General features: G+C 45.0%; 3 long non-coding RNA genes across 4 annotated transcripts; 2 read left to right on the top strand and 1 right to left on the bottom strand.

Annotated features, from left to right (window-relative positions):
• Positions 1–50643: 50643 nt before the first annotated feature.
• LOC128774440 (uncharacterized) lies at positions 50644–59907 on the bottom strand. 2 transcript variants are annotated; one of them, XR_008418996.1, is made up of 4 exons: positions 59463–59907; positions 55894–55986; positions 54601–54847; positions 50644–50836 (listed from the first exon to the last, which is right to left on the bottom strand). It is a non-coding gene; the product is annotated as an uncharacterized LOC128774440 (long non-coding RNA). The 2 variants fall into 2 exon arrangements; XR_008418995.1 differs by lacking the exons at positions 54601–54847; positions 55894–55986; positions 59463–59907 and adding exons at positions 51511–51673; positions 53200–53785.
• On the top strand, positions 51023–51512 carry LOC128774441 (uncharacterized). Its single transcript, XR_008418997.1, has 3 exons — positions 51023–51221; positions 51329–51364; positions 51454–51512. It is a non-coding gene; the product is annotated as an uncharacterized LOC128774441 (long non-coding RNA).
• Positions 56424–59739, top strand: LOC128774442 (uncharacterized). The gene is made up of 2 exons (XR_008418998.1): positions 56424–56937; positions 58378–59739. It is a non-coding gene; the product is annotated as an uncharacterized LOC128774442 (long non-coding RNA).
• Positions 59908–72089: the final 12182 nt, after the last annotated feature.

Below are 72089 nucleotides of genomic sequence, written 5' to 3'. Positions count from 1 at the left end.
ACTGATCTTTTACCTCTTTGGTTATGTTTACCCCTGGGTATTTGATGGTTTTCAGTGCAGTTGTAAAGAACATCAATCCTTGATTTCTCTCTGCTGACTCATTATTGGTGTATAGAAATGCAGTCAACTTCTGTATATTGATTTTATATCCTGAGACTTTCCTGAATTCCAGTATCAGTCCTAAAAGTTTTTCCATGGAGTCTTTTGGATTTCCTTGGAAAGTATCATGTCTGCGAAGAGGGAAAGTTTGACCCTCCTTGCCAATTTGGACGCCTTGTATTTCTTTTTGTTGTCTGCTTGCTGAGGTTAGGACTTCCAACAGTTTGTGGAATAACAGTGGTGAGAGTGGACATCCCAGTCGTGTTCCTGACCTTAGGGGGAAAGCTCTCAGTTTTTCCTCATTGAAGATGATATTAGTTGTGGGACTTTCGTATCTGGACATACGGATATTCAGACAAGATCTTTCTATCCTTCCTTTCACGAGTGCTTTTTTTTCCATCAAGAACGGATGCTGCATTGTGTCAAATGCTCTTTCTGCATCTATTGAGAGGATCATATGGTTGTTATTCTTTCTTTTATCAATGTGATGTATCACATCAGTTGATTTGCAGATATTGAATTCGTGGTGCATCCCAGAATCCAATTCATTCTGGTGAATAATTATTTGTATGTATTGTTGGATCCGGTTTGCTACTTTTGTTGAGAATTTTTGCATCCAGGTTCATCAGGGAAATTGGTCTGTAGTTTTCCTTTCTGGTGGGGTCTTTGTCCAGTTTGGACTCAAGGCCAAGCTGGCCTCATAGAATGAGTTTGGAAGTGTTCCTTCCATTTCTCTGGCCATGACCTTATCTTGTTCTTTCATTTGGGATGCATTCCTCTTGTCTTGGCATTTTGGCTGAGTTTTTGCCTTCTCTGTGTTACAAACACTCATTATGTTAGCTGTCTGTGAGATGAATGGCTTTATGAAAAGGAGGTCATCTAGTGTCCAGGGGCTGACACATCAGGGAGTGTCCGTGGTGTGTGTTGCATACATTGTTTTGTGTTCTGGCTGCACTGTCCTTCAGGCCAGTTGTATGGACAATGTATGGTCCTTGGCCAGAATGTGCTGAGTTTTGTCTAGGCCAGCTCCGATCTGCTTCTTAAATGAGACTTGAAATGACTGCCACTCGAAGTGAAGCTCTGCAGAACTGTCTGGTCAAGAGAGGTGGTGTGGTCCTGGGCTTCCGCTGGTCTCCTGGGGAAGGGGACACCTCCATTGGGACTGAGGCAAGCCTGATTGACCTAGAAGGCCAGTCTCACCAGAGCACAGGCATGTGGGGTTGGTGTAAGCATCTTAGGCAGCCAGTGTGGGGATGACATTGTTTCCAGCAGATGGCTCTGTGTTTATGCTGTGGAGAAGAGGAGGAAAATGGTCCCACACACCTCCTCTGTCCTAGCTCCTTTGTCCCCTTGTTGTGAACACTGCCTCTCAAGGGTGCTCTCCATGATAGTGTATAATCTCCCCACTGTGTTCACCAGGCGATGTACAGGTCACTGTTTCCATGCCATCTGCCTGTAAGTAGTTTGCTGCCCTCTCTGAAGGATTAGGCCAGTGCCCTCAGGGCTGTATCCCAGCCAAGCCTTCTAACCTTTGAAACTCCACATTCTCAGGGTCTGGATCACTTGGTTAAGTGTCCGAGTCTTGATCCTGGCTCAGATCATGACCTCGTGGTCATGGGCTTCTCTCTTTCCCTCTATTCCTGCCCCTTCCTTGCTTGTGCTCTCTGTCTCTCTGTCTCTCTCAAAATAAACTGAAAACAAATTTAGTGGCATGGAATACCTTATTTATGCGAGATTTCCTCCCTGATGGAATGGCAGTGGTCTATCAGTTAAATTTCCGGCAATGACTAGGAATTTCATTGTTGACCGGTTAAAGGTTACATTCCTACAGGAGTAAATTTAGGGTTAGTGACATGACGCCTTAACGTAAGTAACTCCATGATGGCAGGCGCTGGGTTCATGGAGGCTGCATTGCCTCGGGCAGTGGGTTCACTGTAGGCAGCAGTGCGTCGGAAAGTGTGTTTACAGGTGTCAGCAGTGCTTCGGGTGGTAAGTTTACTGGAGGCTGCAGTGACACTGGCAGTGGGTTCACTGTAGGCTGCACTGCATCGGGCAGTGCATTCACTGGAGGCTGCATTGCCCCAGGCACTGGGTTCACTGGACAATCCATTACAGCTGGCACTGGGTTCACAGGAGGCTGCAGTGCAGTGGTCACTGGGTTCACTGGAGGCTCCAGTGACGCAGGAATTGGATTCACTGGAAGCTGCAGTGCCGACATCACTGGCTTTACTAGAGTGTGCAGTGCCATGGGTACTGGCTTCCCTTGAGGCTGCAGTGGCGCGGACACTTGGTTCACTGGAGGGTGCAGTGCCACAGGCACTGTCTTCAATGGAGGGTGCAGTGCCAGGGACACTAGCCTCACTGGAGGTAGAGACCCGCAGGCCCTGGGTTCAGTGCAGGCTGCAGTGACGCGGTCACTGGGTTAACTGGAGGGTGCATTGCCGCGGGCACTTTGTTCACTGGAGGCTGCAGTGCCATGGGCAATGGGATCCCTGGAACCTTCAGTGCAGTCGGAACTGGGTTCACTGCAGGGTGCAGTGCTGTGGTCACTGGGTTCACTGCACACTGCAGTGCACGGATCACTAGAATAACTGGAGGCTGCAGTGCAGTGGGCTCGTGTTTCACTGGAGGCTGTAATGCCACGGGCACTGGTTTACTGGCAGCTGCCATGCCGCGGACCCAATGTTCAATGGAGATTTCAGTACGGCAGGCACTGGCTTCAATTGAGGCTGCAGAGCCGTGGGGACTGGGTTCATTGCAGGCTGCAGTGCCGCGGGCACTTTGTACAGTGGATGGTGTAGTGCCATGGGCAGTGGGTTCACTGGAGGATGCATTGCGGCAGGCATTTTGTTCACTGGATGTTGAAGTGCCATGGGTCCTGGGATCCCTGGAACCTGCAGTGCATTCGCGACAAGGTTCATAGCAGGGTGCAGTGCCGCGGGCAGTGGGTTCACAGCAGGATCCAGTGCCAAGGGGACTGAGTTCACTGGATGGTGCAGTGCCGCGGGAACTGGGTTCACAGCATGGTGCAGTTCCGCGGGCACAGGGTTCACAGGAGGGTGCAGTGAGGCAGGAACTGCCTTCAATTGAGGGTGCAGTGCCGTGGTCAGTGGGTTCACTGGAGGCGGCAGTTCTGCGGCAATTGGTTTACTTGAGGCTGCATACAAGCGGGTACTGGGTTCACTGCATGGTGCAGTGCTGCGGGCACTTTGTTCACTGGATGGTGTAGTGCCGTGGGGACTGTCTTCACTGGAATGTAGAGACCCACAGGTCCTGGGTTCACTGCAGGCTGCAGTGCCGCAGGCACTGGGTTCATTTGACGGTGCATTGCCGCAGGCACTTTTTTCACTGGAGGCTGAACTGCCATGGGCACTTGGATCCTTGAAACCTGCAGTGCAGTCAGAACTAGGTTCACTGCAGGGTACAGTGCTGTAGGCATGCGTTCACTGCAGACTGCATTGCACGGATCCCTGGGAAAACTGGAGGCTGTCATGCTGTGGGCACGGGTTTCACTTGAGACTGCAATGCCTTGAGCACTGGCTTTACTGGCGGCTGCAATGCCGCGGACCCAAGGTTCATTGGAGAGTCTATTACTGTGGGCCCTGGCTTCAATGGAGGCTGCAGAGAAGTGGGCACTGTGTTTATAGGAGTCTGCAGTGCTGCAGGCACTTTGATCACTGGATGCTGTCGTGCCCTGGGCACTGGGTTCACTGGAGGGTGCATTGCCGCGGGCACTGGGTTCACTGGAGGGTGCAGGGCCACGTACACTGTGTTCCCTGGAGGGGGTAGTGTCGCAGGCTGTGGGTCACTGGAGGCTGCAGTGCCGCAGGCAGTGGGTTCACTGGAGGGGGCAGTGCCGCCGGATCTGGGTTCACTGGAGGCTGCATTGCTGGGGGCAATGTGTTCACTGGATGCTGCATACAAGCTGGAAATGGTTTCACTGCATGGTGCAGTGCCGCGGGAACTGGGTTCACTGGAGGCTGCAGTGCCGCGGGCAGTTGGTTCACAGCAGGCTCCAGTACCACGGGTCCTGGGTTCACTGGATGGTGCAGTGCCGTGGACACTGGGTTCACAGGAGGCTACAGTGCGTTAGGCACTGCCTTCACTGGTTGGTGCAGTGTTGCGGGAAGTGGGTTCACTGGAGGCTGCAGTGCTGCGGGCACTGTGTTCAATGCAGGGTGCATAGAAGCGGGAACTGGGTTCACCGCATGGTGCAGTTCTGCGGGCCCTGGGTTCACTGGAGGGTGCAGTGCGGCAGGCACTACCTTCATTTGAGGGTGCAGTGCCGCGGTCAGTGCGTTCACTGGAGGCTGCAGTGCTGCAGGCAATTGGTTTACTTGAGGCTGCATAGAAGTGGGAACTGGGTTCACTGCAGGGTGCAGTGCTGTGGGCACTGGGTTCACTCTAGACTGCAGTGCATGGATCACTGGGATAACTGGAGGCTGCAGTTCTGTGGGCACAGTTTTCACTTGAGGCTCCAATGCCGCGGGCACTGGCTTAACGGGCAGCTGCAGTCCCACGTACGCAAGGTTCAATGGAGAGTGCAGTACGGTGGGCACTGGCTTCAATGGAGTCTGCAGAGCCGTGGGCACTGGGTTCATAACAGGCTGCAGTGATGCGGGTACTGGGTTCACTGGAGGGTGCATTACCGCAGGCACTTTGTTCACTGGAGGCTGAAGTGCCATGGGCACTGGGATCCTTGGAACATGCAGTACAGTCGGAACAGGGTTCACAGCATGGTGCAGTGCTGTGGGGACTTGGTTCACTGCAGACTGCATTGCACGGATCCCTGGGATAACTGGAGGCTGCAGTGCTGCCAGCACGGTTTTCACTTGAGACTGCAATGCCGCGGGCACTGTCTTAACTGGCAGCTGCAGTGCCGCAGAGCCAAGGTTCAATGGAGAGTGCAGACGGGTGGGCATTGGCTTCAATGGAGGCTGCAGATCCGTGGTCACTGGGTTCATAGCAGGCAGCAATGACGCAGGCACGTTGTTCACTGGATGGTGTAGTGCCTAGGACACTGGTTTGACTGGAGGGTGCATTGATACGGGCACTGGGTTCTCTGGAGGGTTCAGTGCCACAGACACTGTGTTCACTGGAGGGGTCAGTGTCGCAGGCAGTGGGTCACTGGAGACTGCAGTGCCACAAGCAGTGGGTTCAGAACAGGCTCCAGTGCCACGGGTACTGAGTTCACTGCATGGTGCAGAGCCACGGGAACTGTGTTCACAGCATGGTGCCATTCCGCGGGCGCTGGGTTCACTGGTGTGTAGACACCCGCAGGCCCTGGGTTCACTGCAGGCCGCTGTGCCGCAGGCACTGGGTTCACTGGAGGGTGCATTGCTGCGGGCAATTTGTTCACTGGAGGCTGAATTGCCATGGGCACTGGGATCCTTGGAACCTACAGTGCAGTCGGAACTGGGTTCACTGCAGGGTGCAGTGGTGTGGGTACGGGGTTCCCTGCACAGTGCAGTGCCTGGATCACTGGAATAACTGGAGGCTGCAGTGCAGTGGGCACTTGTTTCGCTGGAGGCTGCAATGCCGCGGGCACTGGCTTTACTGGCGGCTGCAGTGCCGCGGACCCAAGGTTCAATGGAGAGTGCAGTACGGTGGGCACTGGCTTCAATGGAGGCTGCAGAGCCGCGGGCACTGGGTTCATAGCAGGCTGCAGTGCCACGGGCACGTTCACTGGATGGTGTAGTGCCTTGGGCACGTATTTCACTGGAGGGTGCATTGACGCAGACACTAGGTTCTCTGGAGGGTGCAGTGCCACGGACACTGTGTTCACTGGAGGGGTCAGTGTCGCAGGCAGTGGGTCACTGGAGACTGCAGTGCCACAAGCAGTGGGTTCAGAGCAGGCTCCAGTGCCACGGGTACTGAGTTCAATGCATGGTGCAGTGCCGCAGGAACTGTGTTCATGGCATGGTGCTGTTCCGCGGGCTCTGCGTTCACTGGAGGGTGCAGTGCGGCAGGCAATTTGTTCACTGGAGGCTGAATTCCCATGGGCATTGGGATCCTTGGAACCTACAGTGCAGTCGGAACTGGGTTCACTGCAGGGTGCAGTGGTGTGGGCACTGGGTTCACTGCAGTGTGCAGTGCATGGATCACTGGGATAACTGGACGATGCAGTGCTGTGGGCACGCGTTTCACTTCAGGCTGCAATGCTGCGGGCAGTGGCTTTACTGGCAGTGCAGGGCTGCGGACCCAAGGTTCAATAGAGTGCAGTACGGCGGGCACTGTCTTCAATGGAGGCTGCAGAGCCGTGGGCACTGGGCTCATAGCAGGCTGCACTGCTGCGGGCACTGGGTTCACTGGAGGGTGCATTACCGCAGGCACTATGTTCACTGGAGGCTGAAGTGCCTTGGGCACTGGGAGCCTTGGAACCTGCAGTGCAGTCGGAAATGGGTTCACTGCAGTGTCCAGAGATGTGGGGGCTTGGTTCACTGCAGACTGAAGTGCACTGATCACTGGGATAACTGGAGGCTGGAGTGCTGTGTGCACGGGTTTCACTTGAGGCTGCAATGCCACGGACACGCGCTTTACAGGCGGCTGCAGTGCCGCGGACCCAAGGTTCAATGGAGAGTGCAATACGGTGGGCACTTGCTTCAATGGAGGCTGCAGAGCCACGGGCACTGGGTTCATAGCAGGCTACAGTGCTGCGGGCAGTTTGTTCACTCAATGGTGTAGTGCCACGTAACTGGGTTCACTGGAGGGTGCAGTGCCAGGGACACTGGCTTCACTGGTGGGTAGACACCCTCAGGCCCTGGGTTCATTGCAGGCCCCAGTGCCGCATGTACTGGGTTCACTGGAGGGTGTATTGCAGCAGGCAATCTGTTCACTGGAGGCTGAATTGCCATGGGCACTGGGATCCATGGAACCTACAGTGCAGTCGGAACTGGGGTCACTGCAGGGTGCAGTGGTGTGGGCACTGGGTTCCCTGCACAGTGCAGTGCATGGATCACTGGGATAACTGAACGATGCAGTTTTGTGGTCCCTGGTTTCACTTCAGGCTGCAATGCCGCGGGCAGTGGCTTTACTGGCAGTGCAGTGCCTCGGACCCAAGGTTCAATGGAGAGTGCAGTACGGCGGTCACTGGCTTCAATGGAGGCTGCCGAGCCGCGGGCACTGGGTTCATAGTAGGCTGCAGTGCTGCGGGCACTGGGTTCACTGGAGGGTGCATTACCACAGGGACTTTGTTCACTGGAGGCTGAAGTGTCTTGGGCACTGGGATCCTTGAACCTGCAGTGCAGTTGGAAATGGGTTCACTGCAGGGTGCAGTGCTGTTGGGAGTTGGTTCACTGCAGACTGCAGTGCACGGATGACTGGGATCACTGGAGGCTGCAGTGCTGTGGGCACGGGTTTCCTTCAGGCTGCAATGCCGCGGGCACTGGCTCAAATGGCGGCTGCAGTTCCACAGACCCAAGTTTCAATGGAGAGTTCAGTTATGGTGGGCTCTGTCTTGAATGGAGGCTGCAGAGACGCGGGCACTGGGTTCATAGCAGGCTGCAGTGCGGCAGGCACTTTGTTCACTGCATGATGTAGTACAGTGGGCACTGGGTTCACTGGAGTGTGCACTCCCAGTGACACTGGCTTCCCTGGAATATAGAGACCCTCAGGCCCTGGTTTCACTGCAGGCTGCAGTGCCGCGGTCACTGGGTTCACTGGAGAGTGCATTCCCCCGGGCACTTTGTTCACTGGAGGCTGCATTTCCATGGGCACTGGGATTCCTGGAACCTGCAGTGCAGTTGGAACTGGGTTCACTGCAGCGTGCAGTGCCATTGCCAGTGTGTTCACTGCAGACTGCAGTGCACGGATCACTGGGATAACTGGAGGCTGCAGTGCTGTGGGCACGGGTTTCACTTGTGGCTGCAATGCTGCGGGCACTTGCTTTACTGGCGGCTGCAGTGCCACAGACCCTAGGTTCACTGGAGAGTGCAGTACGGCGGGCACTGGCTTCAATGGAGGCTGCAGAGCCGCGGGCACTGGGTTCAATGGAGGCTGCAGTGCCATGGGCACTGTCTTCAATGGAAGCTGCAGTACTGTGGGCACCGGGTTCACTGGAGGCTGCATAGAAGCGGGACCTGGGTTCACTGCATGGTGCAGTGCTGCAGGCACTGGGCTCATTGCAGGCTGCACTGCCACGGGCACTTTGTTCACTGGATGGTTTAGTGCCGTGGGCACTGGGTTCACTGGAGGGTGCAGTGCCAGAGACACTGGCTTCTCTGGTGCGTAGGCACCGTCAGGCCCTGGGTTCACTGCAGGCTGCAGTGCCGCGGGCACTGCGTTCACTGGAGGGTGCATTGCCGCAGGCATTTTGTTCACTGGAGGATGAAGTTCCATTGGAACTGGGATCCTTCGAACCTGCAGTGCAGACGGAACTAGGTTCACTGCAGGGTCCAGTGCTGTGGGGACTTGGTTCACTGCAGACTGCAGTGCACGGATCACTGGGATAAGTGGAGGCTGCAGTGCTGTGGGCACGGGTTTCACTTGAGGCTGCAATGCCGCGGGCACTGGCTTAAATGGCGGCTGCAGTTCGAGGGACCCACGGTTCAACGGAGAGTTCAGTACGGCGGGCAGTGGCTTCAATGGAGGCTGCAGAGCCACGGGCACTGGGTACATAGCAGGCTGCAGTGCCGCAGTCACTTTGTTCACTGGATGGTGTAGTGTGGTGGGCACTGGGTTCACTGGAGAGTGCAGTGCCAGGGACACTGGCTTCACTGGAGGGTAGAGACCCGCAGGCCCTGGGTTCACTGCAGGCTGCAGTGCCGCAGGCGCTTTGTTCACTTGATGCTGTAGTGCCCTGGTCACTGGGTTCACTGAAGGGTGCATTGATGCAGGCACTTTGTTCACTGGAGGCTGAAGTGCCATGGGCACTGGGTTCACTGGAAGCTGCAGTACTGTGGGCACTGGGTTCACTGGAGGCTGCATAGAAGCGGGTCCTGGGTTCACTGCATGGTGCAGTGCTGCGGGACTGGGTTCACTGGAAGATGCATAGAAGCGGGCACTGGCTTCAATGGAGGCTGCAGAGCTGCGGGCACTGGGTTCATTGCAGGCTGCAGTGCCGTGGGCACTTTGTTCACTGGATGGTGTAGTGCCACGTAACTGGGTTCACTGGAGGGTGCAGTGCCAGGGACACTGGCTTCACTGGTGGGTAGACACCCACAGGCCCTGGGTTCACCACAGGCTGCAGTGCCATGGGCACTGGGTTCACTGGAGGGTGCATTGCCACAGGCACTTTGTTCATTGGAGGCTGAAGTGCCATGGGCACTGGGATCCTTGGAACCTGTAGTGCAGTCGGAACTAGATTCACTGCAGGGTGCCGTGGTGTGGGCACTGGGTTCACTGCAGACTGCAGTGCACAGATCACTTGGAAAACTATAGGCTGCAGTACTGTGGGTACGGATTTCACTTGAGGCTGCAATGCCGCGGGCACTGGCTTTACTGGCGGCTGCAGTCGGCGGACCCAAGGTTCAATAGAGAGTGCAGTACTGCGGGCACTGGCTTCAATGGAGGCTGCAGAGCGGCGGGCACTGGGTTCATAGCAGGCTGCAGTGCTGTGGGCACTGGGTTCACTGGAGGGTGCAGTGCCACGGACACTTTGTTCACTGGAGGGGGCAGTGTCGCAGGCAGTGGGTCAATGGAGGTTGCAGTGCCGCGGGCAGAGGTTCACAGCAGGCTCCAGTACTATGGGTCCTGGGTTCACTGGATGGTGCATTGCCGCGGGAACTGGGTTCACTGCCGGCTTCAGTACCCTGGGCACTGGGTTCAATGCAAGATGCAGTGACGCGTGCGCTGGGTTCACTGGAGGCTGCAGTACCGTTGGCACCGGGTTCATTGGAGGCTGCATAGAAGCGGAACCTGGTTTCACAGCATGGTTCAGTGCTGCGGGCACTGGGTTCACTGGAAGCTGCATAGAAGCGTGAACTGGGTCACTGCATGGTGCAGTCCTGCGGGTACTGGTTTCAATGCAGAGTGCAGTGCACGGATCACAGGGATAACTGGAGGCTGCAGTGCAGTGGGCACGGGTTACATTGGAGGCTGCAATGGCGCGGGCACTGGCTTTACTGGAGGCTTCAGTGCCGCGGACCCTAGGTTCCCTGGAGAGTGCATTACAGCAGGCACTGTCTTCAATGTTGGTTGCAGAGCTGCGGGCACTGGGTTCATTGCAGGCTGCAGTGCCGCGGGCACTTTGTTCACTGGATGGTGTAGTGCCGTGGGCACTGGCTTCACTGGAGGGTGCAGTGCCATGGACACTGTGTTCACTAGAGGGGGCAGTGTCGCAGGCAGTGGGTCATTGGAGGCTGCAGTGCCGTGCGCATTGGGTTCACAGAAGGCTCCAGTGCCACGGGTACTGAGTTCACTGGATGGTGCAGTGTCGCAGGAACTGTGTTCACTTCAGGCTGCATTACCCTGGGCAGTGGGTTCAATGCAGGATGCAGTGACATGTGCACTGGGTTCAATGGAGGGTGCAGTGCCGCGGGCACTGGTTTCACTGGAGGCTGCAGTGCCGCAGTCAGTGGGTTCACAGCAGGCTCAAGTACCACGGTTCCTGGGTTCACTGGATGGTGCAGTGACGTGGTAACTGGGTTCACTGTAGGCTGCAGTACCCTAGGCACTGGGTTCAATGCAGGATGCAGTGACGCGTGCACTGGGTTCACTGGAGGCTGCAATTCCACGGGTACTAGGTTCACGGGAGGCTGCATAGAAGCGGGAACTGGGTTCAATGCATGGTGCAGTCCTGCGGGTACTGTGTTCAATGCAGGCTCACAGTGCACGGATCACAGTGATAACTGGAGGCTGCAGTGCAGTGGTCACGCGTTTCACTGGAGGCTGCCATGGAGCGGGCACTGGCTTTACTGGCAGCTGCAGTGCCGCGGACCCTAGGGTCCCTGGAGAGTGCATTACAGCGGGCACTGCCTTCAATGGTGGCTGCAGAGACGCGGGCACTGGGTTCATTGCAGGCTGCAGTGCCGTAGGCACTTCGTTCACTGGATGCTGCAGTGCAATGGGCACTGGGATCCCTGGAAACTGCAGTGCAGTCGGAACTGTGTTCACTGCAGGGTGCAGTGCTGTGGGCACTGGGTTCACTGCAGACTGTAGTGCACGGATCACTGGGATAACTGGAGGCTGCAGTGCAGTGGGCAAGTGTTTCACTGGAGGCTGAAATGCCATGGGCACTGGCTTTACTGGCGGCTGCAGTGCCGCAGACCCTAGTTTCACTGGATAGTGCAGTACGGCGGGCACTGGCTTCAATGTAAGCTGCAGAACCGCGGGCACTGGGTTCATTACTGGCTGCAGTGCTGCGGACAGTTTGTTCAGTGGATGGTGTCGTGCCGTGGGCACTGGTTTTACTGGAGGGTGCATTGCCGCTGGCACTGGCTTCACTGCAGGGTGCAGTGCCACGGACATTGTGTTCACTGGAGTGGGCAGTGTCGCAGGCAGTGGGTCACTGGAGGCTGCAGGGCCTCGGGCAGTGGGTTCACAGCAGGCTCCAGTGCCACGGGTACTGAGTTCACTGGATGGTGCAGTGCAGCGGGAACTGGGTTCAATGCAGGCTGCAGTACCCTGGGCAGTGGGTTCAATGCAGGATGCAGTGACACGTGCACTTGGTTCACTGGATGGTGCAGTGCCGCGTAACTGGGTTCACTGGAGCCTGCAGTGTCGCAGGCAGTTTGTCACTGGATGCTGCAGTGCCGCAGGCAGGTGGTTCTCTGGAGGAGGCAGTGCCGCCGGATCTGGGTTCACTGGAGGCTGCTGTGCTGCGGGCAGTGTGTTCACTGGAGGCTGCATACAAGTTGGAACTGGTTACACTGCATGCTGCAGTGTCGTGGGCAGTGGGGTCACAGGAGGCTACAGTGCGTTAGCCACTGCCTTCACTGGCGGGTGCAATGCTGCGTGAAGTGGGTTCACTGGAGGCTCCAGTGCTGCGGGATCTGTGTTCACTGGAGGCTGCAGTGCTGCGGGCACTGTGTTCACTGCAGGATGCCTAGAAGCGGGAACTGGGTTCACTGCATAGTGCAGTTCCACGAGCACTGGGTTCACTGGAGGGTGCAGTGCGGCAGTCACTGCCTTCAATGGAGGCTGCAGTGCCGCGGTCAGTGGGTTCACTGGAAGCTGCAGTGCTGCGGGCAGTTGGTTTACTTGAGGCTGCATAGAAGCGGGAACGGGGTTCACTGCATGGTGCAGTGCTGAGGGCGCTTTGTTTACTGGATGGTGTAGTGCCGTGGGCACTGGGTTCACTGGAGGGTGCAGTGCCAGGGACACTGGCTTCACTGGAGGGTGGAGACCCGCAGGCCCTGGGTTCACTGCAGGCTGCAGAGCCGCAGGTACTGGGCTCACTGCAGGGTACATTGCCGCAGGCACTTTGTTCAATGGAGGATGAAGTGCCATGGGCACTGGGATCCTTGGAACCTGCAGTGCAGTCGGAACTAGGTTCTACTGCAGGGTGCAGTGCTGTGGGCACTTGGTTCAGTGCAGACTGCAGTGCACAGATCACTGGGAAACCTGGAGCCTGCAGTGCTGTGGGCACGGGTTTCACTTGAGGCTGCAATGCCGAGGGCACTGGCTTTACTGGCAGCTGCAGTGCCGTGGACCCAAGGTTCAATGGAGAGTGTAGTACGGCAGGCACTGACTTCAGTGGAGGCTGCAGATCCGCGGGCACTGGGTTCATAGCAGGCTGCAGTGCCGCAGGCACTTTGTTCACTGGATGCTGTTGTGCCCTGGGCACTGGGTTCACTGGAGGGTGCATTGCCGCAGGCACTGGGTTCACTGGAGGGTGCAGTGCCACGGACACTGTATTACTGGAGGGGGCAGTGTCGCAGGCAGTGGGTCACTGGAGGCTGCAGTGCCGCAGGCAGTGGGTTCACTGTAGGGGGCAGTGCCACCGGATCTGGGTTCACTGGAGGCTGCAGTGCTGCGGGCAATATGTTCACTGGAGACTGCATACAAGCTGGAACTGGTTTCACTGCATGGTGCAGTGCCGCGGGCACTGGGTTCACAGGAGGCTACAGTGCGGCAGGCACTGCCTTCACTGGCGGGTGCAGTGCTGCAGGAAGTGGGTTCACTGGAAGCTCCACTGCTGCGGGATCTGGGTTCACTGGAGACTGCAGTGCTACGGGCACTGTGTTCACTACAGGCTGCATATAAGTGGGAACCTGGTTCACTGCATGGTGCAGTTCCGCAAGCACTGGTTTCACTGGAGGGTGCAGTGCGGCAGGCACTGCCTTCAATGTAGGGTGCAGTGCCTCGGTCAGTGGGTACACTGGAGGTTGTAGTGCTGTGGGCAATTGGTTTACTTGAGGCTGCATAGAAGCGGGAAGTGAATTCACTGCATGGGGCAGTGCTGAGGGCACTCTTTTCACTGGATGGTGTAGTGCCATGGGCACTGGGTTCACTGGAGGGTGCAGTGCCAGGGACACTGGCTTCACGGGAGCATACAGACCCGCAGGCCCTGGGTTCACTGCCGGCTGCAGTGCCGCGGGCACTGGGTTCACTGGAGGTTGCATTGCGGCGGGCACTTTGTTCCCTGGAGGCTGAAGTGCCATGGGCACTGGGATCCTTAGAACCTGCAGTGCAGTCGGAACAGGGTTCACTGCAGGGTGCAGTGCTGTGGGGACTTGGTTCCCTGCAGACTGCAGTGCACGGATCACTGGAAAATCTGGAGGGTATAAACATTGGGGTACAAATGCCGCTATGCATCAGTACTCCTGAATCCCTTGGGTTAATTCCCAGCAGTGCTATTTCTGAGTCATAGGGTAGGTCTATTTTTAATATTTTGAGGAACCTCCACACTGTTTTCCAGAGTGGCTGCACCAATTTGTATTCCCACCAAGAGTGCAAGAGGGTTCCCGTTTCTCCACATCCTCACCAGCATCTATAGTCTCCTGATTTGTTCATTTTGGCCACTCTGACTGGCGTGAGGTCATATCTGAATGTGGTTTTGATTCGTATTTCCCTGATAAGGAGCGACGTTGAACATCTTTTCATGTTCCTGTTGGTCATCTGGATGTCTTCTTTAGAGACGTGTCTATTCATGTTTTCTGCCCATTTCTTCACTGGATTACTTGTTTTTCGGGTGTGGAGTTTGGTGAGCTCTTTATAGATTTTGGATACTAGCCCTTTGTCCGATATGTCATTTGCAAATATCTTTTCCCGTTCCGTTGGTTGCCTTTTAGTTTTGTCGGTTGTTTCCTTTGCTGTGCAGAAGATTTTTATCTTCATGAGGTCCCAGTAGTTCATTTTTGCTTTTAATTCCCTTGCCTTTGGGGATGTGTCAAGTAAGAAATTGGTACGGCTGAGGTCAGAGAGGTCTTTTCCTGCTTTCTCCTCTAGGGTTTGGATGGTTTCCTGTCTCACATTCAGATCCTTTATCCATTTTGAGTTTATTTTTGTGAATGGTGTGAGAAAGTGGTCTAGTTTCAATCTTCTGCATGTTTCTGTCCGGTTCTCCCAGCACCATTTGTTAAAGAGACTGTCTTTTTTCCATTGGATAATCTTTCCTGCTTTGTCAAAGATTAGTTGGCCATACGTTTACAATAGCATCAAAAACAATAAAATTTATTGGAATAAATTGAGCCAAGAAGGTGAAAGATCTCTACAGAAAACTATAAAACCTGTGTGCAGAAATGGAAGAAATTCAATTTTCATGGAAGAAACAGAACACACAAGTGAGTGAAAAGCCACCCCATGTCCATCTGTAGGAGGAATTAATACAGATACAATGTCCATACTACTCAAAGCCCCCTAGAGATTCAGTGCTATCTCTATCAAGACTCCGATGCAATTTTTATGCAATTAGAAACACATTTCCTCAAATGTATTTGGAACCACAAAAAGACCCTAAGTAGCCAATGCAAGAAAGGACAAAATAGGAGGCATCACACTTCTCGATTTCAAGCTACATTCTAACACAAAGAAGTCAGTTATGTCACTGGCATAAGCACACACATAAGACAATGGAACGGAAATTGAGAGCCCAATCTAAACCCAAGCATGCACAGTCAACTAGTATTTGACAAGGGAGTCAAAGATACACAGTGGAGAAGAATAGTCTCTTGCATAACTGGTGCTGCGAAAATTGGATATTCACATGTATAAGAATAAAGGTTAGCACCATATGTTACACCACTCCCTAAAGAGTGAAAGGAAGAAACATAGAGAGATGTGGTTAGAGAGAAACAGTGACAAAGAGGAAGTATAAAGAGGAAGGTAGACACCTGCTCGAGGTATGTGGATGGCGTTAGAGGCGTCAGGGGAGAGGGGATGTATGAGGTGGCTCTGAGTGCTGGGGCAGAAAGGGCTTGTATCATGGGAACCAGAGTTCCATGACCCCAAGACTCCAACATCCCTGGGTCCAAACTCTGCAGAAGCCATTGGAATTGAACAGATGGGTATCCCTCATTTCTTCTGGAACTGTGAGGCTCAGCCTCATGTTCTGTCATGGAGAGGGATGTCTTGAGGGAGATTGTGCTGCTCTTTGGCAGGTATACTCCAAGTCTGCCCTGTGGGGAGGTGTCCTGGGGCCATCTCTCTCACTGCCACTGGCCCTGTTGGATTTCCCCTCTCCCCCACCAGCTGGCCTTCCTCAAGTTCTGAACCCAGGCATCAGGCATCATGTTGTCCCCAGGTCCTGAAGTCTGTACCTGGCAGAGGTGGACTGCTGATACTGATTTAAAAAAAATTTGACAATAAGGTCCATATCCTCCCTCTGGGACTAGCGGTGTGCATCCCAATCGTGGGTTGCTATCCTCCTGTCCACAACTAATCTGAGCATTCCAGAAGGTAGGTGAACACTTTAAAACACTCTAGTCTTCTCTTACATCAAATTCAAAGACATTTTCTTGTCCCAGCTTTCTTTTACTGCTGAAGAGATGGCAATTAGTAATTGAAGGCATAATGGTCCTATAGAATATTTACCTATATGACTGGTGGACATTATTTCATCCATCCGTGACCCTAAAGCACGTTTCATTGTAAATATTAGCCAAGGATACGTACTGTAAATTCACAACTGATTCATAGCTCCCTGTTAGTTTCATTCTGACCTTGTCACATACGTGTCATCAAAGATATTAGTGACTTTTCAGATAAGCTCTCCACATCAAGATGGTGATGTTAGAGAATCTGGTAGAAACGGAATTTCACAAATTCCAAATTAGGAATTATTTTTCATTTTTAATGTTTCTTTTTTTCTTTTTTTGAGAGATCCCGAGCTGGGGACGGGGGAGAGAGTGGGAGATACCGAATCTGAGGCAGGCTCGAGGCTCTGAGCTCTCAGGACAGAGCCTGACGCGGGGCTCAAACTCATGGACTGCAAGATCACGACTTGCGTCAAAGTCGGACGCTTAGCCGACTAAGCCACCCAAGCGCCCCAGGAATGATAGTTTATTGGCAAAGAAGGAGAAATTAAAAATAGTGTAAAGGATGTTTATTTTTAATTGAAATATTGTTCACACATTTGTTGTATGAGTTTTAGGCATACATTGTAGTCATTCCATATGTCTATAAATTATATTGTACTTAAGCACAAGTGTAGCTATCCTGTGAAAGCATGCAACAGTATTACAGGATTGACTCCATTACATTGGCTGTCCCTTGTATCCCTAGGACTCATTCATTCCATAGCTGACGCCAGTATCTCTCTCAAAGTTGTTCATTCTTTATCTAACCTAAGTATTTTGGTGGTAAACACAATTACCACTTGCTCAGCAAGTGTAAATTGGCGGTCTGTTTTTCTGTGAACATTGCTTAAAACATTACAAATGATGTCATTACGTTAATAACGTCGGTTTCATTCTTCACTCACAAGAAAGGAGAAGGAAAAGATTTCTTTGTGTCTCAGGCCCTGTCATTAAAACCTTTCCCAATGTGGAGAACAGGTTTAGTTGCCCAGGCACCTTCAGTGTCTCAGCTGAGCGACCAGGGCCTTCCACATTGCAAAAATGCCCATGATAGCCAACAGAGAGAGCTCGAGCACCACAGACCCGGAGAGGCGGGTTCCTCTGCCCAGGCAGTGATGGCCAGTAGAGGGCGCACCATGGGCTTTTCTGACCCAGGGCACCTGAGAGCAGGAAGGGCTTTGATTGCTCCCAGAGGACTCAGGGCCTCTGCCGCTGCCTCAGTACAGAGAGCAGAGCTGCATTTCCAGCAGGTTGTGCCGCCCGCCCCAGGGGAGATCTTGGGAGCTTTGTAGCGACTTGGCATCTCCTGAGTCGCCAGAGAGAATTTGTCTTATTGTACTGAGTGCTGAGGAGTGGGCGCTGGGTGGCTTCCCTGGGCAAACTGGTTGCTGAGCTGCACAGGCCCTTGCGTTTTCTGGGCTGTTCCCGTGTTTCATTCCTCCCCTTCCCGGACAGTATTTGAACAAGACATATTTTACTAAAGGTCTCGTGGATTGCGGAGGCCCACGACATCACCTCATTGATGCAGTCGATGGTTTGTTGTTCCAGATTCAGGCTTGTTTCCGGGAAGAAACCCTGACAGAAATTCAGAAGAACGGGAGCTGCATTCCGTTAGGACATGAATACATGAAATGCTCGTCTTGGGAACCCCTAGAAGATTGAGCTGGGACCCACTTTCCGAGTCCTGCTAGAACCAGTGACCGAGGTAAGGGCACAAACTGTCCCCCACATCATACATGCCTTTTAAAAAGTTTCATGGTTATTTTTCCAACCTAATTAAGTGATTGCAAACTACAGAAAACCTGGTAGGTACCTGTCATTAACGTACGTTATCTTGAATTTAAATTGCAGTGCATAAAGATACAGTGTAGTATTAGTTTCAGGTGTAAAATATAGAGCAACCCTTCCACACGTCATCCGGTGCTCATCCCAGGTGCACTTCTTAATCCCCAGCAGCTGTTTCACCCATTCCCCACCTTGCTCTGGAAGCCCTCAGTTTGTTTCCTAGTTAAAAGTCTGTTTGTCACTATCTCCTCCCCGCCCCCGCCCCCCCCCCCCCGTTTTGTTTTATTTTATGTCCATGTGTTGATGAAATCATCTGGTATTTGTCTTTGTCTGAAAGGCTATTTCACCCAGGATAACATTCTCTCGCTGCATCCAGCTCATGGCAAATGACAAGACTTCATGTTTTTATGGCTAAATAATATTACATTCCATATACCACATCTCAATTTATTCATCAGTTGATGGAAGCTTGGGTAGTTTCTGTAATTTGGCTGTTGTAGAAAATGCTGCTGTAAACATCATGGTGTATGTATCCCTTTGAAGATTTTGTATTCTTTGTGGAAATATCTTATAATGAAATTGCTGAATCGTAAGGTACTTCCATTTCCAGTTTTTTTTTCTTTTTGAGAAATCTCCATAATGTTTTCCATACTGGCTGCACCAGTTTGCATTCTTACCCACAGTGCAAGAGGGTTATTCTTTCCCCACATCCTTGGAAACACCTGCTGTTTCATCCTTCATTGATTTTCGTCATTGTGACAGATGTGATGTGTTAACTCATTGTACTTTTAAATTGTATTTCCCTGAAGATCAGTATTGTTGAGTATTTTTTCATGTGTCTCTTGGCCAGGTATATGTCTTCCTTCAGGAAATGTCCATTTTTGTCTTCTGCCCATTTTTAATCAGATTTTTCATTTTTTGGGTGCTGTATAACTGTATATATTTTGGGCACTAACCCTTTATCTGATGTCGTTTGCAAATATCATTCTGTAGGTGTTTTAGTTTTGTTGATTATTTCCTTGGTGATAGAAGGTTTTAATTTTTATGAAGCCTCATTATTTTTGCTTGTGTCTCCCTTACCTGTAGAGATATATCTGCAAAGACGTTTGTACAGGCAATGTCAAATAAGATACTACCCGTGTTATCCTCTGGGATTTTTATGGTTTCAGGTTTCACATATAGGTCTTTATCCATGTTGGATTTATTTTTGTGTATGTTGTAAGAAAGTGGTCCATTGTTGTTTTTGTTTTGTTTTGCAGGATGCTGTCCAGTTTTTCCAAAACCATTTGTTGAGGAGCCTTTTTTTAAGCTTATTTACTTATTTTTGAGAGAGAGAGCATGCAGAAGAGGGGCAGAGAGAAATGGAGAGAGAGAATTCCACGCATGCTCTGCACTGCCCTAAGATCATAACCTGAGCTGAATTCACAATCACACGCTTTGTTGACTGAGCCACCCCTGTGTCCCAAGACTATCTTTTTTCCCATTGGATGTTCTTTCCTGCTTTGTTGAGCATTAATTGACCATATAGGTGTTAGTTCATTTCTGCGTTTCTATTCTATTGATCTATGCCTCTGTGTGTTGTTGTGGTTGTTGTTGTTGTTGTTGTTGTTGTTGTTGTTGTTGTTTTGCCAGTACCATACTGTTCTGATCAGTACAGCTTTGTAATATAACCTAAAGTCTGGAATTGTGATGTCTCCAACTTTGCTTTTCTTCTTCAAGTTTGTTTTGGCTGTTTGGGGACTTTTGTTATTCCATACAAATTTTGAGATTATTTGTTCTTGTTCTGTCACAAATGTTTTTGTTAGTGTGATAGGGATTTCATTATATGTGTAGATTGTTTTGAGGAGTGTAGACATTTTAACAGTATTTTGTGCTTCCCATCCATGAAAATGAAATGTATTCCATTTCTTTGTGTCCTCTTCCATTTCTTTGATCAGTGTTTCATTGACTTTAGAGTACACGTCTTTCAACTCTTTGGTGAGGTTTATTCCTGGTTTCTTGTGGTATTTGTGAGCCTGTCAGTGGGATTGATCCCTTACTTTCTCTCTGTGTTAATTCATGATTTGTGTTAGAAATGCAATACATCTATGTAGCTTGATTTCTCTATATTGTGACTTGTGGAATTCATATATCAATTCTAGCAATTTTTAAGGGAATCTTTCATGTTTTTTTATAGAACACATCATGTCAGTTCCAAATAGCGAAAGTGCTACTTCTTCCTTGCCGATTTGGATGCCTCTTATTTCTTTTTGTTGTCTGAGTGCTGTGGTTAGGGTTTCCTGTACTATGTGGAATAACAGTGGTGAGAGGGGTCATCCCTGTTTTGTCCCTGACCTTGGAGGAAAAATTTTCAATTTTTCCCCATTGAGGATGAGATGAGCTGTGGGTTTTTCCTAGATGACCTTTATTATGTGCAGGTAGGTTGACTCTCAATGTACTTTGCTGAGGGGTTTTATCATGAATGGATGTGACATTCTGTCAAATAGTTTTCCTGCATCTGTTGAAAGCATTGTATTGCTCTTATCCTTTCTTCTATTACTGTGGTGCATCATGTTGATTGATCTGTGAATGTGCAACCACCCTTGCAGCCCAGGAATATATCCCACTTGATTATGGTAAATGATTCTATTAATGTATTGTTGACTTTAATTTGAAGGTATTTTAATAAGAATTTCTGCATACACAGTCATCAGGCTATTGGGTTGCAGTTTTATTTAAAAAAATTTTTTAACATTTTTTAAATGTTTATTTCTTTCCTTTGAGTACATAAAAGTGAGGGAGGGGCTCAGAGATAGGGAGAGAGAGAATCCTGGCCATGCCCCACACTGTCATGGCAGGGTCCAACATGGGACTCGAACCCACGCACTGCAAGATAATGTCCTAATCTGAAATTAAGAGTTGGACAGTAAACAGCCCGAGCCACACAGGCGCCCCGCCAGTTTTCGGTTTTAGTGGAGGCTTTATCTGGTTTTGGTGTCAGGGTAATGATGGCCTCATAAGATGAATTTATAAGTTTTCCTTCTTTTTTATTCTTCGTAATAATTCGAGGAGAATACATATTACCTCTTTCTTAAATGGATGGTAGAATTCATCAGTTAAACCATCTGGCCCAGAACTTTTGTGTTGGGGGGAGATTTTTTTATTACTGATTTGATTTCTTTCTCTTTTCAGAATATATGTATCTTCCTGTTTCAGTTTTGGTAGTTTGTGTGTTTGTAGGAATTTGTCCATTTTTCTCAGAGTGTCCAATTTGTTGCATATAGTTGTTCATAATATTAACTTCTAACTGTGTTTTTGTGGTGTGGACTGTTATTTCTCCTTTCTTATTTGTGATTTTATTTATTTGAGTCCTTTCTCTCTTCTTACTGAAAAGTCTGCCTAGAAGGTTTTCATGTTGATTGCTGTTTTCAAAGAACCAGCCCCTGGTTTCATTGATTGTTGTCTAGTGTCTTTTTGGTTTGAATATCCCTTATTTCTGTCTGAATCTCTATTACTTCCTTACTTCTGCTGTTCTTCTTCTGATATGTGACCTAGAATATGATCAACTCTGGAGAATGTCCCATGTGCGCTTGAAAAGAATATGTACTCTCCCATTTTAGTATGGAGTGTTCTAAATATATCTGCTAAACCCATCTGGTCCAGTGTGTCATTCAAAGCCATTGTTTCCTTGTTGATTTTCTGTTTACAGCTACTGTCCATTGATGTGAGCGATGTGTTAAAGTCCTCTACTATCGTTATATTATAAAAAATGAGATCCTTTATGGTTGTTTTTAAATATTTTATATACTTGGTGATCACATGTTGGGTGCATCAAATTTTACAATCATTGGATCTTCTTGTTTCATTTTTCCCTTTAGTATGAGATAGCGTCCATCTTCATGTCTTGTTATAGCTTTATTTATTTATTTACTTATTTACTTACTTATTCATTTATTTATTTATTTTAATTTAAGTCATAGTTGACATATAGTGCATTCTCGGATTCGCGAGTAGAATTTGGTGATTCATCCCTTACATACAATACCCAGTGCTCATCCCAACAAGTGCTCTCTGTAATACTCATCCCACATCTAGCCCAGCGCTGACCCATTTCCCTCTAGCAACCTTCGGTTTTTTTCTCTAACATTAAGAGACTCATGTGGTTTGTTACCACTCTTCTCGTTTCCTGCCCCTTTCCCATGTTTTCATCTGTTTTGTTTCTTCAATTCCACATGAGTGAAATCATATATTTGTCTTTCTCTGATTGACATATCTCACTTAGCATAATACATTCTAGCTCCATCCACATCATTGCAAATGGCAAGATTTCATTCTTCTTGAAGTTGAGTTATATTTCTTTGTATATACATATGTTTGTATATATGAACGTACACATATGTATATATGCGTATACATACATACGCACACACACCACAACTTCTTTATACCTTCATCAGTTGATGGATACTTGGGCTTTCTCTATAGTTTGGCTACTCTTGATAATGCTGCTATAAATACTGGGTTCATGAAATGTCACTATTAGGTATTTACCCAAAGTGTATCAAAATAGAGTCTGGGTTTTAAAGGTTATTTTGCCTGATATAAGTATTGCTACTGGCTTTCTTTTGACATTATTGGCATAATAAATGTTTCTTCATTCCCTTACTTTAAATCTGAAGGTGACTTAAGTCCAAATAAAGCTTTGTAGGCAGCATCTAGATAGGTGTTGTTTTTGTTCGTTTGTTTGTTTGTTTTGTCCATTCTGAAGCCCTATCCAATGTCTTATGATTGGAGCATTTAGTCCATGTACATTTAGAGTGATTATTAATAGGTGTATATTTAGTGCCATTCTACTAGTTGTTTTGCCATTGTTTCTTGATGTTTTCTCTGATCCTTTCTTGTCTGTAACACTTTTAGTCCTATATTTCCACTCAAAGAGCCCGATTTAAATATTCTTTTCTTTTGACTGGTAGTACATTTCTTTACTTCTTTTTAATATTTTTTTTTAAATTTAAGCTCAAGTTAGTTACTTTATATTGGAATACAGTTTCAGCAGTAGAATTTAGTGATCCATCAAGTACAAAATATACCCAATACTCATCCCAAGTGCGCCCGTAATGCCCATCACCCATTTAGCCCATACCCCTATTCAGTAACCCTCCTGGAACCCTGAGTTTCTTCTCTGTATTTCAGTCTCTTATCGTTTGACTCCCTCTCTGTTTGTATCTTATTTTGCTTTCCTTTCACTACATTCATGAGGTGTATTAAATTCCACAGATGAGAGAAATCATATGATGTGTGTCTTTCTCTGACATATTTTGCTTAGTATAATCAAGTCTGGTTCCATCCATGTTGTTTCAAATAGCAAGATTTCATTATTTTTTACCACCAAGTAATATTCCATTGTATGAATATACCACATCTTCTTTATCCATTCATCTGTCAATGGTCATTTGGGCTCTTTGCATAATTTAGCTATTGTTGATAATGTTGCTATAAACATTGCAGTGCATGTGCCACTTCGACTCGGCGTTAGTGTATCCTTTGGATAAATACGTAGTAGTGCAATTGCAGGGGCCTAGTGTAGTTCTGTTTTTAGTTTTCCTGACAAATCTCCATACTATTTCCAGAGTGGCTACACCACTTTGCATGCCCACCAGCATTTCAAAAGCGTTCCCTTTCTATGCATCCTTGCCAACATCTGTCTTTTTCGGAGATGTTAATTTTAGCCATTCTGATAGGTGTGAGGGGATATCTCATTGTGGTTTCGATTTGTATTTCATTGATGACAAGTGAGATTGAGCATCTTTTCATGTGTGACCAATCTGGATGTCATCTTTGTTAAAGTGTCTCTTCATGTCTTTTGCCCATTTCTTCATTGGATTATTTGGTTTTTAGGTGTTGAGTGTGATAATTTTTTATAGATTTTGGATACTAACCCTTTATCTGATATGTCACCTGCAAATATCTTCTCCCATTTCATTCAGTGGCCTTTCAGTTTTGCTGATTGTGTCCTCTGCTGTGCAGAAGCTTTTTATCTTGCGGTCCCAATAGTTCGTTTTGGTTTTTATTGCCCTTGCTTTGGGTACATGACAAGCAAGAAGTTGTTGTGGCCAGGATCAAGGAGGTAGATTGCCTGTTTTCTCCTCTAGGATTTTGATGGTCCCTTTCTTACATTTATATCTTTCATCCATTTTGAGGTGTGTGTGTGTGTGTGTGTGTGTGTGTGTGTGTGTGTGTGTGTGTGTGTGGTTTAAGAACATAGTCCAGGTCCAATCTTCTCACTGTCCAGTTTTCCCGGTACCATTTGCTGAAGAGACTTTTGTTTTTCCACTGGATATTCTTTCCAGTGTTATCAAAGATTACTCGGCCATATGTTTGAGGATCCATTTATGGGTTCCCCATTCCATTCCATTGATGTCTGTGTCCGTTTTTGTGCCCGTACCACACTGTCTTGATGATTGCGGTTTTCTAATACACCATAAAGTCCAGATTTTAATGTCTCCAGCTTTGTTTTCTTTTTCAACATGTCTTTGGCGATTTGGGGTCTTTTCTGGCTCCCTACAAATTTTAGGGTTGTTTGTTCTAGTTCTGTGAGGGATGCTGGTGTTATTTTGATAGGGATTGCATTGAATGTGTCGATTGCTTTGGGGAGTATTGACATTTTAATAATATTTGTTCTTCTCATCCATGAGCATGGAATGTTTTTCCGTTTCTTTGTGTTTCTTCCATTTCTTTCATAGATGTTGTATGGTTTGTTCCTTTATTTTTTTTTTATCTTTGTTCATTTTTGAGAGAAAGAGAGAGCACATGAGCAGGGGGGGGGGCAGAAAGAGAGAGAGATGGAGACACAGACTCTGAAGCAGGCTCCAGGCTCCAAGCTGTCAGCACAGTGCCCATCACGGGACTCAGACCCACAAATGTGGGATCATGTCCTGAACCGAAGTCGGCGCTTAACCGACTGAGCCACCCAGGCGCCCCGCCCCCCTATTGTTTTAAGTGTACTGATCTTTTACCTCTTTGGTTATGTTTACCCCTGGGTATTTGATGGTTTTCAGTGCAGTTGTAAAGAACATCAATCCTTGATTTCTCTCTGCTGACTCATTATTGGTGTATAGAAATGCAGTCAACTTCTGTATATTGATTTTATATCCTGAGACTTTCCTGAATTCCAGTATCAGTCCTAAAAGTTTTTCCATGGAGTCTTTTGGATTTCCTTGGAAAGTATCATGTCTGCGAAGAGGGAAAGTTTGACCCTCCTTGCCAATTTGGACTCCTTGTATTTCTTTTTGTTGTCTGCTTGCTGAGGTTAGGACTTCCAACAGTTTGTGGAATAACAGTGGTGAGAGTGGACATCCCAGTCGTGTTCCTGACCTTAGGGGGAAAGCTCTCAGTTTTTCCTCATTGAAGATGATATTAGTTGTGGAACTTTTGTATCTGGACATACTGATATTCAGACAAGATCTTTCTATCCTTCCTTTCATGAGTGCTTTTTTTTCCATCAAGAACGGATGCTGCATTGTGTCAAATGCTCTTTCTGCATCTATTGAGAGGATCATATGTTTTTATCCTTTCTTTTATCAATGTGCTGTATCACATCAGTTGATTTGCAGATATTGAATTCGTGGTGCATCCCAGGAATAAATCCAATTCATTGTGGTGAATAATTATTTGTATGTATTGTTGGATCCGGTTCGTTACTTTTTGTTGAGAATTTTTGCATCCAGTTTCATCAGGGAAATTGGTCTGTAGTTTTCCTTTCTGGTGGGGTCTTTGTCCAGTTTGGACTCAAGGCCAAGCTGGCCTCATAGAATGAGTTTGGAAGTGTTCCTTCCATTTCTCTGGCCATGACCTTATCTTGTTCATTCATTTGGGATGCCTTCCTCTTGTCTTGGCATTTTGGCTGAGTTTTTGCCTTCTCTGTGTTACAAACACTCATTATGTTATCTTCCTGTGAGATGAATGGCTTTATAAAATGGAGGTCATCTAGTGTCCAGGGCCTGACACATCAGGGAGTGTCTGTGGTGTGTGTTGCGTACACTGTTTTGTGTTCTGGCTGCACTGTCCTTGAGGCCACTTGTATGGACAATGTATGGTCCTTGGCCAGAATGTGCTGAGTTTTGTCTAGGCCAGCTCCGATCTGCTTCTTAAATGAGACTTGAAATGACTGCCACTCGAAGTGAAGCTCTGCAGAACTGTCTGGTCAAGAGAGGTGGTGTGGTCCTGGGCTTCCGCTGGTCTCCTGGGGAAGGGGACACCTCCATTGGGACTGAGGCAAGCCTGATTGACCTAGAAGGCCAGTCTCACCAGAGCACAGGCATGTGGGGTTGGTGTAAGCATCTTAGGCAGCCAGTGTGGGATGACATTGTTTCCAGCAGATGGCTCTGTGTTTATGCTGTGGAGAAGAGGAGGAAAATGGTCGCACACACATCCTCTGTCCTAGCTCCTTTGTCCCCTTGTTGTGAACACTGCCTCTCAGGGGTGCTCTCCATGATGAGTGTATAATCGCCCCACTGTGTGCACCAGGCGATGTACAGGTCACTGTTTCCATACCATCTGCCTGTAAGTAGTTTGCTGCCTTCTCTCAAGGATTAGGCCAGTGCCCTCAGGGCTGTATCCCAGTCAAGCCTGCTAACCTTTGAAACTCCACATTTTTGGGGTCTCGATCGCTTGGTTAAGTGTCCGAGTCTTGATCCTGGCTCAGATCATGACCTCGTGGTCATGGGCTTCTCTCTCTCCCTCTATTCCTGCCCCTCCCTTGCATGTGCTCTTTCTCTCTCTCTCTCTCTCTCTCTCTCTCTCTCAAAATAAATAAACTTAAAACAAATTTAGTGACATGGAATACCTTATTTAGGTGAGATTTCCTCCCTGAAGAAATGGCAGGGGTCTATCAGTTAAATTTCCAGCAATGACCAGGAATTTCATTGCTGACTGGTTAAAGGTTACATTCCTACAGGAATGAATTTAGTGTTAGTGACATGAGGCCTTAACATAAGTAACTCCATGATGGTCCTGTGAGTTTTCTTTACATTCCAAACCCATATTTTTGCACATCAATTTTTTTATTAAAATCATAGCCCTAAATAATATTTTAGTCATCTACTGCCGGCCCAATGATCATATCCTGTAAAACTGTGACCATCTCCTAATCATAGATGAAGATCAACTCTGTGGCTATAAGGTTTTTGTGACTCTAAATTACATTGATGTATGTTACTAAGATCTTTGTGAGTCTAGGTTACTGCTGGCCTCCTGAAATCTTTGACCCAGGGACACCCAGCCAGGTTTCTGAGCCATCACTTAGCCACAGAAGGACCCTTTCCAAGTCACCTCTTCCTAAAGCGTGTCTTTCACTCTGGTACTTCTGGGTCTTACCCTTTTGCAGATCACATGCTGTGATGGACATCCCCTCATGAAAACCTGTCAAAGTGGACGAGAGAAACCTGCTTGCCTGTGACTGCCACTTCATGGTCACATATTTTCCTTCTGAAACCCCTTGAACACCATATCATTCTTCCAGCCTTTGAACATCTCTTCGATTTGGAAATATTTCATTCTCTTGTATTCCTGCTAAAAATATGCGTGAAAATATTAAAGCAAGGATTCTTTACAATAAGTGAGCTAGTCACAATGATCCATCTGGCCGTGTGTACGTATGTTTTCTTTTTTGGACACTCTTCAGGCATGATGTGAAGTACATCCTGTAAAATCTGAGTATCATTCATTATCTAGGATAACCGCCTCTATGGAAAGCCATTTAATGACATGTTCATTCAAGATCCGAAAGACGCTTAATTTACATACCACATAATACAGTGGTGTATACATACGTTATTATCTTAAAATATGTAAAGTGGATGTTTCTATGAAGTGTATATCATGCATTCAGTTTTCTGTACCATGAATGCTATTATTTAAATTACACAATAGTAAGAACAACAAGAATAGGTACATGGCCATCACTAGTAACTAACACTAGAACTAGTCATATAATATTAGGTGTTGAAAAAATAAAACCATGATTACTAATAATCTTTTCAATCGTGGTGGGTTTCTAGTTACTAGAAAAATTGGGAAGATATTATTGAGTCTCCACATACATCAGAGTGTTTTCTGACTATTGATGTCCTCTAAGTTGATACATGATCACAATCAATATCCCAAAGAGATATGGTAGTATTAATTACTTTATATTTGTATTCAGATTGCTTCGGTTTTAACCTCTTCTATCCCAGACTCATCCCAGCTGGTACATTACAGTCATCCTGTCTCCTTCAGCTTCAATTGGCCATGGCGATTTTTAGATTTTCCATATTTTTCCTAATCTGCAAAGTTTTGAGGGTACGTTTGTAGAATGTATTTTGTAGAATGATCCTTGGTTGGGATATGTCTAACGTTTGTTCAAATGCTTAGGCTGACTACTGTGTTTTGGAGCAGAAGATCCAGAGGCATAGTTCCATCCATAATTATCACTTCACATAAAGGTTGTTTACTCTGAAGATTTGGGTCTTTTGTGGTTCTGTACAAATTTTAGGACCGTTCTAGTTCTATGAAAAATGTTGTTGCTATTTTGATGGCAATTGCATTAATTGTGTCTGTTGCTTTGGGAAGTATAGACATTTCCATGAAATTTGTACTTCCGATCCATGAGTATAGAATATCCTTCCATTTTTTGGTGTCATCTTGTATTTCTTTCATCATTGTTTTATAATTTTCAGAGTATAGGTCGCTCACCACCTTGGATAGATTTATTCATAGATACCTTATTATTTGGTGTACAACTGTAAATGGGACTGTTTTCTTAATTTCTCTCTCTACTGCTTCGTTATTGTCTAGAAATGCAACAGATTTCTGTACAATGATTTTTGTATCCGGTGACATTGCTGTATTCATTCATCACTTCTAGCAGTTATTGTGTGGACTCTTTAGGGTTTTCTATATATAGTGTCATGTAATCTGCAAAGTGTGAAAGATTCACTTCTTCCAGATTTGGATTAGTTTTTCTTTTTTCTTTTCTTTTCTTTTCTTTTCTTTTCTTTTCTTTTCTTTTCTTTTCTTTTCTCTTTTCTTCTTTTCTTTTCTTTTACTTTAATTTACTTTATGTTGTTTTGTTTCGTTTTGTTTTGTTTGATTTATCTGCTGGCTGTAGCTTGGACTTCCAGTGCTATGGTTATTAAAAGTGGTAAGAGTAAACATCCTTGTGTTTTCCCTGACCTTATAGGAAAAGCTCTCAGATTTTCTCCATTAAGGTTGATTATAGCTTCAGGGTTTTCATAGAAAACATTTATTGCACTGATGTATGTTCCCTGTAAACCTACTTTAGGGGGTTATAATCATGAATGGATGTTGTAGTATGTCAAATGTTTTTTCTTCATGTATTGAAATGATCGTATGATTCATTTCTTTTAACATTTATTAATTTTGAGAGACACAGAGTGTGAGCAAGGAAGGGGCAGAAAGAGAGTGGGAGACACAGAGTTCTATGGAGGCTCTTGGCTCTGAGCTTTCAGCACAGAGTCCGATGTGGGACTTGAACTCGCGAATCATGGGGTCATGACCTGAGCTGATGTCGGACTGCTAAAGGATCGGTGCCTCGATCATATGGTTCTTGTCCTTTCTCCTGTTGATATATTGTATCACATTGATTGATTTGCAAATACTGAACCACCCTTGCAGCTTGGGAATAAATCCCACTTAATTGTGGGATATATTTACATTTCTTATATCTCCTTTTGGACTGTACCCTTTACTGTTATATAACGTCCTCCTCTGTCTCTTGTTATGTACTTTGTTTTAAGTGTATTTTTTCTGATACAAGTATTGCTACTCTAGTTTTTTTTTTTTTTTCATCCGTTCTTACACCCTATGTCTCTAGATTGGAGCGTTCATTCCATTTACCTTCAAAGAAATGATTGCTATGTATGTATGTATGTATGTATGTATGTATGTATGTATTGCCATTATATTACCTGTTTTCTTGTGGTTTCTAATGATTTTCTCCGATCCTTTCTTGTCTGTCTTTCATGTTTTGCTTATTTTCTTTAGTGAAGTATTTTAATTTATTTATCTTTATTCTTAGCATATTTGTGACTGGTTTCTGATATATGGTTACTGCTGGATTATTTATATAACCTCTTCTGCGTTTAGCAGTTTGTATTAAGGTGATGGTCATTTACCTTGGAACCCATTATTTTCTCCTCCCTAGGTTTTTGGTAAATGTTATTATATTTCAAATCCATATCTCTGAGTTCCTTAACTATTTTTTACAAAAATATTCATGTTTTACTTGATTTGTGTCTTTTATGTCTATAGTGTCACTTTTGGTCTCTCCTTTCCACTCAAAGAGTCCCTCTTCAGATTTCTTGCAGGACTGGTTTAGTGGTACAAACACCTTTAGTTTTTCTTTGGGAAAGTCTGTGTCTCCTTCCATTCTGAATGATAGACTTGCTGGATAGAGTATTCTTGGCTGCTGATTTTTCCATTCAGCACTTTGAATATGTGATGTCACTTGCTTCTCACCTGCCAAGTATCTGTTCAGAAATCTGGTAGCTAGCCTTATGGGTCTTCCCTTCTAAGTGAAGGTCTCTTTGTGTTGCTGCATTTAAGAGTTTTTCTTTATTGTCACTGTAATTTGCAAGTTTGCTTACAATATGTCTGCATGTTGGCCTGATTTTGTTCATTTCGATGTGAATTCTCTAGCCTCCCGGATGTGGATGTTTGTTTCCTCCCCCAATTAGGACATTTTTCAGCTATTGTTTCCACAAATAAATTTTCTGCCCCATTTTCTCTTTCTTCTGAGACTCCTACAATATCAATATTGTTATCTTTGCTGTAGTCACTGAGTTCCCTTAGTCTCATCTCACAAGGCAGAATTCTGTTCTCTCTCTTTGGTTCAGTGTGATTAATTTCCATCACTCAGTCTTCGAGGTCACTGGTTTGCTCCCCTGCTTCTTCTGTCCCTCTGTTAGTTCCAGCAAGCGTGTCTCTCCTTTATTGTGTCCTCAATGTCTACTGTACTATTTCTTATCTCTAGTCAGGGGTCTCACTCTTCTACTCATTTCACAACTCTGATGAGTATCCTTATGATCATTGCTTTCAAATCTGTATCAGGTATGTTACCTACATCTCTTTGGCTTATATCTCTGGCTGTGACTTTGACTAGGTCTTTCACTGTGGAAAAACATCTCTGTGTGTCCATTTTGTCTGTCTCTCTGTCTCTATTTGTCTGTGTTAAGAAAGTCAGCTGTACCTTCTGCTCTTGAAACTAATAACGTTATGAAGAAGAGGTCCTGGAGAACTCAGCAGTGCACATCTCTGTTTATAGGACCTGAACCTTCAGGAGGCTATCGTATGGGTACTGTTCACAGCCTGCTGTTGTGTCTGGGTTACTTTTCCTTTTAGTGCAGGTGTCTGCACTGATTGCGTGCTGTTGTGGGCTGTGCTTCGTCTCAGTGGTGTTAGTGGGACCCAGGCAGGCCAGCTGTGGGGTGGTACGCCCGCTGGATAACTTGGGCACAGGGCAGGAGTGTTAGCAAAATTTCACAGGGCTACAAGTCCTATGCCAGATTTCCCGATGTCCTTTGGTGGCTGGGGGGTGTGGCCCAGCGGTGGAAGCTAGGGGCTTGAGGATATGCACAGAGCATGTCTGTGCCTGGGGACATGTGGCTTAGTGAGACAGATGAGGGTGCCTGGATATCTACAGCTGGGTGAGGTGCAGATGTGCACAGCATGTTGTGGCAGCTATGCATGCAGCTTGTCAGACAGGGTGCCCTTGTGGTTTGAAAAATGTTTGGCCTGAGACCAGCAGGCTTGGTTTGGTGAGTCCCCTAGTGAACCCTTGGGACTGGCGCACTGCTAATGGGTTAGTTAGCAAGTGTCTGTGCAGCCTCACCCTCTTGTGAGTGCTTCTATGCTTATTCTGGGAGGCTGGGGGAGAGGAGTGGTGCCTGTGAGCTCCCTCATTGTTGGAGAAGTCCTCCAACACACTCCAGAATCAGCATGAATACATCTGTCTCCTGTTCCCTCGGCATTGTGCAAAATGCCATGTTTACATTGCCTCTCTACACACGCAGGGATCTGGCTATCACTCATCCCTCCTGGATCTCCCAGTGCTGGGTCAGCTGACCTCCAAAGCTCCTGGATCTGAACACAAAGGCATTCAGCCCCTCTAAGTTTTAATGCCCATTGTTATGGAGATTAGTCTTCCCCCTATGACCTCCCTGGTGTGGGGCGGCGCACTTTTTCTGCCCCTTCTGCAGGCAGATGGCCTCCACCTTTCTGACATTCCTAACCTTTCTGATGCAGCTTCTCTCTACTTCGGTGTGGAGTTTGTTCTGCCAGTCTTTGGATCGCTCTTTGGTTCATGGACTTGGATGTGGAAGTTATGCAGTTGAAAACATGGGACAGGGTGAGCTCAAGGTCCTCTTACTTTGCTATTATTAATTTTTTTAATGTCTTATTATTTTGGATTTTTGAGACATGGGAAGACAGACTCATATCACACATGCACTTCAGGATTAGAAAGGAACTTTCCCACATTTGCTTCTATTATTTTATGTTTTGAAACTCTCTTTAATGAGGTACAATTACATATAACCTCAAGTTAAAGGGTATACTTTGATGAGATTGAGGGTACAGGACCATGGGTGCAGCACCATGAAATCATATGGTTTCTCCCTAAACCTTCCATCATGATCCCTTTTTGTCTAATGCCTATGTTGCTTTTGAAGTAAGGACTACTTTTTTTCCCCCATGTTTTCACATATTGCCCAGGTGTCTGAAAGCTGGCATTGGGGTATCTCTTTTTCCGATAGTCTATGTTCCCATAAGTTTTGCAGTCGGTTTACCTTTGGACTTTTGCTTCTATTGTATTTCTCTGTATGTTCACATACTCTCGTTGCAATACCTTAATGATGAGGTCTTCATCATCGCTTTAATTTTCACTAAATGGTATGAGCTGCAGTTCCACTTATGACAGAAGGCACAGGCTTCCTGTGATATGTATTCAAGAGCAAGGCAGATATCCTGAGCACTTGAGCTGAGAATGTCACCCTGTCTTTTTGCCAGCCCTCTTCCCTTCCCTGCGAGACAAGAATCTCCTTTTGTTCACACAGAAATGTGGGTGAAGTCAGTAGAAAACATTGCCTTCTCTCCTCTTCCCTTTATATCTCAAAATCCTTGCCACTATCTTCTGCCTTTCCCTTTCTCTGACTCAATCTCCCAGGCCCACTGTTCCACTCCAGCCATGATCAGGGTGTCCTCCAGCTGCTGGCCTCTGCCCTGTCCATCCCTCAGTGAGAAATCTGGAGTAGGATTATGCATTTCACAGGACTGATCAAGAAATATGTGATCCTCAGAGCCCTCCTGCACAAGGTTGCTGTCCGTGGAGACATGGCATCCTGAGGGAGGATCTGACTCCATGTGTGGCCTCCTCACTCATCTCCCACAGTCACCGCTGGTCACTGATCCTTACCCACCATTACAAATCAGCCATATGCTAGGGTCATGTACCTGTCTATCTGACCCCAAGACAGGAGTCAGCGAATATTTCTGAAATAAATGAACACAAGCACCCCATACATCTAGATATAGGAAGTTACCATCAACCCAGAAAACTCTCTTGGGCTCCTCTGCAAAAAGGGCAATCTTGCTACTATCCTCCATCACTGCAATTTCTGCTAGTTTGTTACCTGTGTGTATAGGAACCGCACTGTGTGCATTCGATGGGGGGTGAGAGTAGGTCCTCCTAAAAGCAAACACTGAAACAGAGACAGAACAGTGAAAGTACTATTAAGGGATACTAAGAAAAACAAAGCGGAGAGCGCAGGGTGAGCAGAGAAAGCATGCGGGCAGATCTGACACATTTTTAAGATATATAATCACCATACTCTGTCACCTGACACAGTCCTAGTCAAATTTCAAAATCGTTGTCGTATAAGGCAGTGAGATTTACGAGATTTGGGGTTATTTCCCTATGGTCTTATGTTTTGCTACGTGCATTCCCTCTTCGGTACTTAATCTGTGGCCTCAGATGAACACTTTAGTGTGTGGATGCATCTGCGAGTCTATATGTAATGGAATATGATTGTCTTCAGATCTCAGATGTAGAACTCTGATATACACATTCTCGTAATTATCTTTTTCTTTCTTTGTCTGGTAGGGCCTGAATCTTAATAGAATAAGTGTGCCGTTGTCTTCTTTAAAGTGGCAATCCCCAATCCCTGGGCAGAGGCGTTAACCATCTGGTTTAATGAACTTCTGTGACCATATTTTTTTGATGATCATTTGTGTGGAGATATCTTAATTGAAACTGTGAGAAGGGTGAGTGGATATTTCCCAGACATTTTGCAGATGCATTCTGTATTCAATGTCTTCTTTTCATTATGTCCTTAGAAACAAATATTACCCCTCTTTCACAGATAACCCATCTCAGGCTCTGTGTAGGTCCCACTGAGAATTGGTGTTCTGGCTGAGATAGCAGGAACACAGGGAAACCCTCGGGATATTGTGATAGAAGTTTAAGGAGATAGATGCAATGCCGTTGTCAGGTTATGTCAGGGGTCCAGCAGGGGTGGCATCTGGGCATCCCTGAATTGTAGGTCTACCCAGGCTAAAGGCCAATGCAGGCACTCAGCTGATCTAGATCCTGTCTTCACTTTTAGTCTCACTGAAGGATATGAACTTAGGCAGACAAGCATTTCCTTAAGACCAAGTTAAATTTCCTATATATCCAGGGCATTTTTTTCACCCATAAATATCCAGAACCTTCAGACAACGCAGGGAGACAACAACCTTTTTAGATGATCACCTGGGTGCACTTTGACAAATATGACATTTTGGAGAGGAAGCTTGCATTGTGCACTGAGAGTGATCCCACATAGCAGCTCCGTGTGGAACTCATGCTCCCTGCTCAGGCTGTGGTCAGGAATGGCCTGCAACTGCATCTCACTGAACCCAGGACCCTCCCCTCTGCACTTCCTCAAACTCTGCTTACTGTCCTCTAATTTCTCAAATTTCTATTCCTGTGTGATTCAAGTTTCCCCCATTCCTTCACTGGTGCTTCCATTATGGTGACCACAAGGTCTGTGTCATATAATGCACGTGCCCCATTTCACACAGGACACCTAAGGCACCTACACTTAGGGGTGCATCTCATCCTTCACAGAACTCAAAACATTGTGTCTGTAAAATATGCACCAGTACGCCCGATACATCTGTCTTTGTGTAAAAATCCTCTTTCTTTTTGACAGGAGAAACCTAAAGCTGACCTCATTACGGGGAAATGATACAGTCCATTGAACATATGTCCTGAGAAACTTGAGATATGTTACAAAGTCCTCGGGCAGTTTTGCAGTTGAATTGCCAAGCCCTAACAACCATCTCTACATTTTTCCCACAAAGTGTTTCACGAAGTAGATGAATATGCTTTAGAAATCCCTAACCACTTCAGTTTATCTGCCCAAATAGAGGAGGCGGGGGATGGGGGGGGGGGGTTGGTTCATAGCCCATGACTTGTGATGAAAGACTTTCCATGGGGTTAGGGTTAGGGGTTAGGGTTAGCGGTTCGGAGTTAGGGTTAGGTTTAGGGTTAGGGTTAGATTAGATGGTTAGATTTAAAGGGTTAGGATTACGGTGAAGGTTAGGTTTAGGGTTTATGGGCTAGGGTTGGGGTGATGGTTAGGGTAGGGCTTAGGTGTTAGTGTTAGTATCAGCATTAGCTTCAGGGTTAGGTTCACGGTCAGGGTAGTGTCAGGGTCAGGGGATAGGGGTTAGGATTTAGGTTTTATTGTTTAGAGTTTAGGTTTTAGGTTTTGGGGTAGGTTTTAGGTTTTCGTGGTTACGTGTTAGTGGTTAGGTTTTAGGGTTATGGTCAGGGTCAGTGTTTGGTTTAGGGTTAGTGTGTAGGATTTATGGTTTAGGGATTAGGGTTAGAGTTTAATGTTCAGGTCTAGGGTTTAAGTTTATGGTTGTAGTTAGGATTTGGGGTCTAGGGTTCAGCGTTTGGGTGTAGAGTTTTGGGTTAGTATTATTGTTGCTGATGGTGTTAGGGTAGGTTAGTGCCATGGTTTGGGTTAGGGATAGGATTTAGGGCCAGGATTTAGGTTTGGGTTTGGGTTTGGGTTTGGGTTAGGTTTAGGGTTCGTAGTTAGGATTCGGCCCTTGGACATTGCAGGGGCTGAACCACAGCATTGCAATTGTGTCTCCAAATGGCTGAGGTGAGGTTCGTAGGTCGTTTGCCTTTCAGGATTAGTCTTTTGCTTTCAATACAGACAACTGCATGGGAGAGTGGTCTGGTAGGCCTCAGGGAATAATCTCGGGCAGCTGCAACCAGGTTTTGGAAATGACATGGTGATGTTCCAGGTTCTAAGCTGAGTGATCCTGCACCACTTCTGGACCCCAGGGCGTGTTGTTGTCAGACTTTGTTATTGGGTCCGCATGGATAGAAAGCCTTAACTAGGGTTATGGTTTGTTACAGGGATGTCACCAGGGCTTAAGCGACTCTAGTTTCGTGATCTCCCTCTAGGACTGAATTGAGGACCCATGCGACGGTGCTTTTCAACTGTAGGGTTAGGGTTGAGATAGTGTTAGGATTCGGTTGAGGGTTCTGTTTAGGTTTAGGCATAGGTTTAGTGTTATGTTCCAGGAGACACTAGGCGCTGAAACCAGAGCAGTGTAGTTGTTTCCCGGAAAGCCTAATTTGAAGGAACAATGGATGGTGCCGATTAGGATTAGTCTTTGAGTTCCAAGGCTAGACGACTGTATGGGCCACTAGTCGGGTAGGCCTCTGGAAATCTCTCTGGAGCTTCAACCGGTCCTTCAAAAGGACATAGTAGGTTACATGTCCTATGCGGGGTTATGCTGCACCGCTTTTGTTCTCCAGGCATGTGGTGTTGTCATACGTTGTTATTGGGTCTAATAGCGAGAGAGCCTTATCTAGGGTTAGGGTTCTGTCCAGTGACATTTCCAGCTCCAAGCGAAACCAGTCTCGTCATCTCCCTCGAGGTCTGTAGTGAGGGCCAATATGATGATGCAGAGCAATTGTAGGGTTTGGGTCTAGTTAGGTTCGGTTTCAGTTGAGGTTTCTGATGAGGGTTAGAAGTAATGTTCGGGGTTTGTTCCCAGGACGTTCAAGGCGCTAAACACATAGCAGTGCACTTGTCTCCCCGAAGGGCTGAGTTGAGGGCACAAGGGAGGGTGCCAGTCAGGGTTTGTCTTTGGGTTCCAAGGCCAGACAACTCTATGGGCCACTGGTCGGTTAGGCCTCAGGAATACTTTTGAGCACCTGAAGCCCAACCTTGGAAACAACATGGTGATGTCCCAGCTTCTATGTGGAGTGATCCTGCACCGCTTCTGGACCCCAGGCGCGTGGTGATGTCAGATTTTGGTATTCGGTTCCATGGGAAGAGAGCCTTAGCTAGGCTTAGGGTTTGGTCCAGGGACGTCACCAGAGCTGAAGCCACTCCCGTCTCGTGATCTTCCTCGAGGGCTGAAGTGAAGGCCTGGGTGATGGTAAGGGTCAAGTGTACGGTTAGGTTTCGAGACTGGGTTAGGTTTTAGTTGGCGGTTCTGGTTGGGGTTAGGGTTACGGTTAGGTCCCAAGAGGCTCCAGGCACTGAACCTACAGCAGTGTGGTTGTCTACCCAACGGGGTGAGTTGAGGGCTCAAGGGAGGGTGCTAGTCAGGATTAGTCTTTGGGTTCCTATGCCAGATATCTCTATGGGCCACTTGTTGTGTAGGCGTCAGGATTCCTCTCAGATTGCTGCAGCCGGGTTTTGGAAACGACATGGTGAGGATCCAGATTATATGTTGAGTGATCCTGCACCATTTCTGCACCCCAGGCGCTTGGTGTTGTCAGACTTTGGTATGGGGTCCCCATTCGGAAAGGATGTTAGCTTGTGATAGGTTTCGGTCAAGGGACGTCGCCAGGGCCAAAGCCACTCCAGTCTTTTGATCTCCCTCGAGGGCTGAAGTAAGGGCCCATGCAACGGTGCGGCTCAACTGTAGGGTTAGTTTTTGAGATAGGGTTAGGTTTTGGTTGAGAATTCTGGCTAGCGTTAGGTCCCAACAGGCTCCAGGTGCTGAAGCCACAGCAGTGCAGTTGACTCCCCGAAGGGCTGAATTGAGGGCACAAGGGAGGGTGCCCTCAGGATGAGTCTTTGGATTTCAAGGCCAGACAACGCTGTTGGCCAATGTTCGGGTAGGCCTCAGGAATACTCTTGGACAGCTGCCACCAGGCCTTGGAAATGACATGGTGATGTTCCAGATTCTATGCTGAGTGATCCTGCACCACTTCTGGACCATAGGCTCGTGGTGTTGTCAGTTTGGTATTGGGTCCTTATGGGGAGAGAGCCTTAACTAGGGATAAGGTTCGGTTCAGAGACAACCCCAGGGCCGAAGCGACTCCAGTCTCATGATCTTTCTTGAGGGCTGAATTGAGGGTCCATGCAACGGTGTGAGTCATGGGTTTCGGTTTGAGATACGGTTAGGTTTCTGTTGAGGGTTCTGGTTAGGGTTAGGGTTAGTGTTAAGTCCCAGGATTCTCCCTGCGCTGAACCCACAGCAGTGCAGTTGTCTCCCTGAAAGGCTGAGTTGAGGGCACAAGGGAGGGTGCCGCTCAGGGTTAGTCTTTGGGTCCCAGGCCATACAATTCTATGGATCACTCGTCAGTTAGGACTCAGGAATTCTCTTGTGCACCTGTACTCAGGCCTTGGAAATGAGTTGGTGATGTTCCAGTTTCTATGCTGAATGATCCTACATCAATTCTGGACCCCAAGCACGTGGTGTTGTGAGACTTTGGTGGGTCCCAATGGGGAGAGAGCCCTAGCTAGGGTTAGGGTTCGGTCCAGGGATGTCCCCAGATGCAAAGTGACTCAAGACTCGTGATCTCCCTCGAGGGCTGAAGTGAGGTCCCATGTGACGGTGCGGGTCAAGTGTAGCATTAGGTTTCAGTTGAGGTTTCTGGTTAGGGGTAGGGTTAGGTCCCAGGAAGCTCCTGGCACTGAGTCCACAGCAGTGCAGTTATCTCCCCGAAGGGCTGAGTTGAGGGCACATGGGAGGATGCCGGTCATTTTTAGTATTTCCGTTCCAATTCCAGACAACTGTATGGGCCATTGGTTGTGTAGGCCTCAGCAGTCATTTCAGAAAGCTGCAGCCGGGCCTGAGAAATGACATGCTGAGGCTCAAGGTTCTATCTGGAATGATCCTGCACTGCTTCTGGACCCCAGTCTTGTGGTGTTGTCAGACTTTGGTTTTGGGTGTCCATGGGTAAGAGCCTTAGCTAGAGTATGGTTCCATCTAGGGTTGTCGCCAGGCTGAAACAACACCACTGTTGTGAATTCAATGGAGGGCTGATGTGTGGCTGTGAGTCTGCTATAGAGTTAGTGTGCTAGGTACGGTTAGGCTTAGGGTGAGGGTTATGTTTCAGTTCACCGTTAGTGTTAGGTCCCAGGTGAGTGAAGGCAGTGACTCTACAGCAAAACAGTTGTCTTCCTGAAGGCCTGAGTGCAGTACAGAAGGGAGGGTTTTTGTTAGCATTAATCTTTGGGTCCAAAGCCAGACAAACATATGGCCCACCCTTCGGGTAGGCCTCAGGATTCTTCTCGTGCAGCTGCTGTCATGCCTTGCATGTGAAATGGTGATGTTCCACGTTTCATGCCTAGTATTTATGCACCGATTCTCGATCCCATGTATGTGCTGATGTCAGACTTTGTAAATGAGTCCCCATGGGGATAGACAATTAGCTAGGGTCAGGGTTCAGTATAGGGAAGTCGCCAAGTCCCAAGTGACACCAGTGTTTTGGATTCCATGGAGCGCTGAAGTGAGGGCACATGCGCGGCTGTGAATCTGGTTTAGAGTTAGTGTGCTAGATAGGGTTAGGTGTAGGGTGAAGGTTATGGTTCGGGTTATGATTAGGGTCAGGGTCAGGTCTCAGGAGGCTCTAGGCACTGAACCCACAACAGTGGTGTTATCTCCACAAAGGGGTGAGTGGTGTCCCCAAGGGAGGGTGTCAGTCAGGACTAGTCTTTGGGTTCCAAGGCCAGACAAATATAAGGGTCACCATTCGGGTAGGCCTCAGGATTCGTCTCATGCAGCTGCAGTGGCGCTTTTGAAATGAGATAGTGATGTTCCACAGTCCATGTCGAGTATTTCTGTACAGATTCTTGAAACCGTGTGCATGCTGTTGTCAGACTTGGAATTGGGTCCCGATGGGAAGAGAGCCTTACCTAGGGTTTGTGTTAGGTCCAGGGAAGTCAGCAGGAGCGAATCGACTCCAGTTTCGTGATCTCCCTCGAAGACTGAATTGAGGGCCCATGGGACAGTTCGGGTCAAGTGTAGGATTTGGGTTAATGTTAGGGTTAGGTGTAGGGTGAGGGTTATGTTTAGGGTTACGTCAGGGCTAGGCTTAGGTCCCAGGAGTCTCTAGGCACTGACCCCATGCAGAGCAGTTGTCTCCCCGATGGGATGAGTGGAGTACATAAAGGAAGGTGCCAGTCAGGATTAGTCTTTGGTTTCCAATACCAAACAAATATTGGGCAAGCTTCATATAGGCCTCAGGAATCCTCTCGTTCAGCTGCAGTTCCTCTTTGAAAATGACATAGTGATGTTCCACGTTCCATGTCGAGTATTTCTGTACCGATATTCGAACCCATGTGCGTGCTCTTGTCAGACTTTGGAATTGGGTCCCCATGGGGAAAGAGCCTCAGTTAGGGTTAGGTTTCGGTCCATGGGCATCACCATGGCAGAAGCCATAGCAGTGTTGTGAATTCCATGGGGGGCTGAAGTGAGGGTATGTGCGTGGCTATGGGTCTGGTGTAGCTTATCGAGGTTGATAGGGTTATGTGTAGGGTAAGAATTATGTTTAGGATTAGGATTAGGTTTAGTTCCCAGAAGACTCCGGACACTGATCCCAGAGCAGAGCTGGTGTTAACCTGAGGGATTGAGTGGAGTACACAAGAGAGGGTGCCGGTCATGATTAGCCTTTGACTTCCAAGGCCAGAGAAATGTATGTGTCACCCTTCCTGTAGGATTTAGGAAGCCTCTCGTGCAGCTGCAGTCGTGCTTTGGAAATGACATGGTAATGTTCCGCGTTCCATGCCAAGTATTTCTGTACTGATTCTCGAGCCCGCATGCGTACTGTTGTCAGACTTTGGAATTGGGTCCCTGAGCCTTAGCTAGTGTTAGGGTTTGGTCCAAGGAAGTCGCCAGGCCTGAAGCAACTCCTGTTTTGTGATCTCCCTCGAGGGCTGAATTGAGGGCACATGCGAGGGTGTGGTTCAATGTAGTGTATGGTTAGAGATAGGGGTAGGTGTAGGGTGAGGGTAATTGTTAGGGGTACGGTTAGGGTTATGGTTTGGAAATAACGTGGTGATGATATATATTCCATGCCAAGTATTTCTACACCTGTTTACGAACCCTTGTGTGTGCTATTGTCAGATTTTGGACTTGTTTCCCCATGGGAGAGACACTTAGATAGGTTTAGGGTTTGGTCCAGGAATGTCACCAGGACCAAAGCAACTCCAGTGTTGTGAATTCCATGGAGCTCTGAAGTCAGGGCACATGCGCAGCTGTGGGTCTGGTGTAGACTTAATGAGATAGATAGGGTTCAGTGTAGGGTGATATTTAGGGTTAGGATTACTGTTACGTTTAGGTTTAGGTCCCATGACCCTCCAGACACTGACCCCAAACAGAGCAGGTGTCAACCTGAAGAGCTGAGTGTAGTACACAAGGGAGGGTGCCCGTCAGTATTCGTATTTGGGTTCCAAGACCAAACAAATGTATGGGCCACCCTTTGGGTAGGCCTCAGGATTCCTCCCGTGCAGCTGCAGTCACGCTTTGGAAGTGACATGTTGATGTTCCAAGTTCCATGCCAACTATTTCTGGACCAGTTCTTGAACCAGTGTGAGAGCTGTTGTCAGACATTGGAATTGGGTCCCAATGCATACAGAGCCATAGCTAGGGTTAGAGTTCATTCCAGCGGTGTGGCTATGGCCGAAGAGACTCCAGTGTCGTGATCTTGCTGCAGGGCTGAATTGAGTGCCCATGCGAGTGTGCGGGTCAAGTGTAGTGTTTGGGTTAGAGATAGGGTTAGGTGTAGGTTGAAGTTTATGATTAGGGTTATGATTAGGGTTAAGGTTAGGTCCTAACCCAGCAAGCTCCAGGCACTGAACGCAGAGCAGAACAATTGTCTCCCCTAAGGGCTGAGTGTAGGATACAATGGAGGGTGACTGTCCGGATTAGTCTTTGGGTTCCAAGGACAGGCAAATGTATGGGCAACCCTTCGGGTTGGCCTCAGGAATCCTCTTGTGCAACTGCAGTTGTGCTTTTGAAATGACATGGTTATGTTCCACGTTCCATGCTGAGTATTATTGCACCGATATTCGAACCCTTGTGGGTGCTGTTGTCAGGTTTTAGAATTGGGTCCCCATGGAGAGAAAGCCTTAGCTAGGGTTAGGGTTCAGTCCAAGGAAGTCGACAGGGCTGAAGCGACTCCAGTCTCATGATCTCCCTGAGGGCTGTGTTGAGGGCCCTAGAGAAGGTGGGGGTCAAGTATAGGGTTCAATTAGAGATAGGGTTAGGTGTAAGTTGAAGGTTATGTTTAGGGTTTCGTTTAGGGTTAGTTTTAGGTCCCAGGAGGCTCCAGGCACTGAACCCACAACAGTGCAGTTGTCTCTCCGAAGGGATGAATGGAGTACATAAGGGAGCGTGCCAGTCAGTGTCAGTTCATAGGATCCAAAGCCAGAGAGATGTTTGGGCCACCCTTGGAATAGGCCTCAGGAATCCTGTCGTGCAGCTGCAATCACACTTTGCAAAAGACATGGTGATGATCCATGTTCCATGCCGAGGATTGTTGCACCGATTCTCGAACCCGTGTGCGTGCTGTTGTCAGACTTTTGAATTGGGTCCCCGTGGGGATAGACACTTAGCTAGGGTAAGAGTTCGGTACAGGGAATTGCTAAGCCCGAAGCGACACCAATGTTGTTAATTCCATGGAGGGCTGAAGTGAGGGCACATGTGTGGCTGTGGATCTGGTTTACTTTTCATGTGCTAGTAGTGTAGGTTGAGGGTTATGGTTAGGGTTATGTTTATGGTTAGTGTTAGGTCCCAGGAGCCTCTCCATCCGTATAGTTTCAAATGGCAAGATTTTATTCTTTTTGATGGCTAAGTAATATTCCATGGTGTGTGTATGTATGTATGTGTATACACACACACGCACACACACACATGTAGATACTATGTATGTATGTATGTATGTATGTATATATACCACGTATTTATCCATTCCTCCATCGATGGACATTTGGGCTTTTTTCCATACTTTAGCTATTGTTGATAGTACTGCTATAAACTTTGGGGTTCACGTGTCCCTTCGAAGTAGCATATCTGTATCCCTTGCATAAATACCTACTAGTGCACCTGTTGGGTTGTAGAACAGTCTTCTTTTTCGTTTTTTGAGGAACCTACCTACTGTTTTCCAGAGTGGCTGCACCAGCAGTGCAAGCCAGTGCCCCAGCAGTGCAAGAGTTCCTCTTTCTCCATTTCCTCGCCAACATCTGTTGTTGCCTGCGTTGTTAATGTTAGCCATTCTCACAGGGGTGAGGGGGTGTTTCATTGTGGTTTTAATTTGTATTTTCCTGATGAGTGATTTTGAGCATTTTTACATGTGTCGGTTGGCCATCTGGATGTCTTCCTTGGAGGAGTGTTTGCTCGTGTCTTTGCCCATTTCTTCACTGGATTACTTGTTTTTTGGGTGTTGAGTTTGGTATGTTCTTTATAGATTTTGAATACTAATCCTTTATCTCATATGTCATTTGCAAATATCTTCTCCCATTCTGTTGGTTGCCTTTTAGTTTTGCTGATTGTTTCCTTCTCTGTGCAGAAGGTTTTTATTTTGATGAGGTCCTAATACTTCAGTTTTGCTTTTGTTTCCCTTGCCTCTGGAGATGTATTGGGTAAGAAGATGTGGACGCCAACATTAAGAGGTTTTTGCCTGCTTTCCCCTTGAGGATTTTGATGGCTGCCTATCTTACATTTAGGTCTTACATCCGTTTAGAGTGTCTTTTTGTGTGAGAAAGTGGTCCAGGCTCGTTCTTCTGCATATCACTGTCCAGTTTTCCCAGCACACTTGCTGAGGAGACTGTCTTTATTCCATTGGATCTTCTTTCTTTTGGTCAAAGACTAGTTTGCCATACATCTGTGGGTCCAATTCTGTGTTTCTGTTCTGTTCCATTGATCTGAGTGTCTGTTCTTGTGCCAGTACCATACTGTCTTGATGATTACAGCTTTGTAATACAGCTGGAAGTCCAGGATTGTGATACCTCCTACTTAGGTTTTCTTTTTCAAGATTGCTTTGGCTATTCGGGGTCTTTTCTGGTTCCATACAAATTGAAGGATTGTTTGTGTAACTCTGTGGAGAATGCTGGTGTTATTTCGATAGGCATTGCATTGAATATGTAGATTGCTTTGGGTACTATTGACATTTTAACAATATTTGTTCTCCCTATCCAGGCTCATGGAATGTTTTTTGTTTTTCTGTGTTTGTCATCTTCAATTTCTTTCATAATCTTTCTATAGATTTAAGTGCATAGATTTTTCACCTCTTTGGTTAGATTTATTCCTAGGTATTTTATGGGTTTTGGTGCAATTGTAAACGGGATGGATTCTGTGATTTCTCTTTCTGTTGCTTTTTTGTTTGTGTATAAGAATGCAACTAATTTCTGTGCATTAATTTTATACCCTGCCACTTTGCTGAATTCATGGATCATTTAACAGTTTTTTGGTGGAATCCTTTTATCAAGAAAGGATGCTGTATTTTGTCAAATGGTTTCTCTGCATCTATTGAGTGCGTCATGTGGTTCTTGTCTTTATTTTATTGATGTGATGAATCACATTGATTATTTTGTGGATATCAATCCAGCCAGGTTAAATCCCACTTGGTCATGGTGAATAAAGTTTAAATGTATCATTGGATCTGGTTGGCTAATATCTTGTGGAAGATTTTTGCATCCATGTTCATCATGAAAATTGGTCTATACTTCTACTTTTTAGTGGGATCTTTGTCTAGTTTTGGAATCCAGGTAATGCCAACTCATAGGAAGAGTTTGGATGTTTCCTTCCATTTCTATTTTTGGGACAGCTTCAAGAGAATAGGTGTTAACTCTTCCTTAAATGTTTGGTAGAATTCCCCTGGAGAGCCATCTGGCCCTGGGCTCTTGTTTTTTTGGGAGATTTTTGATTACTAATTCAATTCTTTACTGGTTATGGGTCTGTTCAAAATTTCTATTTCTTCCTCTTTCAGTTTTCATAGTTTGCATATTTCTAGGAATTTGTCCATTTCTTCCAGATTGTCCATTTTATTGGTATATAATTGCTGATAATATTCTCTTATTCTTTTTTGTATTTCTGCTGTTTTGGTAGTGATCTCTCCTCTTTCATTCTTGATTTTATTTATTTGGGTCCTTTCCTTATTCTTTTTGATCCAACTGGTTGGTGGTTTATCAATTTTATTTATTTCAAAGAACTAGCTTCTGGTTACATTGATCTCTTCTACTGTTTGTGTGGGTGGGGGGGGTTGTTGTTTGTTTTTGTTTTTGTTTTCAGTTTTGAAAGCATTGATTTTTGCTGTAATCTTTATCATTTCTTGTCTTCTGCTGGATTTGGATTTTATTTGATGATCTTTTTTCCATTACTTTAAGGTATAAGCTTACGTCATGTATCTAAGACTTTTCTTCCCTCTTTAGGAAGGCCTGGATTGCTAAACTTCCTCTTATGACTATCTTTGCTGCATCCCAGAGGTTTTGGACTGTGGTGTTATCAGTTTTATTGGCTTCCATGTACTTTTTAATTTTCCCTTTAACTTCTTGGTTCACCCATTCATTCTTTTTTTTAATTTTAGTTTTTATTATTTACAATTTATATCCAAATTAGTTACCGTACAGTGCAACAGTTATTTCATGAGTAGATTCCTTAGTGCCCCTTACCCATTTAGTCCATCCGCCCCACAACCCCTCCAGTAACCCACTGTTTGTTCTCCATATTTATGTGTGCACTTCTTTTGTACACCTCCCTGTTTTTATTTTTGTTTCCCTTCCATTATATGTTCATCTGTTTTGTGTCTCAAAGACCTCCTATGAGTGAAGTCATATGATATTTGTCTTTCTCTGACTACTAATTTCACTTAGCATAATACCCTCTAGTTCCACCCATGTAGTTGCAAATGGCAAGATTTCATTCTTTTTGATTGCTGAGTAATACTCCATCACACACACACACACACACACACACACACACACACCATATCTTCTTTGTCCATTCGTCCATCAATGGACATTTGGGCTTTTTCCATACTTTGGCTATTGTTGATCGTGGTGCTATAATCCTGGGGGTGCATGTGTCCCTTCAAAACAGCACACCTGTATCCCTTAGATAAATGCCTAGTATTGCAATTGCTGTGTCGTAGGATAGTTCTCTTTTTAGCTTTTTGAGGAGCCTCCGTACTGTTTTCCAGAGTGACTGCAGCAGCTTGCATTCCACTATTCATTGTTCCGTAGGATGTTCTTCAGTCTACAAGTATTTGTTATCTTTCCAATTTTTTTCTTGTGGTTGATTTAGAGTTTCATAGCATTGGGGTCTGAAACTGTGCACGGTATGATCTCTATATTTTTGTACTTGTTGAGTACAAGTAAACATAAAATTATTTATGTTTATTTATTTTAGAGAGAGAGAGAGAGAGAGAGAGACAGGGGCAGAAAGAGAGGGAGACACAGAATCCAAAGCAGGCCTCAGGCTCTGAGCTGTCAGCACAGAGTCCGACACAGGGCTCAAACTCACAAACCATGAGATGACGACCTGAGCTGAAATCAGATGCTTAACTGAATGAGCCTCCCAGGCACCAACTTTAATGAAATTTTAAATGACACCATTCAAAGTACACTTGATACCTTGCAAACTCAGAGAGAGAGAAAGCAATGTGAAGAATCAGGAAGTGGTAAGAGTTGGCTGCTGAGTTTTACTGTATTTTGGCTTTGGAGGGTGTTTGTTCATTGGGTGAAGTGAGCACAGCATATTTGCCTGCCCTTTACCATAGTACACAGTGGACCTCTGGGAGCCAAAACTCTTTCTGACCAATGAGCTGGAATTTTACTAGGACCGCCAAGATGAGATTTGCTATTTCAAGGACCAGGAGTTATCTTTTATTTTCACAACTCGGTAATTATCAATCATTCAACTCTGCCCTCCAAGATATGTAGAAAATACCCAAATATAGTTGAGAGAGAAAGGGTGATAGCCAAAGTGTATAATCCTTTCCCTTTAAAAAATATGTTTAAATTATGGTTTATGATTTTTTTTTAATTTTAGTGAGGGGAAATGCAAGTGGGGGAGAGGGGAAGAGGGAAAGAGAGAGAATCTTAAGCAGGATTCACACTCAGTGTGGAGCCCAACACAGGTCTGGATCACATGATCCTACAATCATGACCTGACCCAAAATCAAGAATCTGATGCTCAACTGACTGGGCCACCCAGGTGCTCAATAGTCTCTTTCTCTCTGAATGCTGAATAGTAAATTTTCAACGTGAATGGGGGATAAACAGGCATACATACATACATATATACATACATACCTACATACATACATACATATGTATACCACTAAGAAAGCCATGAGTTGTTAGACATGAACTATTTTCCATCATCTTTGTCTTCTAGTTATATTCATGCCTCAAAGTGTTTGTTGATTGCAATGCAAGATCTTGCTGTGTGAGGTACAAATTGTTGTGTGATCAGTTTTCCGTGAAAGTCTTTCCTCATATCTGTCTTAACCACAGATGCAAATGTTGAATTCGAGGATGTAGAGCTAAGAGCCTTGAGGTCCAATAACTGTCAACTAGAAGTTATATTTTCTGTTGGGGAGAAATCCCCATATGATGGCAATGACTTTGCATTGGTAAGGGAAAGAATACTTTCATGCCTTCATGGTTCTTGCCTTTTTCTGTCTCACCAAAATCAAGACTCAGGTCATGTGCCCGTTTATCAAGAAAACACCTTTTTTTTTTCCAGAAAATAAAAACGTCCTGGAAGACAAGCATAATGCATTGAGGTCTGTGAAAGCCACAAAGGAAGCAAAAGTCAAGCAGCTGAAAGAGAAAGCACATAACCTGGAAGAATTCTATGAACAAAGAAAAGTGCCTTCAAAAAAGTAAGATGGGGCGCTTGGGTGGCTCAGTCGGTTGAACGTCCAAATTCGGCTCAGGTCATGATCTCAGGGTCCATGAGTTCAAGCCCCATGTCAGGCTCTGTGTTGACAGTTCAGAGCCTGGAGCTTGCTTTGGATTCTATATCTTCCTCTAGCCCTACCCAACTCGCACTCTGTCTCTATCAAAAAATGAATAAACGTTAAAAAATATTTAGAAAAGTAAGATGTTCACGTGACAACTGTCACAAGGACCGGATTGTATGGGAGAACATGGCAGCCAGTAGAGATAATTGTATTTCTTTTGGAACTGGGTCCAGAGTATTTTTGCCCAATGCATTCAGTAGAATTGGACCTTCCCTTCCTACCTTGCTTTCTGTAACGTAACCGACATTTTCCTTTCTGTCCTAAGTGCTTGCCACACATTGTGTCATGTTTTGGGGGCGGAAGAGGGAAGGTACCATCATTAATAACTTTAATACCTGGATCCACTCTGGAATCACCTACACTGTCCTGTAGGTTTCAATCGCATCACACTGTTTTGTCGCCCAGCAATTAGGTCATTTTTGTTCAGGACCAGACATGGGTCAAAAATGTGTGGGGAAAAAAATGAATTATCTTGCTGCAGAAACAATGGAGGTTGCTTTCTGGAAAGTGGGTAGGGGTACCAGCAGTACTGGATCCCTGCATCCATTCTGCCAGTGAGATTGTTCACTGCAGGCCCAATCCGTAAGAAAGTCAAGTTGTTTCCTGTCCCCCGATTTTTCAAGTGAAACTCTTCTGAGTCTTGGCCAAAGCCTGCAGCTTCACTAGGGCTCATCTTTTCTGGCCGTCCCTGAACTACACTTGTTTACTTCTAACTCTGTGCCCATAAAGTTCCTCAGCTTCTTTGCCATTCAAGTGTATGCCCCCCACATCAATGATGAGTCCTAGGGAGTTTGGGTCCAACTGCCAGGCTGGCTTTGTCCTGGGCTTCCTTCTTCTCCATCTTGGTCTTGTGTGTCTTCGTGGGGTTGTCAGATACTTGGTGCATTCAGTCACATGTCTCCTCCTTTGTACAGTATTTCCTTTTGTTCTCAGGAGGAGATGCGGGACTTGAGACCCTCACTCGTGTTGGAAAGTGAAGTATTCTCTTCCCTGGAGACTCACTTTATGTTCATCCTTCCCATAGCTGGGGTTAGGGCTTGCTCTGTCTCACTGGCATCTTGTTTTTGTTAACTCGTAAGCTCTTCCTGTGAGTGGGTACAACACCCTGATCACCTGTCTATCTTCAACCCCTTACAACAGAGCCACTACATTACAACCACTCCAGCAAGCATTTGCCGAAGGACTGCCTGAGAGGCCAGAAGGAAATGCATGTGCCTTTCTCTGTCTAGTGCTTTTGTGTCATTTTCTAAGAGATTTTCAATTTTTCATGTGATTCTTGAGTACATCAAGTGTTAAGTTGAAACCATCTCAGTCAACACCACAAACAAAATAGTCTGAGGGCAACACAGCAACCCAGCCTTGCCAAGCATTGCCTTTGGCTGCCTTCACTATCAACGGAATGAGTCTTGTTAAAGTAGATTTGGCTCCATGAAGTTGAGAGTTTTCCACCTGAAATCTCTTTCCTGGAAGTAAACCCAGACTGTGTGACAGTTCATATCAGGTTGTACGTCAGGAGATGATGTTGTTCTAAGATTGGCCTTTTGAAGGTGGAGGCAGGGGTTGCAGTCCTGAACTCTAGCGATGTCTGGGAGTGAGCTGCAATGTTAGTGAAACCATAATCTGGAAGGTCGTCTTTCAGGTGATTGCCTGTGTCATGGTACAACTTTTGGACTGAGAATCAGGGCTCCCCACGGAGATGTAAGACTAGTGATGATCCCCTGCTTCATCCTAATGGGTACAGTTGGTCAGATATGGTTTTTCACTCACTGATGAAATGAGTCTTCACCATCTCAAACAAAAGACCAACTCTGGGAAGGCACAAAATACAATGTTATTTGATGACTTTATGATAAAGGAGATGAAACAAGAGAACTAGAAAGACAGTTCCAATAGTAGAGACGTGGCAGCAGACAGAAGTTGAATTTTCTTGAACTTAAATGGGGTGTTCACTTCATTTGTCTGATTGGGTTGTCTGTGCATTTATGGGAGAAGTGGGGGAAGGGATATTTGCATAGGCCTTCAAGAGTGCTGGGAGGTAAAAAGGGAGAACTTCTGGACCTTGGTCCTGATTGTGTATGTATTTTCCCATCTTAGGAAGCTGAAAATGACACTGTGAACTGGCGGCAAAGAAGAATCATCTGGCAGCTGCGGGTAAAATTTGAAAATAGCTACAGAAAGGGCGCCTGGGTGGCTCAGTCGTTTAAGTGTCCAACTTCAGCTCAGGTCATAATTTCACAGTCCGGGAGCTCGAGCCCCATGTCAGGCTCTGTGCTGACAGGTCAGAGCCTGGAGCCTGTTTCAGATTCTGTTACATCTCTCTCTGTCCCTCCCCCGCTCATGCATGTGCTCACTCTCTCTCTGTCTCAAAAATAAACATTAGGAAAAAAAAAGAAAATAGCTACAGAAGAAATAAACAAGTACAAGTGAGTTCAGCTAGTAATTACCAGAAGCTCATGAAACCGCTGTTCATTTTTTGGTTTTTAATCTTTTTGCAATGTTTAAAGTCAACATATACATAGAGTGTTAACAGATAAAAAAGGTAAATTTAGAAAGAATAAAACAATTAAGTTTATAAACATTTGCAGATCTCAAGTAGTGGCCAGACTGTGTGGAAACTTTGTCCATGCTAACATTCCTCGGGGGTGGTGTCAATTGTCATCATCTGTAGGAAAGCAGTGTGTCGTACAATGAATCATACCCATCAACGTGGTAGTGCCATTTCATGGCCCTCGTCTTTGCAACCCTGGGAAACATGGTGAGGATATAAGTTATAGAAGAATAGATCTTTATGATAAAAGACACTTGTCACATGATGAGTTAGAGAAAGATTGAAAATGGGAAGGAACTCTATGAACTCTGAACCCTACAGGCATGGAATAATGAGTAAGGAAAGGATGTAACAAGAGCTTTGATCCTACTGGTCATTGATAATCATGGGCAAAGTGTTTCATGTGTAAGAATAAATTGTATCAGGGGACAGATATGAGGTTGTTGGGAACGTGGGCAGCTTATTTAAAATCATACCCAATATTGGGCCTTATCTGACAAGAGCAATTGTAACTCACAGGCAACAAATTGAACAAACACGGGAACAGCTGCAGCAGGCAGAGCTCCCCTTTAGATACCAGGTAACCTGAGTTCTGCCTGACATACTGAAGCCTTAGCACCTCACGCGGGTGAGTGTAGTGGCCCTTGGAATCCCTGACCACAGGCTTTTCATTGTTGGCTTTTTCAGCTTGCAGTTCATGAGAAGAATGCTCAGGACAACTAGGTAAGTGTTTTCTTGTTTCCTCCTCTTTCTTTGGTGCACAGTGTGGCACCACCTTCCGACTGAAGGTGGATGTGTTTTTTCTCCCCCAGATCAAGACTCAGATCTGGGACAGGGAGATGGTGGAGCAGGGCAGGGAGGTCGCTTACTTGAAATACAGGTGTGGTCATTTGACTTGCGTTTTTATGGGTGTTTCCAGGGATGACGCCTGCACTGTTAGTTGTCTAGTAGACGACGTGGTGTTACAACTCTTATAGAAGTCCATTATTTTTCTGTATCCAAGACTGGACGGGATGGAAGCAAAGAGGCTGCCTGAGGGATACACGAGGCAGAAACCAATGGCTGCAAGATCAGAGACGCAGAACCCTCCGAGGAGAGGTAAGAGGCACGTTGTGATGTGCCGCAATCTAACTTCTGCTGTGCAGCTTGTTCCTGTGGATGATCATTGTGTGGTCTGGAAAGAATCACAAGCACTAAGGACAGCAGGTGGTCTGAAGGGGTGACAGAAGGGTGTTCTCCTCTGCTGCCGCAGTCAGTGAGGCACTTGTCCCTGAGACTGGTGGAGCTCATGCCCCTCCTCTACCGGTGACCCTCCCACCTCCTCTAGCATCCCCCTGTCTGAAGAGCCTGGAAAGGATGACAGGACATGGGCCTCATCCTTCTTCCCACCCAGACTCAATGTGAAGACTTTAGTTTATTTGAGGAGAAGGTCATTTATTCACTAGTTTTAACGGTCTTTCTTTTTGTTTGTTTTTGGGAACTGTACTCCTACATCCCTCAATTGAAGTTCCATAAAGCTTAGCTTAGTCCCCTGATGGTATCAGTGTAACTCTGCAGCTTCACTGCTAACTTCTCACAGTTTTCCATTTCTCTATAGTGTCAAATTAGTCTTTCCTTATATACTAACTGCTCTCATGTGGAAGGCAGCTTGTAGATAAGCTGAGAGATTGAACAATTTGCCTGAAGTCGGAAGAAATGCACGCTTCTTGAGGACTCATTGAGGATATATGCCAAACCAGTAATCTTTTTTTTTTAAGTTTATTTATTTTGAGAGAGGCAGAGACAGAATGCCAAGCAGGTTCCACACTGTCAGTGAGGAACCCAATGCTGGGCTTGAATTCACAAGCTGTGAGATCGTGACCTGAGCCAAAATTAAGAGACGGATGATGAATCCAAGCATCCTCATATTAATTCTTTATCTGTAATGAAATCGTGATTTCCCATGATGTATACTGAGAAAACTGTTTTACTGATGAATTCTAAATTGCTAGTTGTGCCTGACCTGTCCACAGTTATGTGATTAATTATGAAACAACATGAACTAGAGCACCGTGAGGTCTTTATCAAGGTGAGGGGATGGTTCTCTCCCTTATCCTTGGGGGTCACCTGAGGCATGTGGGATACCCTCTGCCTCTGGTCACGGACCTGACTGAAGGGAAAAGTTTAAGATATTTGAGGAATGAGTTGAGGGATTGTTTTCATTATGCCCAGTCCTCTGAAAGCAGAATAAACCTCTGTCCCTTCTAGGGTCTTTAGTAGATTGAGAAACTGCTGAAACCTCTGTGAGGTACAGCGACTCTGGCTGTACCAAGAATGCAGACAAGGACAAGGTAAATGCCGGGGCCATTCTCAGTTGTAACTCTTTTGGGAAACCCTCATCTTTATGTACAGCACGCTCACCCAGCCTTGTCTTGTTTTGCGTGTTGTGTGCTATGTCTATTTCTTCTTTGTTTTCGAAACGCATACTCATAACCCAGGAGCCCACAGGCTTCTCAATTTTTAGTCTGTCAGCTTTCTGTGGTAAGTTTAGAAGCCAAAAGCGCTTAGAGACTGAGTACCTTTAGGTTTTTCCGTGAGTTTCAAGAAATAACGAGAGGAGGATGACTGCACACTCCAAACAGAAGTCTCCTGGCCTGGGTGACCCCTTGCAGACCTCACCTCGGTGGGAAGAGTGTGGTTGCTGTGTCTTTCTTTCTTGATTCTGGCTAGGAGATGAACCGGTTAGAAACGACCTCATGACTCCAACTTTATATGTTGTGCCCTGTGCCATTTAGAGTGGTCCTAGATAAAGCCAGTGTCATCAGTCATCACCTTCCTGTCTTTGTTGGTAAATGACTTGCCTGGAATCCTCCACCTATACCTTAGGTAAAAATAGTTTGAACACTGTGTCCTTCAATTGTGTTTCTATGAGCAGTTTTTGGTTGTGTCCCCAGTCACTGTTAGAGCTCATACAGTCTCATGACACATACCAGGAGTTTTGTACCAAAACACTTGCATGAAATCTGTTATGTGAATTTCTCCTTCTTTTTTTCTGTTGCACATAATTACTCTGTGTCCTGTAGTATGCTTAAAGTCAGAATTCCCTATGAATTAAGATGAACACATCTGAGCTTTGTAGACATTCACCACAAGTAACTTGTTCTTCACAGAGGTCTCTCATTCCCCTGCAGGATTCCAGGCATCCTCCACTCCCCAGAGGTCTCAGAGGCCTTTGACAACCCTTCAAGAGGGAAGACTCCTTTCTCAGGGAGAAGAGCAAAGGAAGCATAGAGAGGGTCCGGCTGCAGAACGTTTTGCCAGGAGTGGCTGTGATTCCATGAGCAGAATATGAGCCGTGTATTCCCACTTATTTTTTTTTTGTGTGTGTGTGTTCTTAATATACCAAAAGCAGAGCATCTGGAGTTGCTGTAGAGGAGGGATGCAGGGTGAACCTGGACATCGATGGCTGCCTGTCTGGAGAATGCTACTTCATTAATCTGTAATTACTTCTGTTAACCCTCTAGGACAGGACCCTTGCCATTTTCTTCCACAGACATGGGCAGTGATGTGTGGTGGCAGTAGGTTAACCTCTTGCATCTACTACCCCAAGCTGTAGGTGGTATCCAGTGGCAGGGACAGAGTTTTCAGGTACTGATGCTACTCTCTTGGATCCTGGTGGTAGAGAAGGTGGCAGGTGCTGACACATTCTTCTCTGGGTTACAGCTGCTTTTGGTATTGGTTCTCTTGTCTGGCATATGGATGTAGCTGTCAATTCTGCAGGGCAGTCTGGATCCTGGGGACCTCCTCTGTTAACTGGACGATTCTGCATGCCCTACCCTGGAGACGCCCCGCCCCCATGGACTATTACGCACATCCACCTCCTGAACCTTAGTGGCCCTGAGGCCACTCAGAACCCCTCCACCTGCAACACTTGGTAAGATGATCTGAGCACTAGGAGTTGACTTGTAAAACACACTCACCTTATTTTGTTGCTGTTAGGTCTTGGGCCAAGGTGTAGAGGCGGTACCACAGATATTGTGATGCAAGGGGAATGTGTCTGCTGCCATTACCACATTCCTCAAAAGTTTCTCAGGATCTCATCTTTGTCCTTTCCCCCACAATGGGTTGGTACAGGCATCTCTTGTGGAAAAGGAATGGGGCCGTATGCAGAAAATCAGACATAGCGCTTCAGCAGAAATGCCCTGTACACAGTCCACGTGCTGGGATCTGTGAGGCATGAGGCACAATGTAACGTACGTCCATCTAGTTGTGCCCCCAGCCATCCATAGTTGTCGCTGAGTGAATACATCTGAGTCAGGGCTTTTAGGAGTCTTCATCAAGTTACAAGGGATGGTTCTTCAAGTTCTTTTTGGGTATCACCGGAGGCATGTGAGACACCCTGTGCATGTAATTTGGGATCTCACTGGGACAAAGAGTTTAAGTTGTTTGAAGTATGAGGGGAGGGTTTTTTGTTTTGTTTTTGACCTCCAAACAGTCTACTCAAGTCAGAATAAACCTCCATCCCTTCTAGAGCTTTTTGTAGGTCCAGAAGTAGGAGTCACAACCAAGAGTGACATCGACACTGGCTCTGCCAAAACTGCCGTGAAGCACAAAGTAAATGCTGTGGCCATTTTCAGTTCTAATTCTTTACAGACCGCCACATCTTTCTGTACAGGACACCCTCCTGCCTATTTCTCTGGTTTGTGTGAAGTATGGCCTGTCTGCTGTTTTTGTTTTTTTTTTTCCCAAATGCAAAACCTTTACCGCCGAGTCTACAGGCTTCCCTCTTTCCCAGCTGGCATCTGTTTGTGGTAACTTGAGCAGCTAAGCATGCCTAAAGGTGGGGGCCATAGGGCTTTTCTAATGTGTTCCTGGAATAAATCAAGGAGGATGACACCACACTCCACTTGGAAGTCTCCTACCTTGCCTCATTCTTTGTGGATCTCCTCAATGTGGAATCATTGCTCTTGCTGTTTCCTCCTCTCCTGTTTCCTTCTATTGAGGGTTTTAACGTGCTCAGAATAATCTGTGGGTATCCTTACAACTTGAAAATGCGAACTGCCTTCACTCCAACTTATATTTTTGCATGTGTCATTTACAATGGTCTTAGACAAAGTAAATTTCATACCTATCAGCATTTTGGTAAACATGCTGTCCAGAATCCCTTCAGGTGTGCCCTGGGCACACACACTCTGAACTATAAGAGGTGGCATATTTGTCATAGAAAACATGCACTGGAACTTAATTTGTGAAGAGAAAAAATCCAAAATTACCTGTGTGGCAAGTCCCCACGGTGTCCTTCGCTTGTGTTCACCTGAGCACGTTCTCTCGTGTCCTGTGTCACAGGTACAGCTAAAACATGGAAACTTACACCAGACATCAAAGTGCATTTGTGTTAATTTTGTCTTTTAGAATTTCAGCTCATTTTTCCAGAGAACACAATTACCCTGCAAAATGTACTGTACTTAAGCTGAGAAGTACCTCTGAATTCAAATAAATTAGCTGAACCTAACTAACATGTATAGGCCAACTAACATGTATAGGCCACCTGTTTCTCTAAGAGCATGCTTTCCCAGTTCCTCTACAGGCCCTCAGGATCCCCATCTCCCCATATGTCTCTGTGCCCATGGATAGCACTTCCAGAGAGGAGGAGACCCCATTGTCGGGACAGTAGTTTGGGCACAGGCAGGGGCTTAGAGGCAGAACTTTGAGCCACGAGGGCTATGATTCCATGTGTGGACACTGGCTTTGTCATTCCTTCTCATTCTGTAGTTCTTCACATGCACAATAAACAGCCTCTGTGGTGGAGGGGATGAAGGGTGGAGTGTGATCCTGGACATAGTTGCCTTCCTATCTGGAATATGCTACTGTGTTAATTTAGTATTCAGCCTATAAATCTTCTAGGAAAAGGGCCCTTGCTGTTTCTACGTTTCCAGACACGTGGGGACATTAGTTTACCCCAATCACATCCTCTTCCCACCCCAAAGCTGTAAGTGGAACCCAAAGTATGGGTAGAGATTTTGGCACTGATGCTGCCCTCTTGGAATCTGGTGGTGGGGAAACTAGTAGGATATGAGCACTGCTGCTTTGGGTTTCTGCTTTTTGCTGGTGTTGGTGCTCTGTTCTGTCCTATGAACATACCTCTCATTTCTTTTCCGCAGGCTATTTTGTATGCAAGAGTCCTGGTCCTTTCCCAGGATTGCCTTGCAGGCTGTACCCGGTGGACCACCCTTCACCACCAGTCATGGGCTATAGGCCACATCCCCCTCCTCCACCTACTCTATTTGTTAAGATGACCTGAATTGGATGAGTGGCTGGTAAAGTATATTCATCTTCTTCATGATTGACTGTGGCAATGATGTAGAGATGGTTGTGAGTCTTGGCAATCCAACTACAAACTGCCTGAGGACACCGTAGCATATCTCAAGTTTCTCAGGACATACATACAATGGGCAGTGTCATGTCCCTGTAATACAGTGAGCTATACGTTTTTCTTGTCAAATGAAAGAGGAGTTTTTACACAAAAGCAGACGTATCAGCAGTACTGGTGCGTATGTTGGAGACACAATGTGTTGGGTTCTCTAACTTTTAGAGCATCAGGTGTCCCGTGTGAAAGAGGGACATTCATTAAATGATTCAGACCTTGTAATCACCAAAATGGAAACACCAGTGAAGGATCCAGGGCAAAAACGGGGGAACCTTGAATCATACAGGAATAGAAGGGAAGTTGAGCACAGTAAGCAGAGTTTGAGGAGGTGCAGAGGGGAGGGTGTTGGGGTCAGTGAGATGCAGTGGGAGGTCATTCCTGGCCGCAGCCTGAGCAGGGAGTGTGAGGTCCATACGGAGGTGCTGTGTGGGATTACTATCAGTGCACAATGCACCGTTCATCTCCAAAATATCAGTGTGTTGCCAAAGTGCACGCGGGTAATCATGTAAAAAGATTCTTGTCTCTCTGGATTTTCCTGAAGGTTCTGGTATTTGTGGGGGGAAAAGAGCCCTGGAGATATGGGGAATTTAACTTGGTCTTATGAAAATGCTGTATGCCCAAGTTCATATCCCTCAGTGAGACTAAAAGTGGAGACAGAGTCTAGATCAGCTGAGTCATCCTACAATTCAGGGCTGGCCAGATGCCACCACTACTGGACCCCTGTCATCATCGTGACTACAGCTTTGCATCTCCTCAAACTTCTCTCACAATATACTGAGGTTTTGCCTGTGTTCCTGCTGTCTCAGCCCTAATACCAGTTCTCAGTGGGACCTACACAGAGCCTCAGCTGTGTTATCTGTGAAAACAGGGATAACATTTGTTTCCAAGAACAAGAGAAAAAGAAGACATTCAGTGCAGAAATCATCTGCAAAATCTCTGGGAATTGTCCCCTCACGCTTCTCACAGTTTCAATTAAGATATCCACACAATGATCCTCCAAAAAAGATGGTCACGGGAGTTCATTAAACTAAGACTGTTAACAACTCAGCCCAGGGAGTGGGAATCACTGTTTTAAAAAATAAGACAATGTCCTTCATTTTTCTATTAGAATTCGGGCCCTGTCACACAATGAAAGAAAAGATAAGTATGAGAATATGTACATTCAGAGACCTAGATCTGAAGATAATCATTTTCTATTACACATAATCTCACAGAGGCAGCCACACACTAAAATGTTCATCTGAGGCCACAGATAAACTACAGAAGACAGAATGCATGTAGGAAAACATAAGATCACAGGGGAATAAACCAAAATCGCTTTGCCTTATAGGACAACTCTTTTGAAATTTGAAGAGGACTGCATGGTGACAGACAATCGTGTTTGTATATACATTTTAAGAAGGTGTCAGATCTACCTGAATGCTTTCCCTGCCCATCATGTCCCCTCCACTTTGTCCTTCTTACTGTCCCCTAATCTACCTTTCATCGTTTTGTCTCTGTGTCAGCGTCTGCTTCTAGGGCCATCTACTCTCGCTCCCCATTGAGTGCACACAGTGGGGTTCCTGTACACACAGGTAACAAAGTGCCAGAAATGGTGGTGATGGAGGATAGAAGCAAGATCACCCTTTGTGCAGGGGAACCTGAGGGAGTTTTCCGGGGTGATGGGAACTACCTATATCTAGATTGATGGGGTGCTTATGCTCAATTATTTTGGGAATATTCCCTGACTCCATGGTGCCTTGGGGTCAGACAGGTATCTGTCCTTAGGAAATGGCTGAGATCTAATGGTGGAGAAGGATGAGGAACCAGCTGTAGAGAGGAGTGAGGGTCAGACCCACGCCCAGGATGCCAGGTCTCCACAGACAGCACCACGTGTAGGAGGACCCTGAGGAGCAGAGATTTCTTGATCAGACCCATGAACTACATAATCCTCCTGTAGTTTCCTCACTGAGTGATGGCAGAGCAGAGACCAGCAGCTGGAGGACACCCTTATCATGGCTGGAATGGAGCAGTGGGCCTGGGGGAGTGAGTCAGGGAAAGGGACAGGCAGAAGGTAGTGACAGGGAGTTTGAGAGACAAACGGAAGAGAGGAGAAGGGACCCTTCTCTGCTGACTTCACCTACATTTCTGTGTGACCAAAACGAGACCCTTGTCTCCCACGGAAGGGAAGAGGGCTGGCAAAACACCGAGTGACATACTCAGCTCAAGTGCCCAGGGTATCTGCCTTGCTCTTGAGTACCTAACACAGGAAGCATGTGCTTTCTGTCACGATTGGAACTGCAGCCTGTACCATTTAGTGAAAATCAATCCAATTATGCATCCCTCAGCATTAAAGTACTGCAACAAAATTAAGTGAACAGACTGAAAGATACAACGCAGGATAAAGTCCAAAGGTAGAGCGATGGCAAAACTTACGGGAATACAGTCTATCCGAAAAGGAGGTAGGTACCCTAGTGCAGGCATTCAGACACCTGGCCAATATCCGAAACCGTTAAAAAAAAAAAAAAGTCCTTACTTCAAAAGCAACATTAGCTCTAGACACAAAGGGATCATGATTTAAGGTTTAGAGAGCAACCATATGACTTCATGGTGCTGTATCCATGAGATCAAGTCTCATCAAATTATACCCTTTAAATTGAGGCTCTTTGTTATATGTAAATTATACCTCATTAAAGAGAGTTTCAAAGCACAATATACTAGAAGCAAATGTGGGAACGTTCCTTTCTAATCCTGAAGTGCACGGGTGATATGAGTCAGCCCATGTCTCAAAAATCCAAAATAATAAGACATTTAAAAAATTAATAATAGCAGAGTAAGCAGACCCTGAGCTCACGCTGTCCCATGTTTTCAACTGCATAACATCCACATCCAAGTCCATGAACCAGAGAGCATTCCAAAGACTGGCAGAAGAAACTCCACACCTAAATAGAGAGAAGCTGCATCAGAAAGGTTAGGAAGGTCAGAAAGGTGGAGGCTGTCTGCCTGCAGAAGGGGCAGAAAAAGTGAGCCCTCACACCAGGTAGCAACACAGGGAAGACTAATCTCCACAACATTGGGCATTAAAACCCAGGGGGGCTGAATTCCCTTGAGTTTAGATCCTGGTATTTGGAGGTCAGCTGACCCAGCACTGGGTTATCCAGGAGGATGAGTGATAGCCAGGTCCCTGCCTGTGTAGAGAGGCAACGTATACATGGCATTTCACACAATGCTTAGGCCACAGGAGACACATGTATTCATGCTGATTCTTGACTCAGCTGGCCTGCCTGAGTCCCACTGACACCACTGAGAGCAAGCACAGCCCACAACAGGCACGCATTCAGTGCAGACCCCTGCACTGAAAGGAAAAGTAACCCAGACACAACAGCAGGGAGTGAGCAATACCCATACGATATCCTCCTGAAGGTTCAGGTCCTATAAACGGAGACGTGCACTGCTGAGGACTCCAGGACCTCTTTTTAATAACGGCATTCATTTCAAGATCGGAAGGCACAGCTGACTTTCTTAACACAGAGAAATAGAGCCAGAGGGACAGACAAAATGGACACACAGAGATATTTATCTACAATGAAAGACCTAGTCAAAGCCACAGCCAGAGAACTAAGCCAAAGAGATGTAGGTAACATACCTGATACAGATTTGAAAGCAATGATCATAAGGATACTCACTGGAGTTGTGGAATGAGTAGAAGAGTGAGACCCCTGACAGAGGTAAGATATAACATAGTTAGACACTGAGGACACAATCAAGGAGAAACATGCTTGCTGGAATGAACAGAGGGATGGAAGAAGCAGCCGAACAAACTAGTGACCTCGAAGACTGAGTGATGGAAATTAATCACACTGAACCAAAGAGAGAGAACAGAATTCTGCAACATGAGATGAGACTAAGCGAACTCAGTAACTACAGGAAAGATAATAGTATTCATATTGTAGGAGTCCAGAAGGAAGAGAAAATGGGGTAGAAAATTTATTTGAGGAAACAATAGCTGAAAACTTCCCTAATTGGGGGAGGGAAACAAACATCCACATCCAGGAGACTAGAGAACTCCCATCAAAATCAGGCCAACACACAAACCTATTGTAAGCAAACTTACAAATTAGGGTGAGAATAAAGAAAAACTTGTAAAAGCAGCAAAACAGTCCTTAACTTAGAAGGGAAGACCCATAAGGCTTGCTACATATTTCTGAACAGAAACTTGGCAAGCCAGAAGTGAGTGACATCACATATTCAAAGTGCTGAATGGAAAAATCAGCAGCCAAGAATACTCTATTCAGCAAGGCTATCTTTCAGGATGAAGGAGACACAGACTTCCCCAAACAAAAACTAAAGGAGTTTGTACCACTAAACCAGTCCTGCAAGAAATATTAAGAGGGATTCTTTGAGTGGAAAGGAGAGACCAACAGTGACAGTATAGAGGTAGAAGACAAATTCAAGTAAAAAATGAACATTTCTGGAAAAAAATCAGTTAAAGTACTCAGAGAAATGGATTTGAAATATAATAACATTTACCAAAAACCTAGGGAGGAGAAAGTAATGGGTTCAAAGGTAAATGACCATCAATACAAACTGCTCAATGCAGAAGAGGTTATATAAACACCTAACAGTAGCCATATCCTAAAACCAGTCATAAATATGCTAAGAATAGGGATAAAGAAATCAAAATATATCACTAAAGAAAATAAGCAATACATGAAAGAAAGGCAAGAAAGGATCAGAGAAAATCATTAGAAACCACAACAAAACAGGCAATAAAATGGCAATACATATATACATAACAATCAATTTTGAAGGGAAATGGAGTGAATGCTCCAATCTAGAGAGGTAAGGTCTAAGAATGGATGAAAAAACAAAACAGATTCAGATGCCTACAAGTGACCCACTTTACAGCTCAACAATGATAGGATAGAGAAATATCACACAAATGAATGTCAAAAGAAAGCTGGGGTAGCAATACTTGTATCAGAAAAAATACACTCAAAAAAGTACATAACAAGACACAGAGGAGGATAGTATATACCAGTAAATGGTACAATCCAAAAAGAAGATAAACCAACTGTAAATATATCCCACAATTAAGTGGGATTTATTCCCAAGCTACAAAGGTGGTTCAATATTCGCAAATCAATCAATGTGATACAATACATCAACAGGAGAAAGGATAAGAACCAGATGATCGGGGCATCTGGGTGGCTCATCCTTTAACAGTCTGAAATCAGCTCAGGTCATGACTTCATGATTCCTGAGTTCAAGTCCCGCTTCAGACTCTGTGCTGAAAGCTCAGATCCAAGAGCCTCCTTCAAATTCTATGTCTCCCTCTCTCTCTGCCCCTCCCCTGCTCACGCTCTGTCTCTCTCAAAATTAATAAACGTTAAAAGAAAAGAAGCATACAGTCATTTCAATACATGCAGAAAGAAACATTTGACAAAGTACAACATCCGTTCATGCATGTAACCCCTTAAAGTAGGTTTACAGGAAACATACATTAACGTAATAAATGTTATCTATGAAAACCCTGCAGTTATAATCAACCTTATGGGGAAAATCTGAGAGCTTTTCCTGTAAGGTCATGAAGAAGACAAGGATGTTTACTCATACCACTTTTAGTAAACAAATTACTGGAAGTCCTAGCCACAGCCAGCAGACAAACGAAACGAAACCATTTGCAGATTACATGAAACTATATATAGAAAACCCTAAAGAGTCCACCTAATAACTGCTAGAACTGATAAATGAATTCAGCAATGTCACAGGATACAAAATCATTGTACAGAAATCTGTTGCATTTGTAGACAATACAGAAGCAGTAGAAAGAGACATTAAGAAAACAGTCCCATTTACAGTCATACACCAAAAATAAGGTATCTATGAATAAATCTAACCTAAGTGGTGAGCGACCTATACTCAGAAAGTATAAAACAGTGATGAAAGAAATTCAAGATGACACAAAGAAATGGAAGGACATTCCATACTCACGGATCAGAAGTACAAATATAGTGAAAAAGTCTATACTTCCCAAAGCAATTGACAGAATTAATGGAATTTCTATCAAATTACCGACAGCAGTTTTCACAGAACAACAGTCCTAAAATTTGTATGGAACCAAAAAAGACCCCAATCTTCAAAATAAACAATCTTTATGTGAAGTGATAATTATGGATGGCACTATGCCTCTGGATCTTCTGCTCCAAAACACAATAACTCTGGCTTAAGCATTTGAACAAACGTTAGACATATCCCAACCAAGGATCATTCTACAAAATACATTCTACAAATGTACCCTCAAAACTTTGCACCTTATGAAAAATATGGAAAAATCTAAAAATTGTCATGGCCTAGTAGAGCGTAAGGAGACAGGATGACTGTAACGTGCCAGCTGGGATGAGTCTGGGCTAGGAGAGGTTAAAACCGAAGCAATCTGAATACAAATATAAACTTTACTTCATACTACCATATCTCTTTGATACATTGATTGTGATCATGTACCAACCATTATGACATCAATAGTGAGAAAACAGTCTGATGTATGTGGATACTCAGTATTATGTTCCCAATTTTTTTTGGTAAATAGAAACCCATCATGATAGAATAGATTATTAGTAATCATGGTTTTTCTACACATAAGATTATATAACCAGTTCCAGTATTAGTTACTCGTGATGTACATGTACCTATTCTTGTTGTTCTTACTATTGTTTAATTTAAATACTAGCTTTCATGGTACAGAAAACTGAATGCATGATAAACACTTCATAGAAACATCTACTTTACATATTTTAAGATAATAACGTACATATATACCACTCTATTATGTGGTATGTAAATTAAGTGTTTTTCTGATCTTGAACGATCATGTCATTGAATGGCTTTCCATAAAGGTGGTCATGCTAGATAATGAATGATACTCAGAGTTTACAGGATGTACTTCACATCATGCCTGAACATCGTTAAAAATAAAAGCATACACGCGGCCAGATGAAGCATTGTGACTGGCTCACTTATTGTAAAGAACCCTTGCTTTAATATTTTCACGTATATTTTTAGCAGGAATACAAGAGAATCAAATATTTCCAAATCAAAGAGACATCCAAAGACTGGACGAACGATAGGGAGTTCAAAGGGTTTCAGAAGGATAAGAGTTGACCATGAAGGGGGAGTCACAGGCAAGGAGCTTTCTCTGGTCCACACTGACATGTTTGCATGAGGATATGTGACTTGCCAAAGGGTAAGCCCCAGAAGTACCAGAGGGAAAGACAACGCTTTAGGGCGGGGTGACTTGTAAAGGGTACTTCTGTGCCTAAGTGATGGGTCAGCAACCTGGCCGGGGGTCCCTGCGTCAAAGACTTCAAAAGGCCAGCAGTAACCCATACTCACAAAGATCTTAGTAACATAGATCAAAGTAAATTAGAGCCACAAAGATCTTAGAGCCACAGAGTCGATCTTTACCTATGATTAGGAGATGGTCACAGTTTCACAGGATATGATCTTTGGGCCGGCAGTAGATGCCTAAAGTATTATTTAGGGCTATACATTTAATGAAAAAAATGTATGTGTAAAAATTTGGGTTTGGAATGTTAAGAAAAATCACAGGCCCATCATGGAGTTACTTACGGTAAGGCCACATGTCACTAAACCTAATTTCATTCCTTCAGGAATGTAACCTTTAACCAGTCAGCAAAGAATTCCCTAGTCAGTGCTGGAAATTTAACTGATAGATCCCTGCCATTCCCCTCAGAGAGGCAGTCTTGCCTAAATTAGGTATTCCATGCCACTATTTCTTTTTTAAGTTTATTCAAGTTAGAGACAGAGAGCACATGCAAAGGAGGGGAAAGACAACAGGGAAAGAGAGAATCCCACAACCAAGAGGTCATGATCTGAGCCAGTATCAAATGTCAGAAACTTAACCAAGCCATCTAGGCACCCCGAGAATGTGTAGTTTCAAAGGTTAGCATGCTTGGCTGGGATACAGCCATGAGGGCACTGGCCTACTCCTGAAGAGAAGGCAGCCAACAACTTGCAGGCAGATGGCATTGAATCAGTGATCTGTACAACTCCTGGTGCACACCGTGGGGGAGATTATACACTCATCGTGGAGAGCATCCCTGAGAAGCAGTGTTCACAATGAGGGGACAAAGAGCTAGGACAGAGGAGCTGCGTGGCGCCATTACCCTGCTCTGCACACCCCCCAGGCAAAAAAAACCACAGAGCCATCTGCTGGAACCAAGGCAATCCCCACACTGGGTGCCTAAGCTGCTTACGACAACCCCAACTTCCTGTGTTCTGGCGAGACTGGCCTTCAAGGTCATTCAATCTTGCTTCAGTCACAATGGAGCTGGCCCATTCCCCAGAAGACCAGGGGAAGCCCATGACCATAACACCTCTCTTGACCAGACAGTTATGCAGGGCTTCACTTCTAGTGGCAATCATTTCAAGTCTCACTTAACAAGCAGATCGGAGCAGACCTAGAAAAGTCTCACAACATTCTGGCCAAGGATCATACATTGCTCATACAACTGGCTTGAAGGATAGTGCAGCCAGAACACAAAACAGTGCATGCAACACACACCGCAGACACTCCGTGATGTGCCAGGCCCTGGACACTAGATGATCTCCTCTTCATATAGCCATTCATCCCAGAGGCAGGTAACATAATGAGCTTTGGTAACAGAGAAGGCAAATACTCAACCAAAATGCCAAGACAAGAGGAATGCATCCCAAGTGAAAGGACAAGATAAGGTCATGGCCAAAGACATGGAAGGAACACTTCCAAACTCATTCTATGAGGCCGGCATGGCCTTGAGTCCAAACTGGACAAAGACCCCACCAGAAAGGAAAACTACAGACCAATTTCCCTGATGAACCTGGATGCAAAAATTCTCAACAAAAAGTAGCAAACCGGATCCAACAATACATAAAAAGGATTATTCAGGACAATGAGGTGGATTTTATTCCTAGAATGCACAATAGATTCAATATCTGCAAATCAACTAATGTGATACATCACATTGATAAAAGAAAGGATAACAACCACATGATCCTCTCAATAGATGCAGAATAAACGTTTGACAAAATGCAGCAGCATCCTTTCTTGATGAAAAAAAAACCTCATGAAAGGAGGGATAGAAGTATCATGCCTCAACATGAGAATATCCAGATATGAAAGTCCCACAGCTAATATCATCTTCAATGGTGAAAAACTGAGCTTTCCCCCTAAGGTCAGGAACACGACGGGGATGTCCACTCTCAGCACTGTTATTCACCATGCTGTTGGAAGTCTTAGCCTCAGCAATCAGACATCAAAAAGAATACAAGGTGTCCAAGTTGGCAAGGACGAATCAATCTTTCCCTGCTCACAGACACGATACTCTCCGTGGAAAATCCGAACGACTCCACCAAAAAACTTCTAGGATTGATACAGGAATTCAGGAAAGTATCAGAATATACAATCAATATGCAGAAGTTGATTGCATTTCTATACACCAGTAATGAATCAACAGAGAAATCAAGGAATTGATGTCATTTACAACTGCACTGAAAACCATAAAATACCCAGGGATAAACCCAACCAAAGAGGGAAAAGATCAGTACAGTTAAAACAATAGAGGGTCTCCTGGGTGGCTCAGTCGGTTAAGTGCCGTCTTCGGTTCTGGGCATGATCCTGCATTTGTGGGATTGAGTCCCTTGACGGGCTCTGTGCTGACAGCTCAGAGCCTGGAGCCTGCCTCAGAGTCTGTGTCTCCCTCTCTCTCTCTCTGCCCCCACCCCCCCGCTCATGCGCTCTCACTTGCTCGCTCACTCTCTCAAATATAAACATTAAAAAAATTAAAAGAACAAACCATACAACGTCTATAAAAGAAGTTGAAGAAGACACAAAGAAATGAAAAAAAAAACATCCCATGCACATGGATTAGAAGAAAAAATATTGTTAAAATGTCAATACTATCCAAAGCAATCGACAAATTCAATGTAATTCCTATCAAAACAACACCAGCATTTTTCACAGAGCTAGAGACAACAATCTTAAAATTGTATGGAACCAGAAAAGACCCCAAAGAGCCAAAGTAATGTTGAAAAGGAAAAACAAAGATGGAGACATTACAACTCTGGACTTCATGGTGCATTAGAAAGCCGCAATCATCAAGACAGTATGGTACGGGCACATGAACGGACACATAGATCAAAGGACCAAAATAGGGAACCCAAAAATGGAGCCTAAAACATATGGCTGAATAATCTTTCACAAAGCAGGAAAGAATATCCAAAGGAAAAAGAAGAGTCTCTTCAACAAATGGTACTGGGAAACCTGGACAGTGAGAAGTATGAACCTGGACTATGTTCTTAAACTTCTCTCTCTCTCTCTCTCTCCCCCTCTCTCTCTCTCTCTCTCTCTCTCTCTCTCTCTCTCTCTCTCTCTCTCTCACACACACACACACACACACACACACACACACAACACACCTCAAAATGGATGAAAGATCTAAATGTAAGACAGGAAACCATCAAAATCCTAGAGGAGAAAACAGGCAACCTACCTCTTTGATCCTGACCGCAACAACTTCTTGCTTGTCATTTCTCCAGAAGCAAGGGCAATAAAACCAAAATAAACTATTGGGCCCTCAAGATAAAAAGCTTCTGCACAGCAGAGGACACAATCAGGAAAACTAAAAGGAAACTTAATGGAATGGGAGAAGATATTTGCAGGTGACATATCAGATAAAAGGTTAGTATCCACAATCTATCAAGAACTTATCACACTCAGCACTCAAAAGCCAAATAATCCAGAGAATAAATGGGAAAAAGACATGAAGAGACACTTTAACACACAGGACATCCAGATTGGTCACACGTGAAAAGATGCTCAAACCCATTCCTCATAAGTGAAATACACATCAAAACCACAATGAGATATCCCCTCACACCTATCAGAATGGCTAAAATTAACATCTCAGGAAATGACAGATGTTGGCAAGGATGCAAAGGGAAAGCTTTTGCAATGCTGGTGGGAATGCAAAATGGTGTAGCCACTCTGGAAAATAGTATGGAGATTCGCTACAAAAACCAAAAATAGAACTGCACTAGGACCCAGCAATTGCACTACTAGGTATTTACACAAAGGATACATTAATGCTAACTCCAAGTGGCACATGCACTCCAATGTTTATAGCAGCATTATCAACAATAGCTACATTATGCAAAGATGCCAAATGACCATTGACAGATGAATGGATAAAGAAGATGTATATTCATACAATGGAATATTACACGGCGATCAAAAGGAGTGAAATCTTGCTATTTTCAACAACGTGGAGTGAACTGGACTTTATTATGATAAGCAAAATATGTCAGAGAAAGACACATCATATTAAATTCCACAGATGAGAAAATTCATAACAGTGAAGAACGTAGTGAAAGGAAAGCAAAAATAAGATACAAACAGAGATGGAGTCAAACGATAAGACACCGTTAAATAGAGGGAAGAAGCTAAGGGTTCCTGGAGGGTTACTGAATAGGGGTATGGGCTAAATGGGTGATGGGCATTAGAGACAGCACTTAGGATGAGTACTGGATATATTTTGTAATTGACGGATCACTAAATTCTAATCCTGAAACTGTATTCCACTATAAGGTAACTAACTTGGACTTAAATTTTAAAAAAGAAAAAATATTAAAAATAAGTAAAGAAATATACTACCAGTCAAAAGAAAAGAATATATAAATCGGGCTCTTTTAGCGGAAATGAAAGACCAAAATTGTTACAGACAAGAAAGGATCAGAGAAAACATCAAGATACAATGGTAAAACAACTAGTAGGGCACTAAATATATACCTATCAATATTTACTCTAATGTAGATCGACTAAATTCTCCAATCAAAAGACATTGGATAGGGGGACAGAATGGACAAAAAAAAAAACAAACAAAAAAAACAAGGCCTATCTAGGTGCTGCCTACAAAGCCTTATTTGGACTTAAGTCACCTGCAGATTTAAATTGAGGGAATGAAAAAACATTTATCATGCTAATAGTATCAAAAGAAACTCAGTACCAATACTTATATCGGGCAAAAAAACTTTAAAATCGAGACTGTAGTTTGGTACCCTTTAGGTCAATACCTAGTAGTAAAATTGCATGCACCCAATATTTATAGCAGTTTTATCAACAGTAGCTAAATTATGGAGAAAGCCCAAGTATCCATCGTTTGATGAAGGTATAAAGAAGTTGTGGGGTCTGTGTATGTGTGTGTCTGTGTATTCATGTATACGCATGTGTGTGTGTGTTATGTGCATATATTCATATAATACATACATACATATGTATATACAATCAAATATGTCTCAGCTTCAAAAAGAATGAAATCCTGCCATTTGCAATGATGTGGATGGATCTAGAATGTGTTATGCTAAGTGAAATATGTCAATCAGAGAAAGACAAATATATGATTTCACTCATGTGGAATTGAAGAAACAAAACAGATGAAAACATGGGAAGGGGGCAGGAAAAGAGAAGAGTGGTAACAAACCACATGTGTCTCTTAATGATAGAGAAAAAAAAAGTGAAGTTTCATGGAGGGAGATGGGTCAGCTCTGGGCTAGATGGGGGACCTGTATTAAGAAGAGCACTTGTTGCGATGAGCACTGGGTGTTGTATGTAAGGGATGAATCACTGAATTCTACTCACGAATCCGAGAATGCACTGTATGTCAACTAAGACTTAAATTTAAAAAATAAATAAAGCTGTAACAAGAGATGAAGACGAACACTGTCTCATACTAAAGGGGACAACCAAACAAGAAGTTCCAATGATTTTAAATTTTGATGCCCCAAACATGCAACCAGCAAGTATATAAAACATTTAACAACAACCATAAAAGAACTCATTTATAATAATATAACGATGTTAGAGGACTTTAACACATAACTCACATCGATGGACAGAACCTGTAAATAGAAAATCAACAAGGAAACAATGGCTTTGAATGACACACTGGACCAGGTGGGTTTAACAGATATATTCAGAACACTCCATACTAAAATGACAGAGTACACATTCTTTTCAAGTGCACATGGGGCATTCTCCGTAACTGATCATATTCTAGGTCACAAAGCAGGCCTCAACAGGTATCCAAAGACAGAGATCAGACCAAGCATTTTTTTCTGACCACGAAGCTAAGAAACTTGAAGTTAACCACGTGAGCGTGCGCGCGCACACACACACACACACACACACACACACACACACACACTAAGGGGGAAAGGCCACAAATAAAGGGAGGTTAAATAACATGCTACCAAATGAATGGGTCAAACAGGAAATCAATGAGAAAATACACTGAATCTAATGAAAATGAAAATACACTGGTAAAAATATTTGGAATGCGGCAGAAGCAGTCTATGATGGAAGTATATAGCAGTACAAGCCTACCATAAAGAGCAAGAAAAATCCCAAACAATCCTAACTTATAACTAAAGGAATGAGAAGAACAGCCGAAGGAAGGAAATAATAGAGATTACGGCAGAAATAAGGAATATAGAAACCAAAAAGACACTAGACCAAATCAATGAAACCAGGGGCTGGTTCCTTGAAAACAGTAATCAACATGAAAACCTCCCAGGCAGAGTTTTTTCACAAAGAAGAAGGAAAGGACTCAAGTAAATAAAATCACAAATAACACAGGAGAAATAACAGTCAACACCACAAAAATACAGTTAGAAGATAATATTATGAAAATCTATATGCAACAAATTGGACACTCTGAGAAAAATGGAACAATTCCTAGAAACACACAAACTACCAAAACTGAAATGGGAAGATACATAAAATCTGAAAACAGAAAGAAATCAAATCAGTAATAAAAAAAATTTCCCACCAACACAAGAGTTCAGGGCCAGATGGCTTCACTAATGAATTCTACCATCCATTTTAAGGAAGAGATAATATGTATTCTTCTTGAATTATTACAAAAAATAAAAATAAAAAAAGAAGGAAAACTTACAAATTCATCTTATGAGGCCATCATTACGCTGATACCAAAACCAGTTAAAGCCTCCACTAAAAATGAAAACTGCCGGGGCTCCTGTGTGGCTTAGTGGGTTTAGTGTCCAAATCTTAATTTTGGATTAGGACATTATCTTGCAGCACATGGGTTCGAGTCCAACGTTGGACCCTGTGCTGACAGTGTGGAGCATGGCCAGGATTCTCCCTCTCCCTGTCTCTCTGCCCCTCCCTCACTTTTATGTACTCTATGTCTCTAAGTAAATAAATACTTTGAATATGTTAAAAAAAAATTAAATAAAACTACAGACCTATATCCTGATGAATATGTATGCATAAATCCACATCAAAATACCTTCAAATTAAAGTCAATAATACATTAATAGAATCATTTACCATAATCAATGGGATATATTCCCGGACTGCAAGGGTGGTTCCACATTCAGAGATCAATCAACATGATGCACCACAGTAATAGAAGAAAGGATAAGAACAATATGATGCTTTCAAGACATGCAGGAAAACGATTTGACAAAATGTCACGTCCATTCACGATAAAACCCCCTAGCAAGTATATTGGTACTCAACCTACCTGCACATAATAAAGGCCATCTATGAAAAACCCACAGCTCATCTCATCCTAAATGGGGAAAAATTGAAATTTTTCTTCCAAGGTCAGGGACAAGACAGGGATGATCCCTCTCACCACTGTTATTCCACATAGTACTGTAAGTTATAGCCACAGCAATCAGACAACAAAAAGAAATAAGAAGCATCCAAACTGGCAAGGAAGAAATAGAACTTTCAGTATTTGGAAATGACATGATGGTCTCTATAGAAAACATGAAAGATTCCCCTCAAAATTGTTAGAATTGATACATGAATTCAACAAATCAAAATATACAGAAATCAATGTACATAAATCTATTGCATTTCTGTAGACAAATAATGAATTAACAGAAAGAGAAAATAAGGGGTCAATCCCATTGACAGGTGCACCAAATACCCCAAGATACCTGGAATAAACCTAACCAAAGAGGTAAAAGATCTGTACT

This window comes from Panthera pardus, unplaced genomic scaffold (assembly GCF_024362965.1).
Source record: "Panthera pardus isolate Hobbes unplaced genomic scaffold, ASM2436296v1 HiC_scaffold_316, whole genome shotgun sequence".
NCBI classification, from domain to species: domain Eukaryota; kingdom Metazoa; phylum Chordata; class Mammalia; order Carnivora; family Felidae; genus Panthera; species Panthera pardus.
The sequence above is the reverse complement of the archived record's forward strand: the minus strand, read 5'-3'. Positions and strand labels throughout refer to the sequence as shown.